At 43.7% G+C, this 62,673-nt stretch overlaps 3 protein-coding genes across 4 annotated transcripts in view; 2 read left to right on the top strand and 1 right to left on the bottom strand.

Annotated features, from left to right (window-relative positions):
• Positions 1-5,328: 5,328 nt before the first annotated feature.
• Positions 5,329-18,640, top strand: C2H11orf16 (chromosome 2 C11orf16 homolog). The gene is made up of 9 exons (XM_090034621.1): positions 5,329-5,612; positions 7,202-7,378; positions 8,152-8,308; positions 10,293-10,521; positions 12,660-13,343; positions 14,051-14,244; positions 14,940-15,152; positions 17,249-17,501; positions 18,514-18,640. Exons 2-9 carry the CDS (start codon positions 7,221-7,223, stop codon positions 18,618-18,620), a joined length of 1,995 nt encoding a protein of 664 aa, XP_089890747.1. The 5' UTR covers positions 5,329-5,612; positions 7,202-7,220; the 3' UTR covers positions 18,621-18,640.
• A 5,773-nt stretch (positions 18,641-24,413) lies between these two features.
• AKIP1 (A-kinase interacting protein 1) lies at positions 24,414-32,054 on the bottom strand. The gene is made up of 5 exons (XM_090032666.1): positions 31,933-32,054; positions 30,696-30,773; positions 26,777-26,890; positions 25,969-26,019; positions 24,414-24,863 (listed from the first exon to the last, which is right to left on the bottom strand). The coding sequence occupies exons 1-5, from the start codon at positions 32,008-32,010 to the stop codon at positions 24,720-24,722; spliced, it is 465 nt and encodes a 154-aa protein (XP_089888792.1). The 5' UTR covers positions 32,011-32,054; the 3' UTR covers positions 24,414-24,719.
• A 6,997-nt stretch (positions 32,055-39,051) lies between these two features.
• The window catches only part of DENND2B (DENN domain containing 2B), a 303,230-nt gene continuing 279,608 nt past the window's right edge, over positions 39,052-62,673 (top strand). Inside the window, exon 1 of one of the 2 annotated variants that reach the window (XM_090032660.1) lies at positions 39,052-39,287. The gene's annotated coding sequence lies outside the window, so the exon portion shown is untranslated. The remainder of the gene's footprint in view (positions 39,288-62,673) is intronic. The other variant, XM_090032662.1, reaches the window with a different exon arrangement.

Here is a 62,673-nt window from a genome sequence, read left to right as displayed (position 1 = left end):
GAAAATTACATACTGCTATGGCTGGCTGAATGTCAACTGACTAATGTAAATGATTTCTCAAGACTATTTAATGTGTGTGAGAGGCACTAGGTAGTTAAGAGTACTTTAATCAATTCTCTTCTTTAATCTATTTTTTATTAAAAGCGTAAGCTGCTACTTGTGTATAAGAATTAAAATGCTATTTTTGAAACTTATAATGCAAAACAGATATTTTACAGGCATATTCAGCTGCCTCAAAATTGGAAACTCTATTTCTGTGGATTGTTTTGGAGTTTTTACTCCATTCATCTCAGAACAGGTGAGTCTTTCGTAGCAGACAAGAAACGCTGAATTGCTTCTGATTTTATGTTTTGGTTTGGATGTGAACCTGGCGTATAATGTGTTGTATAATGTAATTGTGTAGCAAAAGTATTAAGTGCCATCTAACCAATGCTGTAAGTACCTGATAATATCTTTGTTGGCTTTTACAGTGCAGATACAGTTACTGGCATTTGTATTTTAGTGGAACATAAACCAATGAAAACTTCCTATCTTTTCCCCCCCCAGTATTAACAAAGGAAGCAATCGTCGCTTGTCTGCTGTTTTGAATTTACAGTACATACGCATGTTCAACTTGGATCTTTTCCCACATGTAGTGAGGCAACTTATTCTGTAATTTAACATGCATTTGTGTTCAGCGTTTGCCTTTGCTAACACCTGGCATACTAAAGCATCTGTTCTAGAAATTGCTTTCCCTTTATATAACGTAGCATGCTAAAATAGATTCTCAACTCAGTGAAAAATGTGAAGCTCTAGGTAGTAAAATTCACTGTATCAGATGATATAGAACACAAATCTATTTTGATAAATATAACTTTATGCACAGGGAAAATAGGCCCAAACAAGCGACCATACAATTCCTTCCCTTCTCAATGGAGCGGGTATGAAGGTATTAGAGAAGCTTCAAGTCATGGTGAAGAAGTTGGATTAATGGCAAAATTCTTCCATCAGATACTGAACTATTCCTCTGTGAATACTGAATGTTTGGTGTTCTTGTATTTCTTAATAGGTGGTGATACTGGGCATTTCCACTACTGTTAGGAAAGTCTTCTGTAGTCTTTCCTTTTAGGACGGCATGATGTAACCTGATTTTAAGAGTGGCACGTAGATGTGGAAGTGGATGGTATTCTGGCTGGACTCTGCATCAACAAAGATTGTGTAAACAAAGAATCGCTGTAAACAGATCCTGGTAAAATACTGTCTGCTTTAAACTTTTTAAATGTGGCTTTCAGTTAGAAAAATAATCAGTGCTGGAAAGCTGAGATTAAAGGACTCCTGACATACCTTGATAACCTTGTACAGTATAGCTTCCTATTGATGGTGCTTTTACAATCTCTTTTTAATCTTCTGAGTGTGATTTGAGCAGTTAAAACCCAATCCAGAGTAGTTCATCTGTGGTACTTATAGTTAGGCCTCTTGTAGAGAGAAGGTGGAAGTATCCTCCATTTATGGAGCACCATGAATTGGAAAGAGATTACCAAGAATATGCTTATCTCTGCAATGCTCTAATATTCATTCCCTCCAGCTGCAGAAACCTCTCTTCCTAATACAGTACTTCATTACTGGGGGTATATGATCTGGACATTTTTTGTCATTTTAACATGAAGCTAAGCTGACTCTCAGATCATTGCAAGTCAGTGGGAGCAAATGGTTCAAAACAAACGTGGGTCCCTCCAAGAAATGCATTTCTCTCAGAACCAGCGTAGCACTTCACAGACACAAGATTGAGGACCCCACACAAGAAATTTTCAAACCAGTTAAAACAAAGAGGTGGTAGGATAACAGAGCAAGCTGTCAAGCTTTCAGTGGACATTTATGTTCAGTGGGGGTGCTAGTTACTTGAGCTGTAATGTAAATGGTTTTGGGGGAAGTGGGGGGTGTGCAGGGGACTGGATAGGATGTTGTTTAACATGCCAGATTTGTTTATATAACATCAGCAATGAGTACTAATTTCTGTCCATTTCAGCCTGAGCTGGGATCGGTTTGTGAAGCTTTGTTTCCACGTGCCAATTAAATTGGAGCTCAAGAAGCAGCTTGACTGCTGTTCCGTTTAGGAAGGTGTACAGAGTTGTGTTGTCTTTACTTAGCACTTTTTGGTAAGTTTCTCTAGCATGAGCTGGTTCCTGGGCCTAGCAAAGACCTATGGTCTAATGGTGCATCCATTGTGACAGTCTCTTATATCATTCTACAGTAGCATAAATTCATTTTAAAGTCTTTCCTGGAACATTTTACTGATGGCAGGTAACCCTTAAACTTGAGGTATGACTTAATTAATATGTAGTTATACATTTCCAGGTTCAATGCAACCCCCCCTGGATAGTAAAAACTACTGTAACTTCATGGACAAATTACCCATCTATGGTGACTCCCATCATGTGCCATTGCCCAGGCCTTTTGGTGGGGATCCCTTCATCACATTTCACGTGTACCCTGAGACTCCTCCCCAAGTTGCTTGCTCTGAAGATTTGTCACTACTTCCTTTTGCATCTGAGCAGTTAATCTCCGAGAATTTCTACAGTGATCCCTGCAGCTTCCCTTATCAAGTTCCCCATGTCAATCAGGGCAGAGGAGAGTACTCATATGGACCAGCTTTCATCAGAAAAAGGAATGAGAGGGAAAGGCAGCGGGTTAAGTGTGTCAATGAAGGATACGCCAAGCTCAGACATCACCTGCCTGAGGAATACTTAGAAAAACGGCTCAGCAAGGTAGAAACACTTCGGGCTGCAATAAAATACATTAGTCATCTACAGTCTGTTCTATACAGTGATCCTCTGGTGATGGAGAAGAATAGCCAGGCACCGAGCCTAGGCAATTGTCAGACAGATCCAGTTTTGAGGTCTATTTGAAGTCCTCCGACCAAATAAAAAACCTCTCAAATTTGAAAGCTTTAATAACCATTGTATTATTAGTAACACACATTTCTGGGAAACCGGTTCATTTTATGTGCTGCCCAAAGCACCCATCAGTACTAGTCCGCTTAAAAATTAAAATTAGCCTATTGTGACTATACTAAAAAGAGGAGATGTGTTAATGGGCAAGAAAATTGTATCTGAACTGCCTTAAGTCCTGGAAATTAGGAAAAAATGTTAATTGGAGACCAAGAGTATAATAGATGTTTGTCATTCTTTCAGAGAAAATTAACTCTCTTTGCTGTCTCAGCTTGCAGGTTCTAAATAAAATAACATTTTCACTGATGAGCTGCTGTTCATTTTCAGGGATAAAATGGGTTGACCCTGCGCACACACTTCCCTGGGGGAGCTTTTCTCTAACTGCCAGTCTCTTCCACAGAATACACGACTTTTTGTAAAGTTCCTTGGAGTGTTCTTAGCAGGCCCCAATACATTTTCATTTAAGTGCACTTACCTGGGCTTGGGGGAATGCTACATTTTTGGATATGGGCCTCTCCTTTTATTAAGCAATATTTAGTGTGTGAAACCTGAAGCTCTTCCTTTGGGTTTAAACCCCATTTCTCATGGTCAGGCTTCAAATATGAGAGCCAAATATTGTCATTCACCATGTTCTGTGTGATTTTAGTTGACAAGCAGCGATGTTGAAAGTAAATAAAATAAGAATAAAACAACTCATTGGGGGAGGGGAGAGGGTAGAATGTGGCCTGGAATAAATACATGTGGTGAGCTTTAAGTCCTCAGCAGTTCCACTATGAATAAGGTATTCTTCTTTCCCCTCCCCCCCCACCCCCCAACTTTTTTTTTGTACACCATAGCTATATGCCATTAGACAATGTATGGTTTCACCTTGCACATATGACAGCAAGGTGATCTTTCTAGCAAGAGCCTAATTGCATGAGAGTGTTCAGAAGCATCTAGCCCATGGTTTGTTCTGAACTTTGTCTCTGGAGACAAAAGGTACACTACTATTATAGGTGTATTTTGTTGTTGAATATCAGTCAATCTTTCCACTTATCATGGGGAGAGCTATTGCAACCTGGGTGCTGAGGAAAACGGGAAGAAGACCAAACAACATTAGTGCCTCAAACAGTATTCCAGACATGCCTTTTCTCTAAACACTCTGCAGAAATGCAATGAAGTGGCTGTCCAAATGATATCCCACTGTTTGTTGAAGAGAAGGCACATCTAGAAGCTGGAGCAGAGCTTGACAGGGTGATTCCTAAAAGGCATATTCCTGACTGATCTTGAGCAAGTTAAGTAATCTCAGTTTTACTCATCTAGATATGGCAGAGGCAGTCTAATCACCAATGGTTTTGTCTGATTTAAAAATATCCCCAATTTTTGGTTAAAAAAGTAACCCTATATCCACTTTTTTCAGTGATTTAAATGAAACACCAATATATAAATAGATGTATATAGTGATGTTTCATTTTAATCATGGAAAAATGTGGATTTGGGGTTAGTTGTTTTTTTTTTAACTGAAAATTGGGGATTCTTTTTATATCAGAAAAAAAAAACCAGGATCCCTGTGATCAGTGGACAGATTCGTAGAAGGGAACTTGGCAAATTAGGGATAGGTTTCAAGGCCTCTCGTTAACTGAAGGGGTATGTTGGATCAAAGGCTCTCTGGGGAAGGATTCTTCCCAGTTCCAGGTTTGTACAAGGCTTACACAGTGGGACAGGGGTCTTCAGGGGTTGCTGTAATATAAATAGTAAAAGGTAGGCTCTGACTTCTTTGCCTATGTGCCATACCTGAGTGCTGTTGCAAAGCACAGCTAGTTCACTGGTTCTTGCTCACAAACATGCAACAATGCAGCTGCCTTTGAGGAGCTTTGAGCTTGCAAGACCCAATCTCAGCCTGTGGGCTTGGCACTACTCTCAGGATGCTGCAGTGCCTCTTTTTCAGGATTTGGTGTGATGCAGTGGGTGAAGGGAGTGTGCTTCATAGGAGTGCTCCTGGGCTCCAGAAGCCACACTTCATCTCTGTCTCAATTCACCCTTGTCTTTTTGGCCCTCAATAGAAAGCAAGCCTTGTCTTTTTGGCCTGTGAGCTCTTAGGAGCAAGATCTCTCTGATTCTGGGTTTGCACAGCAGTTGAGACTTGGACTAGGTGTGGGGCCTCATGGTGTTTCTGTAGTCTGCATAAATAAACAGAAGTGAGGCTACACAAGGTTTGTAAAGTGTTCTGCGGTTATCAGTTTACATATCCTGGCCACTGTTCTTTGGTACTCCTTGCACAGCCACAGTACCCTTTATCATAATTGCACAACTTCACGTATTAGTAGTATAATATTTAGTTATTCAAAGGCGTACAAAGGCCCATATGTACAGAATGCAGTCTAGTGCTATACCCTGCACCCCCCACCTCCCTGCCACAGCTAACTTGACACCTTAATGATTAAAATTGTCGGTGGTGTTTGAAATCAAGTATGTGTTAGACAAACCATTATCCTTGGTGGTTAGGTTTCTGCACTTGTTAGCCAAGAAGCTCATGGGTGTGCCCGCTTGTTCTGCTCCAATGCATCAGTTCCTGTTGGTAGTGAATCTATGGCAACCTGCTTAGTAACTAGAAAACACTAGCACTGAATGACTTTCCACATCAGGCAGGAAAAGGAGCAGGATTTCTGAAGCTGCGCTGACAAGATTCAATACTCTTTATAACGCGTAAGTTCAATAAATCCCTTTCCCAGAACTGCTTTTTTAAGTAGCTGAAACTTCTCTTATAGACTCTTCTCTGGTCTGTGCCTTCTCCTGCCTACTTTGTACCCATTGGGAGACTAAACAGGGAACTTCACTCTTTCCCCCTTCCTCCCCTTATGCCAATAGGTGTCCCCAGCATCATATTCACTCAGAAACTAGTTTAAATGGAACATTAAAAATAAAATGAATTTGATAGTTAACACAGACAATAATTTAAAATTCATGATGTCAACAATCTTTTGGTGTCACAGTTTGAGAATCAGTTGATTATGTAAAGAAAGCTATCCATATAATTTCTGTTATTTAGTCTGATAATATTTGCAGAGATGATTATGGTTTATGATCTGGGTCTCGTAGTTATTGTTTAAAGAAACTTTTGTTCATGGAATTTGCTGAACTATCACAAGGTTTACCATCATTTTTGTTCTGTATCATTACATTTGATTGTAAAAAATGGTATAATTTTTAAAAGCACAGATACATCACAGCCTCAGTTTCATTTTCAAAAGCAATTTAAACACCTGGAAGATTAAGCCCTATTGACTTTCAGTGTGAAAATTTTCCCCCAAGTGTGCAAACATCTCTGAGGTGTTATACAAGCTTGGCTGGAAGTCTATGCTAAATCTTGCCACATTACTGGCAGTTATGCTTATATTGTCATTTTTACCATGACAGCCACAAAATAGTTACCTCTTCACTTGTCACATCTGAGCATGATTTCCTTCTCTTGGCAAAGCATTGTCTGTCATTATAAAACAGGATGGAACATTAGATCAAAATATTTCCCATTTAAACATCACTATAAATCACATATGAGTAACAGGCAACTGTAATCTAGCATAATATTCAGTCTTTGAGTTTACTCAGCTCTACCTGCAATTTTGTTTGTTGGGCGGGGGGGGGGGACCAAATCTGGAGGGTTGGGCTGGAGACAGTCTGCAGGTGGGAACCTTCTCAGGTGCAGCAGGAGGTGGCACAAGTCTGAGAGTCCCAGGATGGTGTCAGAGCACTGTCCTAATAAGGACTAGTTGTAAAACTGGTGTAAAAAATCCCATGGCACTTTTCCTAAGACTTTCCATTTTCATATAGGTACCTCTAAGGTTCTCATCCCGTAGTGCAATGGTCTAATTCAAAGCCTGTTAAAGTTGATGGAAAAATTCAATCAGTTTTTGCTGGAATCAGGTTGTTAACCCCCACTAATACTTTCTGGCCTACCTAAATTGCATTCTGGACAATTATATTCAACCTACATAAAATTCTCCCTGTGATTTCAATGGAATACATTATTCTCCACTTCCTGTTGCTCTGCACTATTACAATGCTGTTGCATTCACCCCTGAAGTGGCTAAATTTCAGTGGAAAGTGAAGTTCTGATCAATTTTCTTATATAAGAAATGCATTTGTTAATAAATATTTTTCATTTCTTAGTGATCCACTGGCAAATGCTTGGCTATTGTAGTAATGAATTAGCTATATTGTAGACTAGGTTAAATCCTTGGTATCTGGCATATATTCACCTCAAGCACCACCAATGTCATTATTCCTTGTTTTAGGTAGCTGGTTCTGGGGGGAATGGATCAGTCCTTGTTTGCAGATCACAAGTACTGTAGCGTGATGACAGCACACAATAAAGTCTCATGCACCAACTTCATAACTCATGGTGATCCCTTCTCCAGTGGATTCTTCATCGTGCATCCTGCCTGGGTTACCAGCTCCCTTAGCCCTGTAAGGTAAAGTCGTTGTTTGTGTCTGCAGTTTGCTTTCTCATGCTCAGTCTCTGCTAATAAGGAACAAAAGTATAAAGGCTTTTGATTGACTGGCAAACTAAACATAATTAGAGTTTTGCTTTGTATTTTTTCCTTGTCAGCTTTTTAGAATGTTCTTGTCCAAAACTATCTTGCAACATTGTGGACAATTGAAAGCAACTAGTAAGCCTGCTAGGTAAAAAAACAGTCTTCTAGTATTATACAGATGCCTAAAATCTCAATGTGCCTAACAACCATCCTCTGTGAAGCTGTCCTCATGATGTTTTGGGACAGTAAATTTTCTTTCTGTGTTGAGCCTAAGCCAGTCACCAATGGTCAATTGACTTTACTGAACTGCTTTTCTCTGTCTTTTCCTTTTACTGTGTTCATCCTTCCCTACTGTGGCCCACCATAAGCTATTAGCCCTGACCTAGCCCTAGCCCAATCCTCAGGTCCAGCTAAGCTGTGCTTAGTTCAGGATAGTTTTGTGGCTGGTACCTTTCTGTCTCCTGATTTCAGCCAGCCAGGAACCAATTTGCTCACAGCAGGAGCAAGACTGACTGCTGCTCTAAGTCACATCAGCCCAGAATCGCAGGATTTTCCTACTATTAAGTAGCTGGTTATACCACTTTTCCACCTGCTTTGCACAATGGGAACAGCAGAAAGCAGGTGTCTGGTTCTGGCCCTGGGAGGTGTTCTTCACCTGACTTAGGGAAGTGATTTTCTCCTAACAGTAATCCACTGCTTTTTGATTCAAGGTGCTCATGGATCAGGCACTGTCCCTGTTTCCCTGAAACAATATGTAAGGGTCTCATGGTGCTGGAAAAATCTATGGACTTCGCTAATGTTCCTGTTCTGGCAAGAAGGGAGTCGGATGGGTTTTATTACCAAGGTACAATAAAACAGGAGATCAAGGTAAGTGACTATAGTGTTTTCTATCCTGCGTGGATAATGTAGTGTACAGGAAGATCTGTTCAGATGGATTATGTGGTGGACTTCCTGCAAGACATGGGAAACATTTACAGGGATTGCTCTGAGTCTTTAATGAGCACTCTTTCCACCCCTTGAGCCCTAAAGTAGGCTGAGCTGAGCTGCACTGCCTTGGGTGGATCTCTGTGCTTTCAGTGCATTGCACAGGATGTCAATGCCAATTCTGAACTCAGCTGCTACAGACAGGCAGAGGGGAGGTCAGAAGCTGAGCCATGTGTAGGAGTCATAGTATTCAACTTAGCCATAGCACCTATCCCGTATTGCTGTTTCATGACATACCATGCACGATGGCTTGGGATACCATGTGCAGATGTGTTACCAGCTGTCTGTCTCCTTGGCTGTGCCTTGTCTTTCTGATAGGACTGAATTTATGAAAAGTATCTTGGCCTTCATGAAGGGCTGCTTATCTTGGGGAAGGATTCTTCTTTGTTATGTCTCCAGTCCAACCTTTTTTATATAATCTGCTCCCAATATTTTGCACAGGCCACTGCTTCTGGTGTTGGTGTTGTCAAGTCTTGTGCGGTGCATTGTGGTGTTACAGGGTATCTCAGGAGATGATCTACAGTTTGCTTCTGACGGGAAGGATTGTGAACATGCACTGTTCAGAAAGACAGGCTGCTGCTTGGGAGAGGAGGACTGTGAGGTTGTGTTCAATAGAGAAGTCCCTATGGTGATACTACTCCTTTATATTGTATCAGGATGCTTACTCTTCCTTTCATCAGCTTGAAACATTGTGACCACTGTCCTTCACTCCATGTCCCACTTCCTTGCCGGAGTAAGTCTGAGTTCTTTATCTGGACAGTACACAGTTTCAATTCAGTGTAGTCCTTAGGTATTAGACCACTCTCCCCTGCTCCCCACACCATCTTGCCTGGGTTTAATGATAATATCTTTGCTTTTATCTCCAAGATTGCCAGGCTGTAAGGAGAGACTTTGCGGCCCAGAGACCCTGTTACAGCATGCCCTCCAGCATTGTGGGTGCCTCCAGCACTGTGTAAATCTGTCTTTAGGTTGGAGCCCAGGCCTTCCTATTTGAGTTAGAACGCTCTCCCCATAGACATTGACTCCTTACTTCCCCCCCGCAGTTCTTTCTTTGGGGGTTTGCCCATTTGGCCCTCTCCAGCAAGGTTGTGAGACCCTTTTGCTGCTGCTGAGGGTTGGGGCACTCAGGACCTTGCAGAAAGATGTTCTTTGTTTCTGTGCCAGTCATGCTGGGCATTAGGCCAATTTTAGATGAATACTGTTATGATGGAGAGGGTCCCAGGTCTTGTTGTGTATAGACAGATAAACATCAATATTGCTGGAAAGGTGTTAGTGTGTTATGTATACACTTACACCTTTCGTCCTCTGCAAACTATGGCACAGCATGTCTTCTCAGAGACGGTAGTGAAAGCTTTAATTCACTGAGTTGTTAGCAGTTAAAACTTCAAAGAAAAAAGGGCCTATTCTTTCTGAAGAACAAGGGAGTGGCTCACTTCACTTTTTGATGTTGAGTCCCTTCACTGTTTTTAAAGAATTAAATTCCTGCATATAAGAAGAGAGGGCTCAAGAGTGATAGAGAACAGGCCTGCATTGCCTTGGGGTGCTTTATCATTGTCTATGCACTGGTTTGTGGCATCCAATCAGTATTGTATGGATTACAGCCTATAGTATCTTTTGCAGTGGGGAAAATACAGGACTTGTTTGTACTGAAGGTACTGGGTATGTTTTACTGAGGCTAGGGGATGCAGATGGCCTCCTGGAGATCTTCCCAGTTCTCTAGATTCCAGACAAATAGAGCATGGGCTGGTTGTTGTCATGCTTTAAGCTGACCATGGAGTTCTGGCCTAGTCTAAACGATCATGGACTAGCCTGCTGACTGATATACAATACAAGGCCTCATTGTAATTCTCTTTTGTCCTGGGAGCAGGAGAAAAGAGGAATGTATCTGATAGAGTTTGCCAAGCCACCTGCACTGGGTGAAAAGTATCCAGCATATGTGCAAAAAACATCCAAGGATGACATCCTTGAGTATAGCCATGGAATGAGTCACTGCATACTCCCTGGAGACAAAGTTCTGGCACCCTGGGAATCAGACATGGTGAGATATGGCCCTGGCACTGTTGTACTGGGCATTGAGACCAGGGATCCGCTGAGAGGTAAGAATGAAGTTAACCTGCTCTTGCTACCCTTGCTCAGGGACACGATTGGGGTGGATTGCACCGTCCCCCACTTTGATTTCTGCTCCACCGAGTTTAAAACCCAACTGTCTGGCAGTAGAATCAGCATTTCTATTCAGGCAGTGCTGAGGGAGTCAGTTGATTTCATGGTTCATTATAATCTGACTCCTCCTAAACTATTAGTTCCACAGGTGTTGACGACCCTCTCTCCTTCTTCAGTGGTTTTGATGTTCCACTAATCAAGCTACCTTTTCTTCTGCAATTTTGCTGCTCTTGATAATGTAGTTCCTATTTCACAGCCGGACAGACTGTTTTTAATTTATTCCTGTAAAGTTATATTTGTTTTTGCATGTCTTAAACTGAATAATATAGCCCTAGGCCCCTTACATATGACTAAGGCTTCTAGTGTCTTTTTACCTGGAGAAAAAACATGTGTGTGATGTGATAATGATGTACTTGACCATGTGCACCCCTCTTTTTCAAAATCCTAGATCTGCCCAAAGAACCTACTGTGATATTATGACAGTGAATGCTGTGGAGGATGGTGATGCCATACAAGCATCAGTGCAATTTGTATTGTTTATTTAAAAATACAGTTTCCACAGAATGCAGTAGGAAAAACTAATATGGCTCTTAAGTGCTTGAGCGTGACAGCATGACATCCCTGATTTACCTGTGTTAAGATTGGGACTTGTTAACTTTCACCTTCACTATCCGCTATGTCTATTCTTATATCAGCTATTAATTAAACTAAATCAGTGGTTCTCAACTTCTTTAGACTCAAGGCACCCCTTGGAAGTTGCCAGCTCAGTTTTCACTAATTTGTCACCTACAGAAAAAATATTTAATAGAGTTTTTCTGTTGCAAAGAACACAAAGACCATAACTATGCATTTCTATTTGAAATTTCTGGGCTTAATTTGTGAATTGTTTTTATAAACCTAACAGTGCTAACCATGTGTGGCACCCTGCAACACCCTTGAAAGCATCTCAAGGCACGCTGGTTAAGAATCACTGAACTAGCTCCTAAAACATGGACTCACCCATTTCTAAGGAAGTGAAAGACAATGTCCTGGTCCTAGGACTTGATATGTGGAGTGCCCGTATACCAAGCAGGGCAAGTGTAAGAGGATGGACCATGTAAAAATGCTCATAGCACTCATTTCTACATCAACATGGTGATCTGAACAGCCAAATGTGAGATATTACACAGTCTTGTGATTCAGCCAGGCTTGGCAACTGGGCCCTATCATTTTATCAAAATGTTGGTATAAAATGTCATTAGATTCTCACTACTATGTTTGGCTATGTTGTCAGAAGTTATTCAGACAATTAACATTTGCTTGCATTTCACTAGGTAACACTGGCAGTTCAACAAGTGCCACAGTATCTCCCAGTGTGTAATGAAATTTTAGAGCAGTGATTCCCAAAGGCTGTGCCGCAGGTGACAGACATGTACTGGAAGATCTCCTTTTGTGAGGAGCTAAATGCTGTCCTCCCCGGCCTAGCACCCTGTGCCTGCCCTTCTTTGAAGACTGTTGCCACTGCTGCTGCACACCCCTACCTCGGGCCACCCCAAGGCAGTCCCCACCCCGCAGCACCATGCTTTGCTGTGTGCAGGCAGGTGGGTGGATGCACAGATGGAGCTGCAATTTGCAGTCCAGCTCATCCCCTCCATCCCATTGGGGTGGTCACTGGCATGTAAGACCCTGCAAGAGCCACCTCAGCAGAAGGGGCTGTCCTTGCCCCCTGACATACAGACCAGGGGTCATGGCCAGTGGAAAGAGCAGGGCACAACTTTTTATTTTGGTGTCATTTTTTAACGGTACATTTCAACACTGGTATGATTTCCTATAACAGGGGAATGGAATATGTTATATTCTTTGAAATATATATATTACAAGTATTTAGCTTTTTGGGTATTAAGAGTGAAGTGTACTGCCAACTTTAAACCAGAAAACAAGTTGGCCCCAGTTACCCAGATACCAAAAGTTTGGGAAATGGTGTTAGAGCATGTTGGCATTCCTGTTCTAGTGTACAAAGGTAGATAGTGAAGGTTAAGTTTCACTGACCTTTTCAAACACTTTTTAACGGAATGTTACCTTTTCTTTTCAATAGCCTCAGAGGATGAAGAAATTACAGTCCATTTCTGGAATGGCAAGAAAGTGAAAGTACCACTAGGTGTGGCCTTATGGATTCCACCAAATTTGTGGGATAGGATTATAAATATGATCCACATGCCCTTTACCAGCAGTTTAAAGCTCATGGAAGCCGTCCAGAGCACTACCTGTTGCAATTGGTGTTGCAGACCTCTGAAAACTCCTGTTCATGGATACACTTTAGATAGGCTTACTACATGCAGGTGGCCATGCACTATCACCTGGACCCCCTTCCACTGTCATTACCATAGTATGTGCCGTTCACTGGCACATGCACAATGCATCTGCTACCACCATCCCAAACTCAGTACCTGGTGGCCTGTACCATCCAAGTCTCCAGTACTTCTAAGAGACACACAAAAACAGCCCAACAACAGTATCAGTATGAAACTTTTGGAATTGGAAGCTCCAAAAGAAGAAGAATCAGCAGTTGTTGGTGCTGATGCTGGTGCTGCTGCGTCCTCCTCTAGCTCTTCTGATTCAGAAAGTGACTCAGAGATGTGCTTAACCAAGAGCACAATGGTGGACAGTGCTGTTAACACAGATTCTAGCCTTTTTGAAAAGTCCACGTTGAAAGATGCTGTGAAACCTCAGTGGAGATACTGGAAGAGAAGCCACCCCAAGTCACTTCCCCAGAGTCCAGGTAGAACTCAATTCCCTCCTGGGGTGGTTCTCAGTGGCTGCTGCTTTGCTGAAAGCTTTCCATGTCTTTGGCAATCTGGTAGTCCTTTTTTTAGGGTGGGTTTGACTATCTCTCTGACAGGAGTGACAGAGATGTATCTGCATATGTGTATTTATGTCAGTAAATAAACCAAACTGCACGTTTGTGTGGTGCACAGATAAAGGAAAAGGAAGCAAGTAGACAATCTGACACAAACCCTTTTCCTGCTACATGGAATTTAAAACAAAAAAGTCAGAGGAAATCATGCTAATAACACTTGTTATGAATTTAATTTTTGCAATCTTACTTTATTAAAAAACCACAAACCCTGTTTTGGAGTTTCCATTAAGCATGACTTTAATTGGTATAGAAGCAGGATTTGCATGTCACATGCATTTTCTCCCAACCCCCCATAACATTTCTCCCTCATCTCAGGTATTAATCCCTCTTTCAGTACTTTTTCCAGTGAAAAGCCACTCAAACTATTAACTGAGACCACGCAAGGTAACTGGATTCCAGTGGTCTCCCTCTATAGTTTACCTTTGTACCCTTAGTGACTACCCTGAGCTAGAGCCAATTTCAGAGCAAAACTGCACTTTCCTTCCTTGTTAAATGAATGTTTCTCTCTATATTTTTAATTATTTTCACACACAACATTTCAATGTTTTGCATGTTACCTGTTGTTTCAGTGTCCTTAGGAATCTGTGTTCCTAGCAATACACGGGCAAAGGACAAATTGGAATCCAAAACTATTTGTTTGGAGGTGTCACCTATTGCAGCAATCAACCAGAGTGCAATGTTTCAATCTACTAAACAGTCTCCTCGAAGACCACTCACAATGAAGGAAGCCTTAATCCACCAGAACTTCAAACCATCATTGGGGGTAAGATTATCTAAGGTATAGCAGCAATGTAATTAGGTGAATTTCATCCTTAAAAGGAAGAGAGTCTGTAAATGTACTGGAGATTGATTGCAGAATCATATGGTCCTAATATTACCCTTTGGCTTGCTAAAACCATCCCCCCACAAAAAATACACCCCAAAAAACTACAGTGGGGAAGAAAGTCCTTTCCCAATACCAGACAGTTGGAAAGGATCTGAACTCTCTGTACTTGATTTAAAAACTGGATCTGTAACCAGATAATCCAATCAACAGAAATTGATTTTAGAGCATAATCTCAATGCCTGCTGAAGCCAATGGCAGGTGGACTAGATGACTACAAGATTTATGTGCTTCTGGCAATAGATAGCTCTGAAATTCATGTGCATTAAAATACAACGATTGGGTCTGTTTTCTAGAGCTCTGCTATTCTTGTCTTTGCTTCCATTGGGCAGCAATGTATTAATCTCACTCTGCAGATGCCTTAAAGATCTGCCCTTCTGAAGTTTATGCACCTTTTAGAGTTGCAGGTACCTTGTATTCCTTAGCCTTTCTTGAATATTGCCCCTCAAAGCAGCACACAGTTTAGGCTGAAGAATACTATGAGATTGATCTAAAGGATACAGAATGCATACAGCAAGTCAGAAATAAGATGGACTAAAATCCTGGTTGTCAAGTTTACTCTCTATCACACACAGGCCACCCCTCCTTCAGAGAAATTTGGAGAAAATCAACACTGCAAGAGCACATGCACAGAGCAGCAAAGGAAGCAGGAAGTCCTGCAGCAGAAAGAGGAACGTGAAAGGGAATGTCAGGCTGGACACAGATGCCACACTGCATTGGAAATCCGTGGGTACACGGATTATATATCTAACACAGGTTATATATCTGAGGCCAGCTATTTTCTCCTCTGGACCTTCTGATACCTGAGTAAAGCACATGATAAACTGTACATGCTAAACGTACAAGGTGTTTATTTGCCAAAGACCTCTTCTGCACACTAGTGTGCACTTTTTAAAAAGAAACCAACAGTTGTGATTACTGAGCATTTTTCCTATTTCCACATGTCTAGTTTAATCAATCAAATATATACAATATGTATATATTATCTGTATCAGGGCACTGAGGCAGCCCATGAGGCTGCTTGCACGTGGCAGGGGACAGCTAATGAGGGATTCACCTGACCAGAAGAGGGCTCAGGCTGGAACTATGTAAGCCCAAAGCCTGCACTGATCAGGAAGTCTCGCTCCAGCAACTACAAAGTGAGGAGCTCCTGGCTGCAGGGCTCCTAAGGGACCTGAATTTTTTTGAATGACTTTGCAGGCCTGGGAACAGAGGCAAATTCCTTGGGGTGAAAAGGACTGGGCTTTTACAGGCAAGTGGCCTTTGTTTATGTTAAGTCCCCAGAGTGTTTGAAGTATCTGCCAGAAGGCTGAAATGCTTCTTATTTAAGTTACACTGAGAGTTTAGCCTTGAGCCCTGTGGTGGCCAGGCTCAAGGCCTATTTAGACAGCCAGTAATCCAGGTGCCCACACACTGGAAGTGAGGCCAAGTAAGGTGTTCAGCAGTTTAGGAAAGGCTTAGACCCAGACCACAGGGTCCATGAGCCCCAAGTAGGCTAAGCTGGACTCTAGAGGGTCTGAGAGCCCAGAGGAGAGGGCTGCATGCAGGACCAGGGGTCTGAGAGCCTGGAGGGGCTGTGTGCAGGACCAGAAGTCCAAGAGTGCAAAGGGAGACTGTGTAGGGGGTCAGGGGTTTGAGTGTAAAAGTAGTTAGTTTCAAAGAGAAAGAACACCCATGAGGCTTGGGGCACGATGTAGGGGAGGAAACAGAGCCTCGCATTGAGCTCTTAAGGCTATGGCTGCCTTAGAGGGGCATAGATACATATATAGCCCTTGAAGCTACAGGGGCCCTGCAGGTGCACAGGCCAGCCAAGAGGGGCTATTGAGCTTAAGAGTCGAATCAAGGCAGTTGGGGGTCCAGGAGGGACTCAGTGGTACTAAAACTGGACTAAGGTTCACTAAGAGCTGTGGGCAGCCTCCCTTGTTTAACCTCTAGTAAGATCAAGGCATGGCAGGTGAGTAATTAAGTGAGGGCTGTAGTACAGGTTGATCCGGGCGGAGGTCACTCAGCCCCCAAGGGGGTTTCACAGCCATTCCTGGGGCACAAACCTGCCACATTTTGTTCTTTCATACCTGATGTAATTGCACAGAAAAACCTGTTGTTTTTAGATCTGATACAAGTGCTGAACTCCTAGCATGCCATACATTAGTGGCTAATGGTAGATCATATCATATATACCTCTACCAATTCCAGACAAAATGACTTAAAATCAAACAGGCAGATGGACAGGACTTGAACATAAACTCCTGCATGATGCATAAGTTTTGCTGCATCAGTAGTTGCAGTAAAATAGTACTTTAAGTTTTGGAAGTTGTAGATACTTTCTAGCCTTTACGAACATGACGTCCATGAAGAGACTTCCCTCATTTGTGGATGAGTGTGCTATTACTTGCAGCACTGGTGACAGTAACAGAAAGCACACTTAAACTCCAAATGTTTAACGATTAAAAGGACAGCCCCCCAAATATCTGAGAGTTGTGGATGCAAGTCAGTGTGACTGCTCCCTCCCCCAAAGGCAGCTAAAGCACAGTTCTGCCTTGTAGTTAAAGGTACCAGCTAAAGAGCCTGGGTTCTTTAAAAATATACAGCTGTAAGGAACTAGAACTCTAAAGGTAGGATTTTCAAATGCATTAAGTGTTATATTAACTTTTATACATCAAAAGGTAATAAACAATCTCACGCCGACTTTGATGGGATGAGAATTAAGCCAACAATGGATAGTTCTAAAATTCCTGTTAAAGGTTATGTTATTTTGCAGCAACAGTTAACACGGAAATGTTAAAAGCTCATACTTGTATAAAATTAGTTCCATTAGGTTCCACTTTATGCTGAAGGCAAGAGGGGTGTTACAGAAACGCCAACTGTTGTCCACTGCAATATTTAATTCACTAGGGTTTTTCTCTTCTCGAGAGAAATGATGGTGAAACATCTTGAGCAGGAAGACATGAAGCAGAGCCAGATAACAAAAGCAAAGCAACTTGCACAGCAGAGAAGAAACCTGAAAATGCAAACTATGTCAGAGATGGATAGGCACAAAGAACAGCAGAGACTAACAAACCTGGAACAGGTCAGAGAGAAACGTGATCAGAAGGAAAGGAATAAGTGTACAGCTGAAGAAGTCAGCGATACAATCTCAGGTAAACCACATTATTTATCTAGATCCATCCTGCAAGGCCTTTCTACACTCCCAACAAGTACAATTTGTAGGTGGCTGGATTACCTCCAGGTTTGAGGTATTAGGCTATTTCCACCTAAATGGAATCTTGGTACCTTCACTCTCCTTTCCAGGGCTATGTATTTTTTGCCGCCTTCTACATGACTTGAAGATCCACCTGTCTTGGGAACAGCAGCAAAACAAATAATAGTACTAGTAGCTTGAATATGTGAAAAACAAGATTCTAATAAGCCTCCAATTTATTTTAAGTCTCCAAAAGAGGCTGCCAAGAGTTTACAATTCTCTTTTTTTGGAAGCCAGCAGATGAGTGGAAAGACTGAATGAGCTAATAGAACAAAAGTATCTTAAAAGATGAAAAGCAAAGTATGAAGGAGAAGCTACAACAGATAAAAACCACCAATACTTGGAGAGAACCACCATCCCTGTGCTAAATGTATATTGGGCTTATTTAATACCTCACAAATTAAAATCAACCAAAATCTTAGTCAAGGAAAAGACTGCATATATACAGTCCCAAAAAAATCTTTTTTATTTATAGATATCAATTCAGTAAGATATTTATCATAAAAGAAGTCTCTTAAGAAGGCTGCTCATTAAATGCTTTGCTTCTTCAGGGGCTTAATGAGTGAATGTCATTGAACTATGTTTTATTCAGTTTAGTGAAAGTAAAAATGCAGTGAATTCTTTCAGGTAGCATAAGTGGATTTATTTTCTTCAGTTATAAATAGTGCATGGTTTAGCTTGCATTCCTGAGACAACCCAGCCTTCATATTAGAGAGTGTCCAGTGAGCAGGTACAGTATCCCACACTGCAAACCAGATTCTGGGCTGATGTAAACCAGCTTAGGTTCATCAAAGCTTATGCTGGTCTGCACCAGCTGAGAATCTGGCTCTTTACATTCAAAGAATTACAGATAGACTCTGCATTGCTGCTTAGTAGGGCTGTGTGAAATTTCATCAGCTGTTTCATTTCAGAGGTGTTTCGGGCCATGTTGGCACCCGAACCATGGAATCCGAATTGGAACGGAAGGCTCCGCGACGTTTCAGAAGTGTTTCAGAGAATTTCGGAGTTTCAGAGCTGAGCTTACAGGGAAACAAAAACTAAGAAGAAGGAGCGGAAAGGGGTGGGGAGGAAGAACTTTTAAAGTCCTACTGCCCGCGTAGTTTAAAAGCTCCTGCCAAAGGAAAAAAGCCCCAGAGAGGGTTATGGAGCGGCATGAGACGCATGGGTGAAAGCCAGTCGCGTCCCTGCATCCCAAAGCCCCCCACCAACCCCTAGCAGCAGCTGGAGGTAAGCAGGGCCCATGGTGGGAGGGGACTAGCCCAGCTCAGCTGTGGGAGGCAGCCGAGTAGGAATCTGGGAGTGTCTCACCTCACCCCGCCCCGGCCCCTATTTTGTCCAGCCCCCCAGGGAGCCATGTGACCAGTTGCGCGAACAGGCGCACTTGTCTGCCCAGTGCGTGAGTTAGTGCAGAGTTCGTACAGGAGGGTGGGTGGGAGCCCTCCTAGGGAAGCCAGTCCCAGCCGTAGCCAGCCCACCAGCGGCATGACACAGATGGGCACACGCCACACCCCTCGGGTCCCCTCAGGGTCTGTGGCCCTCCGGCACCTCAGAGACCTCCACCCAGACAGAGCCCCTGGCTCTCGGCTGTGCAGGCTACCTGTCACGTTTGCAGGCTCTGGGGCCCGGGAGCATGGCCACCTCCCCTAGTGGGGTCTGCTCCCTACTGGGGTCTCTGGCGCGCCAGCTGGAGAAGCTCCAGGCCACAGTCCAGAGATTGCGTACCATCACAGACTGTGAGCAAATCAGCTCCTACTGCCAGCCCCTTCTCCCCCGGGAGACAGAGGGTAGACCACGGTCTCCCTCCAGGACAAGGGAGGACCCGGGGACCTCCCATTCTGTCCAGCCACAGGGTTGGACCAAGGTGGTCAAGAGCCCCAATGCCCCTGCCCTGCTGGAGCTTTACAACAGGTACGAACCTCTTGCAGCCCCAGCAGAGCCTGCTAAGTTGCCAGCTCCCGCAGGCAATACAGGCTCAACTGTAGCTACCGCCCCTACTCTCCCTAAGACAAAACGCAAAGCGTTTGTTGTGGGAGACTTTATCCTGAGGGGGACAGAGGGGGGGCAATCTGCCACCCCAAACTCTTGGCCCGGGAAGTCTGCTGCTTCCCGAGAGCCTGTATCCGAGACATTGCAGAGAATGTCCACCAGTGGGCCCTAAACTCCTCCAGCCCACTGACCACTACCGTATGCTCCTCATCCATGTGGGCATCAGGGACAAGGCCTGGAGTGCTCCCAGCCGGATCATGAGGTGCTACAGGGATTTGGGAGCAGGGCTTAACGGGTTGGGGGTGCAGGTGGTGTTTTCCTCGATCCTTCCAGTTTCAGGCTACAGGCTGAGGAGCGAGAGGATCCAGGTAGTGAACCAAATGCCGCAGCGCTGGTGTCATTGGGAAGGCTTCAGCTTCCACGACCACAGCCCGCTCTTTGGCGAGACAGGCAGCAAGCTGCTGGGAAGAGATGGCCTCCACCTCTCTCCGCTGGGGAGGAGGCTCTTCTCAGCCAGACTGGCTGACCTGCTCCACTGGGCTTTAAACTAAGCCTGCCAGGGGACGGGGGGACTACTGCCACTGCTGGCCCACTGAGCAACCCTTGCAAAGCCAGCAGGCCAAGGCACTTAAGGGAGCCCACCCCCACCCCAGCCCTAGAGCGAGCTGCAGGAAAGGCAAGGGCCCCCAAGGGGACTCTTGCATGCCTGTACACCAATGCCAGGAGCTTGGGAAATAAACAGAAGGAACTTGTCCTCCTGTTCAACACAAATAATTACGATGTCATAGCAAAAACGGAGACCTGGTGGGACTCTACTCATGACTGGACCACGGGTATAGATGGCTATACCCTGTATAGGAGGGATCAAGGGGACAAAAGGGGCAGAGGTGTAGTTCTCTCTGTCAAGGAGTGCTATGCATCCCTACAAACCAACACCGGCACCCAGGGTGGATGACCAGAGACCCTCTGGGTTAAAATCCATGGGAAATACAGCACAGGAGATACAGTGGTGGGAGTCCACTGCAGACCTCCCTCCCAGAATTGAGAGACTGACCAGAAGTTCGTCAGGGAGTTGGCTGAGGCTGCACGCTCCCAGTCCATAGTTGTCGTGGGGGACTTTAACTACTCGGACATCTCGTGGGAAGAGCGCTCGGCCAAATCTGAATGGTTGCAAAGCTTCCTCACGTGCGTGGATGAGCTGTATCTGACTCAAGAATTCTACAGGCCAACGAGAGGCAAAGCACTGCTTGACCTGGTACTGGCAACCAGGGACGACCTCATCAGCAACCTAACAATCGAAGGGAAGCTGGGTGACAGTGACCACGAGCTGATTACCTTCACCATCCGCCGAAAAGCTGTCAAGTCCAGAGAAGAGCCACACGCATGATCAGAGGTCAGGAAAACAGACCTTACGATGAGAGGCTGAGAGCTGTGGGGCTCTTTAGCCTGGAAGAGTGCAGGCTCAGGGGTGATCTGATGGACACCTATAAGTTTATCAGGGGTGAACACCAGAATCTGGGGGAATGTTTGTTCACCAGAGCGCCCCAAGGGATGACAAGGTTGAACGGTCATAAACTACTGCAAGACCGTTTCAGGCTGGACATAAGGAAGACTCTCTTTACTGTCTGAGCCCCCAAGGTCTGGAACAGACTGACATCAGAGGTGGTTCAAGCACCTACATTGAACACCTTCAAGAGCAAATTGGATGCTTATCTTGCTGGGATCCTATGACCTTAGTTGACTTCCTGCCCTTTGGGTGGGGGGCTGGACTCGATGATCTTCTGAGGTCCCTGCCAGCCCTAATGTCTATGAAATCTATGAAAGTCACTCAGCAGTACAGAGGTCCTCGACTTCAGCAGGGCTGACTTTGACAAGCTCAGGAGACTTGTCGGTTTGGCCCTAAGGGACCACGACCCCAAAGGGAAGGGAGTCCAGGAAGAGTGGTTACTCCTCAAGGGAGCAATCCTAGATGCACAAGCTAAGGCTGTTCCGTCTCGGAGGAAAGGCCGCAAGAGGGCACAGCAGCCCCCTTGGTTCTCCAGGGAACTAGTGGTCCTCCTGCGTCTAAAAAGACAGACCTACAAAGGATGGAGGACGGGATCCACCTCCAAGGAGGAATACTCTGCACTGGTCCAGACCTGCAGGTAGCAAACCAGGGAAGCCAAGGGCACCATGGAACTCCAAGTATCAAGGACAATAAGAAGTCCTTTTTTAGATATATAGGGAGCCGGAGGAAAAGCAAGGGAAACACTGGACCCCTGCTAAACTAAAAGGGAGAACTGACAACTGACGCCCAGGAAAAAGCCAACTTGCTAAATGGGTACTTTGCATCAGTCTTTCATAAGTCCCATGGGATGCCCCCGCCCATTACAGAACAGGGATGCCTAATGGAGGGCAAGGAACCACCCTTGCTCAATGCTGACCTTGTGAAGGAACAGCTTGAGGCTGGACACCTTCAAGTCAGCCAGCCCTGACAATTTACACCCCAGAATACTCAGGGAGCTGGCAAGCAGCATAGCCCAGCCCCTGGCATGGATCTTCGAGAGTTCCTGGCACTCTGGTGAAGTGCCCGATGATTGGAAGAAGTCAATGTGGGGCCTATCTTCAAGAAAGGGAGGAAAGTGGATCCGGCTAACTACAGGCCCATCAGCCTGACTTCTATCCCGGGGAAGATCTTAGAAAAAATCATCAAGGAGGCCAATGGCAACACCCTGAGGGATAGCCAGCATGGGTTTGTTGTGGGTAAGTTGTGCTTGACCAATCTCATTTCCTTTTACGACCAGGTGACCTATCACCTGAACAGGGGGAAGAGATTGATGTCCTATATCTCAACTTAAAAAAGCCTTCAATCTGGTATCCCATGATCACCTTTTGGCAAAACTGGCCAACTGTGTCTTCAGGTCCACCATGATCTGCTGGCTGAGGAATTGGCTCCACGGTCGGACCCAGAAGTCAATTGTCAATTGTCATGGTGCCCTGTGATGAGTGGGGTCCCTGAAGACTCTATCCTTGGACGTATTTTGTTCAACCTCTTCATTAATGATGTGGACATGGGAGTCAGAAGCGGACTAGCCGAGTTCACCAATGATACCAAACTTTGGGGTAAAACATCCACACCTGAGGACAGGGGGGTAATCCAGGGTGACCTTGACAGGCTCAGTAAATGGGCGGATGAGAACCTGATAGTGTTTAACACCAAAAAATGCAAGGTTCTCTATCCTGGAAGGAAAAACCTGCAGCATGTCTATAGGTTTGGCAGTGCTATGCTGACTAGTACTACAGATGAGAGGGATTTGGGGGTCAGGATTGACCACAAGATGAACACGAGCCTACAATGTGATGCTGCAGCCAGTAAAGCAAGCAAAACGCTGGCTTGTATCCATAGATGCTTCTCAAGCAAATCCCAGGATGTCATTTGCCCCTTGTACTCGGCCTTGGTGAGGCCACAGCTGGAGTACTGCATCCAGTTTTGGGCTCCACAATTCAAAAAGGATGTGGAGAAGCTTGAGAGACCCCAGAGAAGAGCAACATGCATGATCAGAGGTCAGGAAAACAGATCTTATGAGAAAAGGCTGAGAGCCACGGGACTCTTCAGCCTGGAAAAATACAGCTCAGGGGTGACCTGATGGCTACCTAAAAGTTTATAAGGGGTGTTCACCAGAGCACCCCAAAGGATTACAAGGTCGAATGTTTATGAACTCCTGCAAAACTCCTTTCAGGCTGGACATAAGGACGAATTTCTTTGCTGTCTGAGTCCCCAAGGTCTGGAATGGCCTGCTGCTGGAAGTGATTCAAGCACCTACTTTGAACTCCATTAAGAGAAACCTGGATATTTTTCTTGCTGGGATCTTATGACCCTAGCTGACTTCCTGACCCTGGGGCAGGGGGCTGGACTCGATGATATTCCGAGGTCCCTTCTAGCCCTAATGTCTATGAAATCTATGACTGGTCTGTAATTGGCATCTAGCTCCCGGTTTGATTCCCTGGCTCCGATTGCTTTCCCCTGCTCATCCCAGGGGAAGAGCTTGTCTGACCGTGGGATTTCAGCAGGCTGCTGCTGCAGGCTGGGGCCAATGGCAGCTGCTTGGCGCAAGTGCTGGGAAGACTGTGGTGCTGCTGCTGGCCCCAGCTTGGAGTGGCAGCCTCCTGAAACCCAGCATGCAGATCTGGGGGCCTGCGCCCCCCGCAGGAAGAGCTGGGGGAATGATCAGAGAGCTGCGGAATCCCTGCTGCGTGACCTGGCTCCGCAAGGAGCAGAGATCTGTGCCAGGGTCTCCTCATTGCTGCTGCCTGCCCCATGCAGCCCCACATTGCTGGGGCAGTGCAGGGTGGGGAGCAGCAGTGAAGAGACCCCAGCACAGATCTCTGCTCCCTGTGGAGCTGAGTTGAGCAGTAGGGACCAGCAGGCTTGTTCACCACTCTGTGCTGCTTCCCTGCCCCACAACCTGGCATGACATGGATGAGATCCACATGGGGCTCTCCTTACCTGTGCAAAGGGCAGTGGCCCTCCCACTCCCCAGGATAAGCCACCGGTGGCCCTGACCTGCTTCCCGCTGGGTCCCCAAGCCCCCGGCCCCAAGCCCTGCCCAGCTGGGTCGGGCTGTGAAAGCTTCTCTTGCAGCCCATTTGAAATAGATTGGGAGGAGATTTGGTGGAGTCAATTCTCCAAAAGATTCAGCTGAAATGAAACAGGACAGCGATCCTAAATGAATTACTGTCCTTCGAAATGGCTGAATCCGAAACAGAACTGAAACACAGCCATTTCGCACAGCTCTACTGCTTAAATCCTAATTAAAAAAAAAAGAAAATAATCTTCATCTCCATCTAAAGACTAAATGTTATCCTTTATTTGCATCTTTTATTTAAAAACAATATAAAACCCAGTGTAATACAATTGTACAATTAGAATTAAGGCACGTGTGTACAAACATGTGTGTGTATATATATAATGTCCATATATACCACAGGATGCAATAGTCTTTTCTGTTCAACAAATACACAATTCACAAAGCATGTGCCCTGAGAATAGAAGACCATTTTGAAGTGCCAAGAAGGAATTCATACTTTATTGCATTGATTTGTTAGGGGATTCTAGTATTGGTTTATTCCATGATTGCTGAGAGACCAGTCATCATATATTGAACGTTAAATCAATACTTTGTCCTGCAGTGATGTCTACCACGTGTGTCTGTTTCACCATATCCTCTGAGGTTGCTGTGACAGAATAGGTGCCAGGGGATATTTCAATGTAGATATCTTTAGAAGCCTCTCTTCCCTTATGGGGAGCAGAAAAACAATACTGTTTAGTAGTTTTGAACTTCCTATAGAAACTGGCCTTTTTTAGTTGTGAGCTGTTATGTTCATACATCAGGTAAAATGCATTAAATTTCTAAAAAATGTACTGGCAAAGATGAACATTACTGGTAGTTACATTTTCTGCCCATCTGAAAAATTAGTAAGCTGTGATTGTAAATACCATATTCAAAGCCTTTTATTTGTGTTGCTTTTTTATAACAGTAATGTAGAAATAACTGGCATACAGATTAGTTGTGATCTATGAAATGGGAAATAGACTGTCAGACATTTCTCATCAACTTAAATGCAAGTAACAGATTTAGTAGGAAAAAACAGAAATTTGTTGGGGGTTCTGATAAAGAAGCAACATGTTTTTCAATGTCTTGGCCTGAAATCCATAGCAAATTGATTTGGTAAAGTAGCCTTTGGAAAATGTAAACCATTTCTCTCTCTGACAGGAGCAGAGAGTACTGCTCAAAACCAACCAGAGTAACTTTCTTGCTCTACAACAGATAACACGTGTTCAAAAGCTAGCATTCTACAAAAATACATTTCTGGGGGGGACTGTTGCCTGACCTTGCTGTAGGGGAATTTTCTATGCCAGATCTTTGGCTATACTAGGATCCCCCTGTCAGGCTCTGCCAGCATAACTGGCTCATTCCCCATAGCCTGGCTCGACTCCAGCATTAATAACATATCAAGGACACACTGGTGCTGTGGATAGAAGGGGCTCATTAATGATGGTGCATGTCAGTCAAGCCAGAATATTATTTAGTTTTCCATTTGCAGTTCCTTACATTTTGCATCCATACTATACAAAAAAAATCCATTTCTATATAACCCCAAGCTAACAATTGATAATCTGGCTTCTTGTACGTGTGTGTATGTACACATGCACATCCATTCTAGTACCTGTCTATTCACAGTGGTGGTAGATTTTGCACAAATGCATTTTCACAAATTAGGACACAATTTTTTGTGCCACCAATAAAAATATCATGCGAGTCTATAAATAGGATATCAGATATTTGATACAGAATGAAAAGGAAATTTCATTTGTTGATTAAGTAACTCCATATACTTACATGTTGTTGAGGGGTTGCAGCTAGACTGGATACTGGAGAAGTTTTATTTTTCTGGAGAAAAAAAATGGTGTTTATTAGTCAAATTCCATATACTGCCAGTTCTGGATCCTGTTAAACCCCATTCTGATGAGTCTCTTGTTAAGAGTTTGGTTTGTACCTAGAACAAACTTTTTCTAAATGTCCTTAGCTATAGTAGGATAGAAAGAATCTATGGAAAGTTGGGGGTTATTTGGATTTTAAAGAATTATCTTGGAAATATTTTGGCAAAGTATCTTGTGATCTAAAAAAGGATCAGGCAGCTCATCTTTTATAGCAAATATCTTGAGTCTTTCCAACAAAGAAGTGGGAAAGAGCACATTCTTTCTTTCTTCTTTTTCTATGGACAGCATCCATAGAAACTAACACAATAAAAGTAGGTTTGAGAGACACTCGAGCCACTTCAGTCCATAATTAGATGTATTTGCATAGTTATTTTATTTCTTTCTCTCCCCTCCCCTCATGTTATCTTAGTACAGTTTTACAGTCTGCTGTAGTAAGATGGCAATGAAGCCAGTCTTGCTGGCCCATCATGAAATGCTTGTGGTTCCACAATCTACAACCCAATACATTACTGGGGAGAATGTTCCAAGAGTAGGGAACCCCCTCTCCCCAAAAAATGGTTAGCGATAATGTGACTAATAGTCCAAAGGCAAAGTGGTGTGTAGGAATCAGTAGGAACACCAGGCAGACTACACCCATGGCTTGGATGAGGAAAATAATTAAATTAAACATAATCACAATAAATTATTGGTAGCACCAGTATACTCACTTCTTTTTCCATTGCCTTTAACAGGTTTTCTGATGCTTGTCTGCTGTGGTATCTGCAGACATGTTTAATTTCATTCTCTTTACATCTACACACTGGCACAGAGCTATAGTATTTCTGGAGAACAATAAGCACAGAGGATTACATAGTCCAATATCACAAATCACACCCAAAGCTGCTCTTAATTCACAGTCAAAACTAGAAGTGAAAATGCATGATTATTGACCTTTTGCATTAAATCAGTACCCTGTTCTGACTGGAGACTGGAAATACCCTTAAAGGACCAAGACCTAAACCAATTTAAAAAAGAGGATTTAGGTTCCTGCTCCTCCAACCCCCTGGAAGAGAACCCTCAGCCCTGAGTGAAATGCTTCAGAACAGGCATGAAACTGCATACTGAGTAAGAAGTTGTTTGCACTAGCTGAGATAGAAATTTTAAGAATGGGATGAGTCTTTAAATCCTTCCTCTCTCCAGCATTCAGGGAGACACCATGCTCCAACAGGGATTCACTGCTTCCAGTACTCTCCAAAAGGTAGACTGCTTGACACTTTTAAGAGAAATTTCTCTCTCCAAGTGCAACACCTGAAGCAGGACAGGTTGACAATGTCCTGGTGGTTGGGGCACTTGCCTGGGAAGTCAGAGATATGCATATAAATCCTCAGGCAGAAAAGGGAATTTAGCCTTCATCTCCCACATCTTGGGTGAGTAGCTTAACCACTGAGGTACTGCATTAGAACATGGTAGCAGCAGATGCAAAATGAATGGTGATCTATTGGCAGACAAGGTTCTTTGGGTGAATTTGATATCTTTTATTAGACTAACTTAAATAGTTTGAAAAAAAAATTTAAGCAAGCTTTATTTAAAAGATATCAGATTCACACAAAGAACCTTGTCTACCTATGTCCTTAGACCAACACAGTGACAACCTACACCCCTATAACCTGGTGATCTATTGGTACTTTAGGGCATGTTCAGAATAGACCCTCAGATATGCGTGGAACTTTAATGCTAAAAACTATTTCCTGTGGACTTGAGGCACATCCAGAATTAGGGTCAGCAGACCAGGGGTTTTGAGAATTGTAATTTTGGACTTAGGTGCCTAAATCCCACCAGAATCCCTTTGTCCATCTCATGCCAAGTTAATTGGTCTTCCTATTGCTAAGTGAATTGCTTGGGAAGGAATCTGCTGCCATCTGCTGTTCCTATGCAGCACACACAACTTTTGCTCACGTGCCGCTTTAGTTAGCAAGTAGGAAGTTCCAAGCGGTTTAGTTCGTCTTGTGCATTTCCTTTGCTAACTAGTCCAAGCCAAACAGACCAGAAATATGGCTAACTATCTTCTTCTTGTTTGCAATTCCACTTTCCCACTTTATGCTTTGATGTAACTACTAAGAGCAGTTCAAGTTTTTTTGACAATTTTTAAATAAATTCCTCTAATATTGTTATGTATATTGTACACATGCCCAAAATTATATTGCAGTTGAAGTTCAGCTATTCAGATGTAATGGACCCTTTGCATATTAGCATTGCAACATAAGAATCCAGCAAGATTGTTCTGCCATGAGGTCTGGGGTCAAAGATGGGGGGAATAAAAACATTTTGTTTGGGTTTTTTCAGGCAACTAGGGCTTGTATTTTAGAAGGTATTCAGATACCTGACTCTCTGGTGCCTAAATACCTTTACATATCTATCCCTGTACGACTTAGGCATCAAAAGTTTCAGTCTGAAGAGTTAGACATTCAGGAACTCAAGCCCCATTAGTTTTTAATGATGCTTAGACACGTCTCACAAATTACTCCTAGAAATTATGGGTAAGAAGATATCCCCTCTCCCTTCATGCATCTTGGAAAGGCTGTAAAACTGTATGGTCTAGGACAGAGGTATCAAAGGATATAGGCCCAGATACAGATACAGCCCATGGACCCATGTCTGTATTTCAGCCTGCGGGGCCAGAATTTTGGCAGTTAAACTTTAAGAACTGCAGCAATTAATGCTGCTCCTGCTCATCCCACAACCAACAGCATTTTTACATGTGTCCAGATGCTTTTAATTAGCAAGCCACACTAATGGAAAGCACCTGCATGTCACATGTGTAAGTAACACAGCATGCCTCTGCACTGAGAAAATGGCAGCGATGCATTTTGAACTAAAGCACTCTGCACCGCCATTTTCTCAGTGAAGAGGTGTGCTGCACTGCTGATACACGTGACACACAAGGTTGCCAGAGTGCATCAATTTATGTACCCCGGCAGACTTGAATAATCAAATCTGTTCCGACGTGCTAATCCAGCATGTTAAAACAGGCTCCCTGCATGTGTGTATGTGCCCCAAGTTTTCATCCCCCTGGGCCAGATCTAAAGTAGGCCTGCAGGGCCAGAAATTTGGTGATGGAGGAGCAGCAGCTGCCACCACTAACTTTCCAACCCTGTGGGCACTGCCATGCTACTCATCCACTCCTTTGAGCTGCAGGAGTTTTAACCCCCTGGTCTACGAGACTAGTATGGTTGGAAGGCTATCACTCCTCAATTCTCACCCCAACTCTGCTAATGGCTCCTGCTGTGGTACTGGGTGAAACCCTATACCTTGCTATGGTTTTATTCTTTCTTTTGTAACATGGAAGTGAAGCTGTCTGTGTCCTGCTGGGGTAGTTGGAGGCTTCACTACTGTGTGTTTACACAGTATTGAAACTAGGTGCTATACAAGAGCTAATTATTGATGTATTTAACTTGAACCCTTCCCCTTCTTTTTAGTTCTCTCTGATTTTACACTCTGATTTTACACTCACCCTCTTATTAATTTTCTAGATAACAAGCTGCTTGCTGCAAGATGATAGCCAACATCAAAGGACAAAGATGATATAAATTATGATGAGGTTTGCTTACAGATTTTAATTAAAAAAATATGCCACAGCAGTGTGTTCCAAAAGGCAGAACTGGAGGAAATCTATGTACAGTTTCCAAGATGTTTCTAGAAAGCTAATGAGACTTGATCACTAGGTTCCTCAAGTTGCTGTTAAATTACAATTTCAGGGTCAAATATGTTCAAAGATGAAAGAATGTGGCTTTTTAGAACTCTGCAAGTAACCGCAGGACTGTGAAAACAGGAATTTTATTTGTCACTCCTTGGGTTCTGCTGATCATAAATAAAGAAACAGTCCACAAAAAGTTTGTTCATAGGAGTCTGATCTTTAAGTAGGTGAAGTTCCTCCAGGCATCAGCAAAAATTTGCTTGCATCTGGGGTACACAGGGTTGGATTGTACGTGGCTCTTTCATGAGCATACACAAACAAGAAAAAGTTCTCTATCTTGCTGGAGGCAATAAAACTACACTCCTTTCTCCTCTTGCTCTTTAAACACATGGAATATTTTGGCTGTAGTGTCATGGCACACATGGAAAATACGAGTTAACCTTGTTCAAAGCATCTATACACCAACGGGAGTAGTTTTGTATGGCACGTGACAAGAACTATAACAATGGTGTTAATCACTGCTCTAGCCTCCCCATTTTAAGTTTCTCTTCCTGCCCATTTTGGCAATCCTCTATGATCAAGCTTCTCTTACAAAGGGAGAGAGTGAAAATAGGCACTCTCCTGTGGCTGTGATTTCATATGATTTCACTGGGGCTACTAACCAGGGGAATGCTACTGCAGATGGTGACAGTGTCTCCTAGCATGCCATGCAACCCAACTCAGAACAGATCCAGGTGACTGGGAGGTAAAAGGGCTGCCCAGTGATCTAAGGGTGGGAGATGTCTTTAGAGTTCTCAGTCTAGACTGGGTCATATAAGCCATCATTCAAGCCCTCATTAGTCATTACTAAAACCTGAGAGGTTGCTCTGAATCCCCAATTCATGTCTAGTTCCTTTACAAGTGACCCAACCACAAGCATAAACTTGGCAACCTCTCCCAATATAAAGACTTACCTCGCATTCCTTTGTGGTCCGATTCATGAACTCCAAAACTGAAGCAAATGCTGCACTGAGACTTTCTGAATCTTCTTCCTGAAATTAAACAATTTTTGGGGAAGTGATATGTGACTAAGTGTTTTATGACAGAGGCCTACTGTGGTTCTTGTGCCTTGCTTTGAAGTTATCTTCATCCATATGAACCAGGTGCACACAACTGCAGCCAGGCTGGCAGAATAAAACAACAGAACATTGCCTAGCTTAGGAGGCTTTCTTCATGAGGAAATAGCTAGCTGTGGACTACATGATCCTACCCTATATCAGAAGCATTTGTGAACCTGTGAAGCACTTATGAACCTTTACTACCAGGTTGCATCCACAAAGCCATTGTAAGGCTGCAGAGTAATTATGCAATTTCACCATCTCTGAAAACAAGCGAGTTCGAAGCAACTGCGAAGATTTTACACTGGCTTTGGCTGCATGCAATGCAGGAAGGTATCAGGGCACAAAGTGCGACTGCTGAAGCATCCTCATGTAGTCTAGTTAATTATAATGCACACGTTAGGCCTTAAGGCTAGGGACAGGAGTTACACATAGACCAGTTAAAGTGATCAGAAATTAGTTTAAATCTGTAACAGAACAGAAGGTCAGTGCACATAAACCAGTTTCAAAATGGCTGAAACTGGCTTAAGATAAACCTGGCTGAATGCCGTGTCAGACTTAACAGATTTGGGTCAAACCAGTTTCCAGAACTTTTGTCCCAGACCTAAAGGACCTGCCCTGTAGATTCCACCTGCTGGAAGGAAAGCCAGCCCGGGGGGAGATGACCCTGGCCCTTGCAAGAAGGCAGGAGCAGATCACACCAGCACAAAGGTAGCGAGTCCCCACCTTGAAACACTTTGGACTGGGTTGCACAATGTGAGCCCTGCGAGGGGTGCAAAAGGGCTTTGCACCCTGGAGCTGTTGGAGCGCTGTCTTTCAATCAGAGAAAAAAAAAAAAAAAGGTAGACCTGCCCTCGCCTGTAAGCACTGCCCAGGAGGGATCTCTACTCTCCAAGGGCTGAGAAGCACTGCTCTGAGGAGCCAGCCTGCCTCTCCCCCTTGGCCAGTAGTACTGCAGCGAGCGTTTCACTGGAGCTGGCTGCTGCCCCCTTAAAGTGCCCGGGGAAGGCTCAGGAAGGCGGGAGCCGCAGATCCCCCCCAGCCGCAGCCCTGGCCCCAACCCTAGCCCCCTCCCGGCTCCCCAGGCACCGACCCGGGGCTGCGGCCAGTTCACGCGCCGCCTCCGGGCACGATCCAGCACCTCCCGCGCGAGCCCGCCGGTGCGCAGCATCCCGCCTCCCCAAACGGCCCGCTCCGGAACGCCCCGCGGCGCGTCACAATGCGGGCGCGTCACTCCCGCCACGCCACGCCCCCTGCACGTCTGTCCACTGCCACAAGCGCCGCGGGCGGAGTGGGGGTGCTTCCACGTGCCGTTATAGCCCAGGGCTGCTCAGCCAGGCGGGACGGCGACTGCGAGATCCTGTTAGGGGTGCAGAGAGGAGGCGTCACAAGCTAAACCCAGCTCAACTCACTCATTTTGTGACGAGAGGAAAATAATAACAAGTAATAGAGCACTAGTCTGTTGCAAAGAACTCAAAAGGGCTGCAACAGGTCAGAATGCTGACCATCATTCTCAACATTGCTTATCATCAGGGATCCTGGTTTTCTCTGATTTAAAAAAAATCCCCAATGTTCAGTTTAAAAAGAGTAACCCCAAATCCACATTTTTCCATGATTAAAATCAGTGGCCCTGAGAGTGCTGGTACACTCCCTGACAGGGCAAGCTCCCGATGTGCAGGGTGGGTAAGCAGGAGCGCTGGTTCTCCTCTCCCCGTGAGTACTGGCCAGGGTGTGGGAGCACCTGGGAGGAGCACCGTGGCCACTTGGGGAGTAGCACTGCCAAGATTGGGGGGTACCCCACTCCCCCTAGTGGGGTACCCCACTCCCCCTAGTTGCTGACTGGTGGCTGGGGGGGCACATGCCCCCCTGACTAAAGTGGCACCAGTTGCCCATGATTAAAATGAAACACTGCTATAGATATATATATATTAGTGGCATTTCAGTTTAATCACTGGAAAATGTGGATTGGAGTTACTTTTTTTAAACCAAAAATTAGGGATTTTTGTCAATTGGAGAAAACCAGGATCCCTGCTTATCATCATCCTTATTGCTATTATTATTGTTGTTGCTGTTATAATGATCATTATCATTTTTATCATTGTTAATATCACTATAGTGTCACTATAGGAAACTCCAGTATTAAAAGCCTTTTGCCCTGCCAGCATGTTGGTTGTAGCCATGTTGATCTAAGCAGCAGTGATTGGTGCCTCCTGAGTCTGGGGGGGGCACAATTTGTGGATGGGACAAAAGCCCCATAACCACTCCTATATTTCTATGCCATGGCTTAGTGCCCCCCCCCGAACAAGCTGCCAACCTGTGTGGCAAAAAACCTGCCCTGTCCTGAGCAGTGCCAAGTTGGGGGCCAATCTGAGGGGGGGCACATGCCCCCTGTGCCTCCCCTACCAGTTGCCTGTGGGTCTAAGGGCAGGCAGGAAAGGTTTTTTGACATCTTTTACTAGACATTTAAAAGATATTAAAATTTTAAGATTAAAATTTTAACATATCTTATTATATAATATCTTTTATTAGACCAACTAAATAGTTGGAAAACTGGTTCTTTGCAAGTTTCCTTGTTGCAAATTGGCATTACCAACTGGAAAAACATTTGGGTGGGAAATGTCCAACCAGACCCTCCCCTGCAGGCTAGACCAAACCATATGGCCAGTTCAAAGCGCATTATAGCAAAGCATGTTAGACTGTTCTGCCGAAGCCACTGGTGGTTTGCATCCTTAGGGGTAGCAAGATGGTGTAAGGAGAGTTCAGATGGACTTAGATTCAGCAGGCTGTGAAGAGGATGGGGAACTGAGCCGGTTTCTACTGCAGCTAGCATTGCTAGAGGAGCACAGATGGACGAATAATGCATCCTATTTTTGCTAGCATAACCTCCAGTGTTTTCTATAATGTGTTTCCATCCTTGGTTGTTTTGTACTTATGCAGTGTGGGTCATAGGATTTCTTTAATATAGTGGTTCTGAGCATTTTTAGACTCAAGGCACCTCTTGTTAGACTTTAGGCACCTTTCAGAAAATGTCAGCTCACCTTTCACTCATTGTTTTACTATAGGAAAATAATAGAGCAAATAATAGAGCACTTATTCTGTTGCAAAGAACTCAAAAAGACCACAGCAAGTCAGAATGCTTATTGTCATCATCATTATTACAATTATTATTGCTGTTGCTGTTATAATTATCATTATTGCTGTTTTTATCATTGTTAGTATCACTATTATTGTTGCTGTTACTGTTATTATTTATACCCTGCCTTAGATTCATACCCTGCCTTATCCAGAAGGCTCAGAACTGCTTACGGTAAATGACACTATGGATTCCACTTTGAAGTCTCTGGGTTCATCTTGTGAACCATGTGCTTTGCACCTCTAACAGCTCTGATATTGTGCAGCATCTGATGACACCCTGAAAAGGATCTTATGGCTCTTTGGTTGAGAATCACTGCTCTAACTTTGGTCAGGTGCAGGGAAAGCTTATGGAATTACACCTATGGTAACTGCCTTTTAGGGTCACTCCCTCTACTTATCAAGGAAGGGCATCTCAGTAGGACTAGGCAATAGTCTACTCGTTGATTTAGTTCAGCATACATCTAAGATGCTATAATCAACATATATCTCTGTGGCATCAGATGTCAAAAGGAAGTCCGGAAATCATTTAAAGTATCATTTTATAGCTTCAGCTACATGTCTGTCACTATTTTTGTTTCAAAGATTTCTCTTTAATGGTATATTTAAAATGGTTTAAAGACCCCACACAGCAGTTCTGTACACTGTGCATCTATTTACCCTTGTTCCAGTCTTGGAGTATCTTTGCTGTTGCATTCTTCTGCTATTTTTCAGAAGCTGACCAAGCAATAGTAAACTACAATGTATTTTGTCATAACATTAAGTTGCCTTTTCAAATAATAGACTCACATGTTCAGGGACGTTTAACTAGTTACTTTTTCTGTGTTACATCCACTGGTTTCTAAGAATACAATATTACTGTTATTACATAAAATGATAGTCAATAATTCTGAGAGCTGGATGTGAACCAGGAAAAGCAAAGGAAATCTAGAGGCTATCATTCCTAGCTTGGGTTTTGATTTGATGCTGACTAATAAACCTCTCAACCTGTGGTTTATGTAGAACTTCTGACAGACCCTTACCTAATACTGTGCTGCCAGGAGCCACTGTGAAATATGACCATGTTAGAGTACTAGGTTTTATTACTATTTATTACTACCTGGTGGAAAGGTAGTGTTCCTAGACATAAAATGTTAGAAAGCATAGAAAAACACTTTTAAGACATAAAAATAATTACAATATAGAAAACCATTGGGTGAGTAAGAATAGTTATGAAGAACTGTAGAGAGAGGGGAGAAGGCAGCTGAATTTCAGGTTCCCTCATGAAGACTTGCATGTTTTATTGTCTTGAGTTCTGATTCGATTCTGCATATTCTGATGGGAGCAGAACGTAGAGTGAACAGCAAAACTATGTCGTTCTCAAATTCTCTTTGGCAATTCCACAGACTTTGTAATTTGGTTACTATGAAGAAAATTGGACACCTCAGCCTTTTGGCCTTGCAAGCTACCTATGTGTTTGTAACATATGCAGGCCTTATGGAAGCATTAGATTCAGGGCAAAGGCCTCATCTAGAATGTTGTGTGCAGTGTTGGGCTTCACATTTAAAATGGACATGGAGAAGTTTGAAGGGGTCCAGAGATAGATGACAAAAATAATGAAAGGCTTGAAAGGCAAGGGGTTGAAGGAAATAGGCATGTTCAGCTTGCACAAGAAATGCTTAAGGGGGAGGTAAAATATCAGTCTTCAAATATCTGAAGGGCTGCCATAAAGAAGAGGGAAGAAACCTTTTCTCTCTTTCTGCAGAGTGTAGGATGTGGACCAATGACTTGAAGTTGTAGCAAAGTAGGTTTAGATTGGATATCAGGAAAACCTTCTTCACTGTTAGAACAGTGAGGCTGTGGAATAGTTTTCTTAGGGAATTCGTAAAATCTCCATTGCTGGAGTTGTTCAAGAAGAGGATACAATTCTGCTGTGCTTTTGCTGTTAGTTGCTGAATAGCCCTTGGAAGGCTGTTGCAACTGAATTAGGGCTGCTCATTGGCTTCTTTAACCCACACTGAAAGCTATAGAGAGAGCAGCAAAATAGGCAAAAAAAAAAAATCCGTCAGCTTGACTGGGGCCATCAGTAATGCAGGGTGGCCCTGATTTCAATTCCTCCATCCCTGTCATAGGGGCTTAGCCTACAGTAGTTGTCATCTATTAGGGAAGCAAGGAGAATATGCCACTCTGAGTTTATACGTGATGATTGTCATCTTCCAGTTGCTTCATTAGTGCAGCAGCTACCTGTTTGCTAGAGACCTTGTTGGAATAAACAAGCTCTTCCCAGCTTGTCTGAAAAGAAGTCAGCAAAGGCCATAAGTGGTAAAACAAAATCTTTGTTTTCACTGCATGTTATTTGGCTAAATAGTGAGGTGTATGTACCTAGGTGCTTCCTGAATTGGGGCCTAAACTGACAAGCAGTTCAGTGGCTTCAATTCCCTTGTTTCTTGAGATGATAACAGCAGGGAAGGAGAACTTTTCCCACCCTCCCCCTCCCCAGGTGTGAGCTTGTTCCTTTGGGAAGGATTTTGAACACTCTCTTTGGACATCTAACAAAACCAGGAGGGTATGACTGTGTCCCTTATTTTGATATGTAAACTAAGGCACTTCTATATTATAGGATGTGACCAAAGGAAGGAAGAACAAGGAGCTGCCTGCTCTTACTTTGCTAACTGAGCCACTAGGTGACACTCATTTTTTGTCTTTATGATTCTGTTTTCCGAAACACCTGTTACTGCTTGGGAACAGCATACTTTTAAGATATGTGATGGAACTAGCTAAGGATTCTTCTTCTCGGTTAGGAAAGGCACTTTTGTTCATTTCTTTTTCCTACCATGGTATCGGCAGCAGCAGTTTTTTGATCTAGACTTATGCTGTTCCATATATGTTGAAACCTAACCTCCCACATTTTTTGATGTTCAGTGACACACTACTCCTTTTGCAGCTGAGTAAATACATCTGTTATGTGAAGGCTGACAGCTGAAATGGCTTTTGCTTTGAAATGCATTTTAGCATTCGAATCCAGATGAGTATTGTGCTTATTTCTTTGAAATATAACAAGATTTGTGAAATGCCAGACAACTACATCAGATTTCCTTGTGGGACTATATTGTCTTGAGATATATCAAGGTCGATTGCCTGCAACTTAATTTGAGTATGTGCTGAGGAAGCCAAGAAAAATTTTGCCTGCTTTTAAGATCTTCAGGAAAAAAACCTCAACCCTACTTTAAAAAGCACTTAAGCAGGTGCTTAATTCTAAGCACCTGTTTAGGTTCCATTGATGTTAGTGAGACTTTAACTTATGCTTAATATTAAAGATTTTTTCCTAAATTGAGGTCTTTCTTATCCTTTTCCTTTTCAGTAACTTCCCAGGCATGAAATGTATTCCCCTCCTTTCTTTTGTTCCCATTATCATTTGATTCATGCATCATGTGATTTATCTTTGTGTAAATATTTTTCTGAAAGCAGTATCTGAATGCAACTGCCAGACTTTTGAGTGTTCCCCTCCCCCTGTAATAATTTCACAAATAAATCACATTGCCATCATAGCTCATTACTGGCACTTCAGGCCATTTGTAATGAACACTGTTTATTTTCTATTAAACATTAAAGGGCCACGCTCTCAGCTGGCCTATCTACATCAAACTCCATGCTAATGCTGTGGCCTGTAAACTGCCACTGTACTCTTGATGTTTTCAGTTTCTCTAGAAAAACGGAAACCACTTTTGACTCCCCTAAACTTTACACTGTTCCCAGTCCCACACACAATTGGACCATTAGTGTCCATCTGGGTGCTGTGGTCTACCTGTGCAGAGACAGCTGCAGTAACATTTCTGTTAGCTCTAAGCAGTTTGAGCTGGTGACTCTAAGCAGAACAATAGACTTCTGTTTCTATCCACTAGGGAGCAGCTCATTCCAGGATGGTTATTATTCAGGCTCCCCTTAGCAATCCCAAGTGACACAAAGGATGCCAGTGGGAAAGTTCATATAGATACCATTTCCTCCCTCTCTCTTCCCTTCCTTTGGAGATGTACACTGCAACTTCAGTGCTCTCTCATGATAAGCTCAAAGAAATTTTTTTTAAAGGCAAAAGGTTTTTGTAATGCTGAGACAATTCCCTCACCCTGTGCTCTGGCCGGCTTCATGCCTGCTAATGCAGCCACTGCTGCTGTGATCAAAAGCAGATGGTCTCCACCAGGGTCGGAGTGTGTGTGTTAGTGAGAGAGAGCGAGAGCGCTCCACCAGGGTCAGTGTGTGTGTGTGTGTGTGCGCGCGTGCGTGCGTGAATGATCTCCACTAAGGACAGTGTCTGTTTGTGGGTGTGTGTATGTGATCTGCACCAGGGTCAGTGTGTGTGAGTGATCTCCACCAAGATAAATGTGTGAGTGTGATTTCCACCAGTGTCGGTGTCTGTGTGTGATCTCCACCAGGGTCAGTGTGTGTGTGTGTGTGTGTGTGTGTGTGTGTGAGAGAGAGAGAGAGAGAGAGAGATCACCAGGGTCAGTGTGTGTGTGTGTGTGTCAGAGAGAGATCACCAGGGTCAGTGTGTGTGTGTGTCAGAGAGAGATCACCAGGGTCAGTGTGCGTGTGTGTGACAGAGAGATCACCAGGGTCAGTGTGTATGTGTGTGTGTGTGTGTGTGTGTGTGTGTATGTGTGTGTGTGTGTGTGTGTGTGTGTGTGTGTGTGTGTGAGAGAGAGAGAGAGAGAGAGAGATCACCAGGGTCAGTGTGTGCATGTGTGAGAGAGATCTCCACCAGGGTCACTGTGTGTGTGGTCTCCACCAGTGTCAGTGTGTGTATAAATGACAGAAAGCTGCCATGTGTCTCCCTCTCACCCACACCCGAGCCGAGCAGGGGGCTTGTCTCAGGGGAGAGCCGAGCCGGTTTTGCTCTGAAGCACGGGTCCCAGACTCAGTGGCCTCCAGCTCAGCACGCCTGGCTCCTTCCCGGCCCGGGGCAGGTCCCCCCTCCCCGGCTCCAGCCCCCGGGGCCGCAGCCCAGGCTTGCTCCCGGGCCTGGCGACGAGGAGGAGGCTGAGCCCCGGGGAGGCGAGCGTTTCTCCCGCCTCAGCCCTCCCTTAGCGGGGCAGCGATGCAGGGAGCAGCTCTCCGAGGCGGCTGCCGGGGGACTGGTTCCTATTAATCTCCCGTCTCCACTTCCTGCCTTTGCATAGCTCGCTCTCTCCCGCTCGCCTGCCCTCCCTCCCTCGCTCCCTCCCTCCTTCCTCCCCCTCTTCCCAGCTTCTCCCAAAAGCCGCCGCCGGCCGGGCTGGGCGAGCAGAGCTGGGGGCGCCTGGCGAGCGGCAGCAGCCGGGATCCGCACCTGGAGCAGCCCAGGTAGGAGCCGGGTGTCCGCCGCCCGCCGGCCCGCTCGCGGGGTCGGGCCGGGCCGGGCCGGGGCTGGGGCGCGGGGTCCGCGCGAGACAACGGCCCCTTCCCCGGGCGCCTGGGCCGCAGCACCGCGCGGCGCGGGCAGGTGGCGCCGTCCGGGCCCCGGCCTCTGTTGGCGCCTCACCTGGCTCAGCATCGCCTCGGGGTGAGGAGGGAGCAGGGCTGGGAGGTCATCTCGTGCAACCCCCCTTGGCCCCAGCCAAGCCACGCCATACAACTAGGGTTGCCCGCCCTCCAGGAATGAGAGAGAAATCTCCAGGACACTGCAGAGAGCCACTGGGGAGAAAAATGATAGGGCATTCATTAAAATAATAAATATTACAAGTCGAATCCGGTGCATTCAGTAGTTTTTAAAATGTAATAGTAACACGCATTTGCCTTCTTGATGTAAAGTCATCACTGTAATGTCATTACGGTGTGTAATGAAACTTCCTGGAACAGAGTTGGCAGCCCCATGTAAAACTGTCACCTAACACAGGGTTTCTCATCCTGGGGGGCGCTACCCAAAGCGGGTGGTGAGCCTATATGACAGGGTCCTAAATGGACTTTAAAAATGGATCAACAACCTTTAAAAGATGGGTTCTCCTTTAAAGGAGAAAAACGTGGGAAACTGTGGCTTTTCCGCTGCAGCCAGTTGCAGCCTGTGGGGCTGCTTGGGGTCTTGCTGTCCCCCCCCACCAATGCCCAAAGCACTGGGGCCCTGGGGTGGGGTCAGTGGGTAAGGAGTGAGGGGCACTGGGTCAGGGCTGGCTGTCGATGTTTACAAATGGGTTCTGGTACAAAAAAGGTTGAGACCCACTGATCTCAAGTGAAGAAAAGGCTTGGCATCAGAAGGGTGCAGAGTGCAGTCAGGGCACTTGACACAACCTGGGGTGTAGGCCTCTCTGCTGGGCTGAAAGCCCTGCCTCCCCTTCAGTGGAGTGGTGGCAGCTCCTGCCAAGCACAGGATGTTTCCCTCCCCCCACCCTCATCTCCATCCTGCATGGGGAGAAGTCAGGAGAGCTGCCACAGCCCCTTGATTTTCCCCCTTCTGTACACACGGAGGTCCCCAGCTAAGTGCACTAGATGCAGGAGCAGATGAGCCACCTGGACACAGGCGGAAAACTTTGTTGGATCCCAAGACATATTTAGCCCGTGAGCAGAGGGAGCTGCTTCCACAGGCCACTTGGTGGGAAAATCAGATGTGCTTCTGCTGGACTGCTCCCAAATGCTTGCCTCACTCAGGGGCAATAGGTCACCTCCAGAAGAAGTGGAGCTGCAGTCTATTACAGGCCCTTTTTACTTTGTGCCTAGGTTTCTAAATGACATGCACTTTTCATCCGGCTGTTCAGGCTAAATACGTGAGGGTGTGTGCATGTCCATAATAGTTACTGAGGTGGCCATCTCTTATATTGCATAGGGTTTGGGGAATCTTTCTTCTCCTGTCTTGTTCAGTACTGTCTCTTGTTAACTCAGGGTAGCCAGTGATCCAGTAATAACTACACAGAATGAGCAAAACTGATGGCAGATAACAGGTCATTTTGGAATATTAAAGAATTTGGTTTTAAGGCAATTGTCACCCAAAATAAAGGAGTCTATGGAATGGTGATTACATGAAGTAAATACATTTTGATTTCTTTTAAAATTAGCATGTAGCCAGTGGATAGAAATATTCCTTAGTACCAAAGGGCTAAATTAATACATATGATGGATGGTAAGATCTCATATTAAAAAATAATATTGAACAAGTCTTGTGTGTGACTGGAGTGTTGTCATTTGTTTTGCAGTTTTGTGCTCTGGTTTACACAGCAGCTCAGAAGTAGTGAATAGTGGGAGTCAGCTTTATTATTAACAATTAGTTTCTTTACTTTTGGGATTTCAGGAAGTTACTTTTATTTAAAGAACTGCAATTCCTTTAACATTTTTTATTATTTCATCACTCTAACTTCACAGAGTTAATGAAAGGTATGCATGGTCAGTGCTTTTTAAGGGGCTACAATCTGTACATTATTAAGAAGGATCAAAATACAAGTGACAGGAAGCTGCTATCTTGTTGTATGCTGACCTAGTCCAGTTTTGTCTTGTGGAAATTGCTCCCTCCTCTTTTAATTAATTGAAATAATAAGTCTAGCTTTTATATAAAACTTTTGCTGTGAGACCGACTGAGCCTTTAAATAAAGGACAGTGGTGCACTGAAGCTGTGCTTCTTAAGTGGATGTCCCAGATGGCAGTAAGCCTCCCATATCCATGAGGAAGGGACCCAGATTCCTCTTCCTTGTGTACGGTATGTGCTCTTCTTTGCTGTCATGCAGAGGGGAAGAAGGATCAAGGCTTGCTTTTTTCCCCCCACCCACACTAGGCTGGAGCAGCTTTGGCCCTTGATTTAGTGTTGGAGCCATAACTAATTATTTCAGTGCCCTGGGCAGGGCAGAGCAGGGAGGGAGGATGTTGTGCAGAGCAGAGTAATTATTCAAGGACCCTGGCACCCTTATTCAAAGACTCTGGCTCCCGCTGCCAGGTGCAGAAGTCATTGCATCCTGGATGCAGTAGCCAACACATCAGGGCCTCAAGGCTGCTGCTTGGGCATCCTCTCTAAATCTGTGCTGGGGGCAGATGTTCTCTTGCCCACCCTTAGTTACGCAAAACTGTTCAGTATAGTCATTGCAGTTGTGGCCAGCCACTTCACGAGACACAAAAAGGAGGTGGCTTTTGTCCTTCCCCATCTTGCTTACACGTGCTGGAGCTACACATACCCCATTCCTAGGAAATGAGAGAGATTCATGGCTGTTTCGCTCTAAACAAGTGACTCTGAAAATGTACTGGACCTTTTTTAAGGAGCATGTGACCCCTTATTAGTGGTGACCCTGTAAACCATCATGTAATCTGTTGACTCTTATGGGCCATGCCAATTTATTCTGGGTTGGGAAACCTTGCCAAGGACTTGATGGAATAGCATGATTTTATCCACTTCATTGTTTTCATTGTGTTCCATAAACATCTACTACCCTCTGGAAAGAACCATTGGGGCGGCCGGGCCTCTTTTAAAAAATTGCTTGTTAAATAAATGTTGCCAGTTAAAAACAAAAAAACCCCAAAAACCGAAAAAAAATGGCTGTGGAGGATCTGAGAGTGACTGGAACTGTTGATGTATGTTTAGGAAGCAGAGCTATTTTTAGTAATGGGGTATTTGAAGAAATGATGCTAACCCCTTGTAAAGAAGCCAGCTTGAAGTTCAGAGTCTGCTTTTATTGTAAGACATGCCTGAGTTTTCAGCAATTGTATAAAACAACTAATTTACTTTTTAAAATATTATTAATTTTTTTCCACTTTTAAGATAGAAAGGTTAGGCTCATATTTCTTGTTCAGGGGAGAGAGTCAGGAAACTCAAGTTCTGTTCTTTACCATGCTAATGATTTTCATTGTGGCCTTTGTTAGATAATAAAAGTCTTGGTTGGCTAATTCACCCTGCTGTAAAGGTCACAGTACCAACAAAGCCTTTTTGTGACTGTACGGTAGTCTGGGTTTGGTACTGCAAGATGGTGAGCAGGTTTCGCTGAGTATGCATGGTGCCTCATAGGAAGTGTGTCTGTCAGATGTTGCTTTAATATGTGATCATGTCCCTGTCAACTGGATTCTCCAGTGACTATATCAGCCTGTTATTTAGTCCCAGTTAAAGGAGCAAGGATCTTCCAAATGATCCTAAGTGATTTAACAGCCCGAGTCATAGAATAATAGAATTAGGGCTGGAAGGGACCTCCTCATGTCATCTAGTCCAATCCCCTGTCCTATCCAAACCATCCTACACAAATCCATTGTTTAGCCACGTAGCCAAACTACACTGTCAACCCTGACACAGCACAAGACATAACACCCTAACCTATCATAGGAAAAGCTGGGGGACCATGGCAGCCAATGTCCTGCTGCTATAAAGGTTGTTAATACATACTTAAGAGAACCCAGGAAGATTGCTATGCCCCCTACCACCGAGGAAGGCAAAAACTTCCACAGTCCATACCAGTCTGACCATAGGGTAAAATTCTTTCTTGAATGCAAATGTGGTGATCAGTTTGACCGTGAACAGAGGAGCTATAGTCATATTCCCAAAAGTGATTATGTTCCTTAATCCCTTGAAAAAAAAAGTTCAGGGTGCTCAATCACTTAAGATCTTTTTGGAAGTTGTACCTGAATATCTTCAGTTCTGAGGAAGATGCACCTGCTCTGCATGGTAAAAAGCCCATGGGTTAGATCCATGATACCAACTGATATTTCTCTGTATATGGCCACAGTTGAATTTACTTATCTTCTACCAGGAATTTGCTCCAGGGGCCAGGTTTCATTCTGTGTATTAAAATTGTGGGTGGACTTAAACACCTAGGGCATAATGTGTCTCGGCATCCATGCACTGAAAAATGGCAGTGGGGGCACTTTAACTAATGCTCATTCAATGGGTCCCACATCTCTGGGAAGGAGCCAGGGCTGCACTGACACAAGGATTGGGCCCTGTGCAGCTCACCTGCCAGCCACCCCAGCACACCAACATCTTATAAATTGTAGGTGTTTTTGGCACTTTTCCCAAAAACGTTTTTGACCACTAATCTCGGTTGAACTTGATGATTCTGTTCCCTTGTTTGTTGCTGTTCTCATGTCCATTGGCTGCCTGTAAATGAGGGGACAGAAATGAGATTTGAGGAGGGATTTGACTGATGTGGATTCTTGTCCATGAAAGATGAGATATATGCTCTCAATTCATTTCACACTGGCTACCCAATATTCATCAGTTTCTGGTAACAACTTTATTGTTATTGGAGATGCATGCCGTAAGTTTGGATTTTTGAATTTCCCAATCTTTAGAGGTTTTTGGAATGAGTACAACTCTGAATAGAGATAGGGGTCAGCTGTTAAGTTCATAACAAAGTCCAAACTCTCCTGTTCAGGCATAGTACTTAGATACTAATTAGTCCCTTCTCCAGTTTTTACTGATTGGGTTTACATTTGAATTGGTAGCTTAGAGATAAATGTTTTGAGGTTTAGCTCTGCATGTAATTCTGGTTGAGCAAATGTATCTGTGTACAGTGAGGCAAAATAGTGAAAGTCAAATCCCCCTGCAAAAAAAACTATAAACTGCATCCATGAAGCCGTGACTTATGGATTATGTACAAATAGAAACTTCTTTGCTGGCAAATGGAAAACACAGTAACATTTTTTGTTGGAAATGTAGCTCTCCCTCACCAGAAAATGAGAGATGTGGGATGTTATTTAAACTTAAATATATATGCATCTCTTAACATCTGCTTGAAGCTGATATTTAAAAAATGCCTGATGTGTGAACATTTAATGTTAGTGCTGGTGCCAGCACAGGAAACTGGGTCTTTGCGTTGAAGCCTTTAACATGATCCCATAACTCCCATGTTATTAAAAACACTCATTGTGTAAAGTTCTGTTACTATGATTCATTTTAATATTTTGACAGGGTCACCACACTGAATTAATCGTTTGCATTTTTTTCCCTAAAAAAGAATTAGTTGTCTGCATGGAACATCCCTATCACAATCACAAGAGATGGATGCAGACTGATCTACATAGTACAAAATTCCCCCATTCTGTCTGGCATTCTGACTATTAATTAGTGCAAAGTTTTAAGTATGTTTTTCAAATTTACATTGCACATTACAGAATTATCCCCGTAAGTGAATGTGTTGATCACTGGAAAAATGAAAGATAGCTAGAAGCGAAGATCTGTAATGCTGTTTCAAGTGAACACTCTGTGCACTGTTCTGCAAAAGTGCTTCACATCAAGAGACAGAACAGGCAAAATGTTTCTTGACATCTGTTTCATAGGGTATCGTTACTTTTTTGAGGGAGTACAGATAGTTCCTACAAGATGGGGCAAAATGAATGACAAATTCCAATGATTTTTGAACCTTTGTTCTGGTGGAAACTCTTATCTTCCGAGGTCACTTAAAAATAAGAACAGTAGCTGGCCCAGTGTCATATGTTTTTTTCCATATTCTCTAGAGAAAAATGGGCAGTCCAGACTGTGTAAGCATTCCTCTCATTTAGGGTTAGGAAGGTAAAATGTTTGTAGTGTTTCATATCTTTGTCCTGCTCTAGGTCTAAAAGTTGTCAGCTACTTTTGTTCACTATTGATCATGTGGCCTTGATGATAAAGAATATTGCTTGGCAAGAAATATTGCATGTAGCTTGAAGCATCTCAGGAAGAAGTTGCTTCCTAAATTACCTGCATGATAGTAGAATTTGCTGTCTGAGCTGTCAGCAATCATAATTTCTGCTGCTAGGCAGTAAATTTGCAAATAGTTTTACTGTAGTGTATGCTTACCACATCATGGCCTATTATAGAAAGTTTGTTCATTTATATTTGTGCAGAATGTGTTTTCCCTCTCACCCAAACTATACCTGTGTAGGAAGTGAACACCTCAAGCGATGAGGCAAGATCAGACTAAAAAGGGGCATTGCTAGGTCAAAAAGGAAATGATGGGGAAAAAGGCTTAACATTGGCTGTTAAAAATCACAAGGTTACCCAGGTTTTATGTGATTATTTACTTGACTAATAGGATTGATTGAACCACTACAATGGCATCTAGTGCCTACAGATACAACATACAAACCTTCAGTTTTGTGTGCCTATTTCTTTTTCAGTATTTTACAGATTCACCCATTCTCTGTCACCAGTGCAACTAGCTTAGCAATATCCATTAAATCATGAATTAATTAAAATCTGCAATATTTTTAAAATAGCAGATCCCACAAATATTTTTGTCACCATTTGCCCAACCTGGATTTCTCAAATCCAGATCATACTGAAATGGACACAATGAAACAGGCCATCCTCCTGATGGTCCCCCCGGCCATTGCCTACCCCGAATAGACGGTTTGGTTTTATATTGTGCCCTGATATTTAGGGAAAACAAAATGTTGGTAGGCCCATTCCAGAGACAAAGGACTGCCAGTGAAAATCTGTCACCACAGATCCCTCCTGTGTAAGTGTGCCTCATCTAAACTTGTACTGTCGGTGTGTGAGGAGAAAGGTCTTGGTTATGTTAGGTGGCCTGGACCTATTGCCTCTTCTTAGACCAGTTCAGGACACAGTGAAGTTTACCAGTGTACAGACAGTAACTTTCAGGGTGAAGGATAATGCCTGCGTAGGTAGTGTGCTGCCTAGTGCTGTCTGATGCATCCCAAAGGCAGAAGAAGTGTTACTTTTTATAAATCTCTCTCTGAGCGAGAAAAAAAGGCCAGGGTGATTTAGCAGAGGCATTACGGTAAATAGGACCCAGGCCAGACCACTGCATGTCCTCTTCTTTTCAACCTTCCTGATTAGACTCTTGCCTCCTCTTAGTCCTTGATCTGCATCTGAAGACATTCTGTACCCAGGCAGCAGGGCTTTAATAAATCATGTATGTCACAGTCAGCTGTGTTCCTGCCACTGTATCCAGGGCATCATGCTCATGGATTAGGTCACAACTGACCCACAGCTTCATTGAGCCCGAGAAGGGATAAATGCCACCAGAGATGAACATCTCCATCTGTGTGTATGTGAGGTCTTGTAACCCTTGATTTACATTCCCTGGTAGCAGACATTTGGACAGTCCAGTAACATAGTGCCACCGTTTACAAATAATTTAAAGTGAGAAACCTGTCGCTAGTAGTACATCCACCTGATCTCCTTGGATGACCTTTTGCTTCATAAGAAACATGGGTGGTTACTATGGGCCTACAGGAGTTTTCTCTAGTCTAGGTAATAGGTTCTAGTAGTCAGAGACCTGAAAAATCACTGTGTTCACCCTCTTCTTCTGCCACATCTTCTGTAAGGCCCCAGTCTCCAGGCTATTCATCAGTGTCCAGAATCCCTCTTTGTTTACTAGAGTGCCGTGAGAAATGTCATTTTGTAAACTGAGCATTAAAACCTGTGTCACAGGGCATTCAGTCAGGACTTGGTTTGAAGCCTAGCTTTGTTTGCCTGTGAATTCCCTCAAAAAATGATCAATCCCAGAGTCAGGAGGAGCAAGTGGAGAAGTTGCTGCAGATGGAATTAATATGTTCCCCCCCCCCGCCAATGAAATGATGAAGGAGCCAAGCAATCTTGCTAAAGAAAGAGAAATAAGACAGATAGGAGAAGTTTGGTGTGAAAAAGGCATTCCATATTTGCCCTTCTGCCTCTAAAAGATGGTTTACACCCTGGAAAGGATCAGGATACGTGGCTCGGAGGAAATGATTGCCTCATTCTTTCAGCCCAGTGGATCATTGTACACAGTAATAGGTCTGCCAATAGAAACACTGCAGTGGTTAGAGACTAGACTAATAGAGCAATCTATAGGAATGCTTGGAAACTTTATTTTTTGCACTTAGGGAAAATAAAATGAATTATTTTCTGAAGTAAAACTTTTAACCCATGATTATACTTCCTTTTAACAGAGAACATCATCATATTCAAGGAGCCTGAGACAGGCCAGACTCTGATCTTTGACAGTACTACTGTGAAGCTAGGTGAACTCCCTTGTCCTCCTCTAGTCTAGATCGATGATAATGCAACTGAGAAGAGAATCTGGCCTGCTCTCACTTGTGGGAAATGTCTAAGTGTGAGTCTCCCACACTGCTCCTTGTGTTTCAGCTAGAGCTTTTGTCTGTGACTGTGATACCTTCTCCATAAAGTGCAGTGACACAAATGTGAAAAGTAAAACATGCACTGACATTTGGGAATGTACATCTTATTAATACTCATCAGCCTGTGGATAATATTACCAAACCAAGGATCCAGGCCTGAGTACCCTGTCTCAGCATCTCCTTTTTCTTCTCATTTTCTTTACATTTTGTGATGGTGTAGGCTGGCAACCACTGCTGCCAACCTGAGGCCAAATACACTTACTGGCAGGGGGGCATCTGGGATATAGGCTACACCAAATAGTATCATTTGGACTATCATAGGAAACAGGTGGTGACTTGTCCAATTTCTGCAGAAATATATGCTACCAGCATGGGCAACTGGTGCCTCCTGAGTCAGTGAGGCATGTGCCCCCCGCCACCCCGAAAGCCAGTCAGCAACCAGTGGGGGGGCAATTTCACCTACTGGGGGGGGATCACCCCATGGCCGATCACACTAACCCAGAAGCAATGCTCCTGGAAGTGCCAGCAGTGCTTCTCCTGGCACCCCCACTCTGTGGCTGGCCCCCGGAGGGGGCGCAGTGGCGCTTCCACCTGCCCCCCCACCTGTTGCCTAAGTGGGGAGTGTTGGCTGTCAAGGGGTGCATCAGCGCTCTCATGAATGTTGTTTAGCTGTTCACTTTAATCGAAAACCTGTCAAGCATTATTTCAGGACTTGTAGTAAAGATGATATCTTTTATTAGACCAACAAGATTTTTTGCCAAAAAATGTCTTTAATTGCAAGCTGTCGGGGACTAACACCATTCATCAGGCATTGAAGAAAAGATTGTAAAAGTTCTCCTAGGTAGAAATGAAAGTTCATATTTCATAGGATTTCTCTGCGAGATCCTATGAAATATGAACTTTCATTTCTACCCAGGAAAACTTTTACAATCTTTTCTTCAATGCCAGATGAAGGGTGTTTGTGCCTGAAAGTTTGTAATTAAAGACTTTTTTTTGCAAAAAATCTTGTTGGTCTAATAAAAGATATCATCTTTACTATAAGTCCTGAAATAATGCTGAGAGTTTCAAGCCATCTAGAATAGAAGGTGGCCACCTAAACCCATGGACTGGATCTGGCCTGCAGATTGGTTGGATCTTGCTTGTGAAAGTCTGACCTGGTTTGATGTGACATGGGGGGATTGGGTGGCATGCAGTACCCCCTTTGACAGTCCTTTCTCCTGGTCTCATAAACTAACCCTCAAGGCAGAAGGGTCAGGGATTGTTGGTGATAAGCACAGGAGGCTTCAGGTGGAGATTTGTGACCTGTGGCAGGGGGCCAGGTCACAAGTTCTGGCTTGCAGCAGTATATGTTTGCCAACTCCCCTGATCTAGGAGCTTTGGATGCTCCATTTCCACTAAAGTCAGTGGGAATTGGGTGTTGAAATCACCTGAGTGACTTTGAAGATCCATCCTAAATGTCCAGAAGCAAGCACATGAAGTTCTTAGAGGGGACCCAGGATCTTCTTTTCAGGAACAAGATTAATTAGATTGAGTATTAAAAGCTGAAGTCATGACTTAGTTTTATATCTTTAACCTAATCCCCTTCTCTCTTCATGTAGCTCTGCACTATATTATTTATTCAGTAATTTATTGTTCCTCTTTTACTTGGCCATAAAAATATTTACTTGCCTTTTTCCTGTATACATCTTTGCTGAAGCAGAAATGAACACATTCCTTCAAACAGTTAAGACTAAAGTGGCTCTTTCCCTATGGTAAGCATTTATTCCAAACTACAATTAGAAAAAAAACAAACCTGTTTCCTGCTGTGATTTCAATGTCATCTTTCTCTAATCCATGTGATTTTTCTTGCTGTGTGAAAATGCACCAGAGAGAATGGGGGATTCATCTTCATAGCTGAAGGGACCTACTTTTCCCCCTAAAATCAGAAGTTATCTATTGCATTATACTTAAGAAGTTACAAACCTTGAGAACTGAATATTAGGAAATGACTTAATGTTTCATTCAGGATGCACTTTTGTCACCTGAGACAAAAAGAGTATTGTTGCTAAAGTCTGGATTGCTAAAAGAAAACAAGAAAAGACTGATCCCTATCTATCTTGAATTGCTAAAGGCAATTCAGAGGAAGGGCACCAGACTAAGGATCTGCAGGATCCTATTTCCTGGTCTCCCGATGACTCATGAGGCCTTGTTCAAGTCATTTAGCTTCCTTGTGTCTCTGTTTCTCCAGTGGTCAAGAAGAGATATCATTACTTATCCCACTTTGTAAAATTGTTTTGAGATCTATGGATAAGAAGTTCTGGGGAAGGTGCTAAGTCTTTTTATTAAGTGCTGTTTAGATTCATTCTGATCTGTGTTTCATAGTTTGTTCTCTTGGTTTCCCAAACTGGCAAAGACAAGAGGCTTGAAACTGTGCATTTTGAATGTACTGGGAGGTTTGCCATTGTCTTCAGCAAGTCGAGGCTCAAACCTTAGGAACATAGCACAGACAGGGAGCCAGGAACTTCAGAAGATGGCACCTGGTGCTTGGTCTGCATTAACCCTTGTGGCTAAGCAAAGAAAGGCCCTGAAAGCTGCAATGTTCCAGCCACCCTTCTCAGCCCAAAGTCCCTGTGATCCAGAGCTGGAGGGGAGGGTAGCGTGGAGGGAGATCCTCCACAGAGTACCCAGAATCTTCCCTTTCTCAAAATGTCTGAAACTAGCAGACTTTTCACCTGAACAATTCACATGAGGCCAATTTTATACCTACTTTACCTCTAAAACACAGCCTCAGTGGGAATGCTGACAGGATTATAAGGGCAGAGCAGCAACATTAGGATATTTTTGTGGTGCAGCAAAAATTCTCAATTTCCCCTTCTCAGTTAAATTTCCCATTGCCCAATAATTGTTCCTGGTGTCTGGTTACATTTTAATTTAATGCAGGTAGAATGAATATGTTTATAATTCACAAGGCTCTATATATCCTATTTGAAAGCCTTATTTCACTGCTCTATTAAATATACTGCAAATCTGGTTGGCTTCCTAATAGGAAGTTGCATGTTTGTTTCTCTGGCCTTTTTGACATATTAGAAAGCCTTTGTTCTTGGGTTTTTGTTACAAAGTTCTTTGTAAAGTCTCTCAGATCATTTCACTGCTCCAGTGTCCCCATGTGGCAGTAGGAGTTATGCATTTGTTAATTTTGTATTAGCTACAAATGTGCTTGACTTGCTGAAATGACCTTGGTCCCATGTCATAAGAGCAGTGAAAATATTACTGTGCTGCATTTTATGCTGTGTAAATGGATCTTATTCAAGGTCAGGTTTCCAACCGGTTTGGATACAATGGAGACAAATGGCAGAGAACAAATGACAATTTTATCAAGCCTTTTGGCCACTCCTCAGGTTTTCCGGATTTTCTTCTTAGTAAGCAGCTGAGTGCCCTAAGGCAGGGCATCCTCCTCTACTCAATATCATAGCCGGGGGGGGGGGGTGCAAGTGGGGCGACCACCCCAGGTGCCAAAACGAAGGGGCATCAACAGGCACTGCCCAGCTGGGGTGGGGCATGGCACAGAGCCGTGAGTGGTTCATTTGTGGGGTGGGTGCAGGGACAGGGGGAGCGCAGCTCCTGCTGCTGTGTGCACAGATCCCCAGATCTGTGTGTGGGGTGAGGGCAGGCTGCCCCTGAGGGCTCTGTTGCCATAGTACTGCCTCTACTGCCCCTAGTGGGAATGCTAGAAACTCCACAGTTTGGATACAACTGCTTCTATAGATTCCTACCAATAACAGTTCATTGAATTTGTTCAGGACAAGCCTAAACTTTTTGCAGCCTTAAGCAGAGCCTTGCATTCTCTTTGAAGCTGCTAATGAGAGTCTGGCTAGGCCAGAGCCTCAGTGAAGTGGTAGTTTCCAGCCCTGGTTGTTGTTGGTGAGGAAATGATTCGTAGCAAGAGAACATCTCTGGAAAGTGGTTGTGGTTGATGGGGGTGCTGACCAGACTGCTTTGCGGCAGTGGCTCCTGGCTGGTTGCTGTTCTTGGTTAGGGCTGGAGGTGGACTGGTAGAGCCACCCTGAAACTTCTCTGCACCTTAGGCCAGGGTGCAGCAATGTTTTGCACCGGGGGACCTCTGTGGTACACTTCAATGCAGCACCCTGCCCCCCCAGCCCTGCTGCCCACGCAGCTCCCATGCATGTGCTTGCTGAAGCTGCAGTCACTGCTCCCCCTGCAGTGTTGCTGTTGCAGATTCTCCCAGCCACTCAGTGCAAAGCCCCCTGCTGGCAAAACACTGCTGAAGTCTCTGACCCCATGGTCTGGAGAAAATAGTTCTGCAGACTGGATCTGGCCCACAGGCGTGTAAGTTGCCAACCCATGCTTTAGACTGTTGTATATATGACATGCCCCTAACATTAGCCCTCTAGCTGTTTGCTCTGAGGGCAGTTTGGGGGAAGGTCTGTACAGATGTGGCCAACTGCATGTTTGGGGCCAAAATCCCTTTTCATCCTCCAGACCAAAAGATCATTTTAGCTTGATTTTCATTTGTAGTGTGTGAAGGATGTTGAAATAAAGAAAATTAAGTTAGACCTCAAGATGTATAAATATTTGACTTACCCAGCAAAATGCAAATGTCTCAGAATAGATACAAATGGAATGAATGACACTGTGTTTCTAATAAAGATTGAAGAAGCAGTCAAATAAAACAAGGCTCAATGTCTTGGGAAAATGAAGCTAGATGTTCCCAGTGTTTCTGGTTTTCCCATTCGGAAACCTGAGCCATTGATAGTTTTCTGTAGCATTCGCAGTAGCAATCATTGACATAAAATGCAGGGGTGAGGATTTTTTTTTCCATGGTTAATAGTTTCCAGGATCTGTTGCCAGACTGAAGATATTTATCCTTCCCTAAGTGTGAGTGAAGTCCCCTCGGCACTGTTCATGTGGGAGTGCAGTTATAAGAAAGTTAAGGATCTGTGTTTCTGCTTCATTTATCCAGAAAGCATTTCCTTGAGTGTAGCTCCATTAAGAAAAAAACTGCTCCTGGATTAGGTTTGTAAATGACTGCATTCACTGTGTTTACTTAATGTAGAGCTAAATCCCACAGTCCTCCATGAAGTGATTTCAGTAAAGAGTTTTGCCTTTGACAGTACTGACAGCCCAGTTCTTTGCTCCAGTGAGTGCAAATGGATGTAAAATATTATCAAATGAAAATGGTAGCATTTTACATCACTTTGTGTTGATATAAATCCCTCCACAAGATGCAGGGCAGTTAAGAATCTGGGCCTGAGTACAGACTGGAGGATTTGACTTATACTGGGTTCATCTACATGTTTATTAATGCACAGTAGTTACTGTGCATTTAGTTGCTTAATGAAGTACTAACTAAATGCACAAGCACCAGCTCACGGTTTTTTAGTGATGCTTACTGTGCATTACCCCAGCACTGCTGCGCAGTAGCTTATTAGCACGGTTTTTGCCCAGCACTCTACTGTGCAGTGTTATTAGGCTACTGCATATTAAGCATCTTGTGTAGATGCGCCCAGTATAGCAGATGATACCTTGTGCTGTGTGAAAAGGTTGGCTCTTTTATTCAGGACCCTATAAACTTTTTGTGAGTTAAACAGGGTTGAGCCGTTTCCCTATGTAGAAGGGAAACCTTGAAGGAACATGGAGGTGCTGGAGGACTGATGCTATGATTTAAAATGTGGTGTCTGTCCTTTTAAGAGGGAATCTGATCCTGTGTTCTGTTATGAAGTTGAGGGCATTGTGCTGTTATAGGCAATGTTTTCCAAATCAGATGCAAAAGAGACGCTGGACCCTTATAATGACTGAAGTTCTTGACTTGCTTTTCTGTCTGAGTATTACGTCTTGTAGATTTAAACGATAGCTAAAACGTAAGAGTTTTAGGCATGCTGAACTTCCAAGAATGCAACAGTGAGTGCCCTACCAGCATTAAAATTAAATAATATAAACTCAGCCTGCCAACCATGTTAAGCAATCATAAACAGTCAAAAAGTAACTTCAGTAAATCAAATGGCTGAAAAACTTCTTTTCACCCTCATCAAATCCCTCCAGATTCCGTCACAGAAACAGAAGGGTTTTTAAAGCATGAGCAGAAGGTTATCAAATTTGAAAACCCTGGGTGTTTCTGGCCATTTGTGTATTAAGTTCAGTGTTCTGTCCAAATTCACATTAGGATAATTTACACTCCCCTGCCACCCTGTTAAAACTTCCCATTAATTCAGCTGGATATGGTAGCATTCTTCATTCTTTGTGCTATGCAGTTCTACATAATTACTTTGTGTTGTTAAGTGATTGTCATGTTTCAATCTAGTGATGGTCCTGTTTCAGTAACGGATGTACATCCCTTATTTCACAAGGATATTGGTTCTCCTGGAGGCTGGACCTTACTGGTGAGAGATATCTAAACTGGCATAACAGGAGTGCTGTACTCTGGGACCAGCTGATGTCTCTCTTAGATGCTTTGGCAGCTGGGATTCACCCATGTGGAATGATTATCATACAGCTGTGGTAATAATGATAACATGCATTTTTTGAGATCTGTACTTGAAATATGTGACAATTTGTTGTGAAGTGTTGTTAACTAAATTACAAAGTAATACATTTCTCCTCTTTGTGATCTGAGGTCTTAGCTTACATCAGTGCAAGTTGTTGTAGTGGTAATAATAATAATAATAATAATAGTACCTAGCTCTTTCCTAACACCCTATATTAATAGATCTCCAAGTATTTTACAAAGGAGGTCAGTATTGTTGCTTGAGCTGGCTGGGACTTTTTTGATTGAATAGTTGATTGAAATACGCTCTTCTGTCAGAACTAAAGTGTGTTGTACAGATGGGGCCATTTTAGTGAAGCTTTTTTCTTTTTTTTTTGGAAAGATGTTGCTGAGATCTGAAGCTCTCTTGTCATTTCTAAAGACAGAGTAAGGGAGAGATCTAAATAAAAAAGCCCATGTTTTTTACCTGAAAGCAGATATTTTGATTCATTTTTTTTTTCATGGAAAAAATCATAAGGATTTGGTTCCATTTCAGTGCAGAGCAAAAATAATTTTTGAAATGTCAAAGGTTGCAGCAAAACTGAACTATCCTCCTTTGCCTGGATCTAAACATTATTTCTGTTTTATGGATGAGAAAACTGGGGCACGCAGAGGTAAAATGACTTGCCCTAAGTCAACGAGTGGGTCAGTGGTAGAGCTGGTCTTCCTGCAACCCAGTCTATTGCTTTATACACTCTATCACACTGTTTCTGGGTGGAATACAGTATTACCATAGTTTACCCAGGTTCCCCCTATAGCCCTGTGGTGACCCCAGGGATTCCTCTGAAATATAATTTTGCATTAAATTTAATTTTGCATTAAATAGAAAAAGATACCAACCTTTCAGATAATAGTAAAACTCTCTCACTGTGGTCCTATGTAAGGCTGATCAGTTGATTTCCAACCCCCCTCAAGTTCTAAGATGAAAAATAGCTGTCACTTTCTGTTATTAAAGGAAAAGGGTGGGTAAGACTGGTCTCATGCTGACACTTTAAATCACCAATTCTTAACCAGGGATCCATGGCATCTTTGGGTACCTTGAGATTCTTTCAAGAGTGTTATGGGCCACACAGTATTAGCATTATTAGCTGCACAACCATGATTCATTAAGATAAACCCAGATATTTGAAATAGGAATTCATAGTTTTAAAAACCTGGCTTTCTGAGTCTTTCTGAATTTTTAGGAACAAAAGAATTGCTCTGTTGTTTTTCTGTAGTCAAAAATGAGCGAAAACTTGAGTTGGCTTTTTCTGAACAGTGCCTTGAGTTCAATGAGGGGTGCCTTGAATCTAAAAGGTTTGAAAACCACTGCTTTAAATGGTTACATTATTAACTGCATCACTGCTAATTATTGCAACCAAATTTCCCAATTGATCTGGGATTCTGGGATGAGTTTGGGATTGTGGATGGAATTTGGATGAAGCATGACAACAACTTAACTTGTTTTTAACCAAAATGATCTCTGGCAGTACACAGGAAGTACTTGATACGTCATAAAGAGAGCGAATGGTAAGAAAATACTCTGATACAGTGTCATAGGAACAGAGGACTGGAAGGGGTGTCCTGGGCCATTGTGTATGTGCAGATACTTGTACTGTCCAAGCCAAGTAATGATGTGCTGCCCCATTTCTTTTTCCTTCTGTAGATGCTTATGTCTAGAAGACGATGTTTCCTCTGTATTGCGTTCCATTTATGAAATGAAAACATGCTATTCCCTTCCAGTCAAGAAGGGCCTCCCTGTAGCAAGCAGCAGAGAGATTCAGTGCCCCAGTTATTGTCTTGATGTTTTGTTTTATTATTCCAGTTTACAAAGTGGTCCCTGGAGGTTTGCAAAGTATGTGTAAGTGAGAAAGAAATGCGCTTCTCTTCTATGTTGGGAACTTTGGGGATTTCAGCGTAGCAGTAGACCTGACTATCCATTGAGACCCATGGCTCCAGCACACCCCACAAATACTTTTATCTCCTAGTTCCTACCTCATACCTCATTCTTTTCCACCAGTTTATATCTAGCTCCACCTTTTCTATACTAGCAACTCCATTTAACTCCACTGTTGTTTAGTTGTATGCTTGTAGTGCTAAGAGACTCCAGGCAGGGGTTGGGGCAACTTTATGTAATACATTGCATGTACATAGAACCAAAAAAAGTCCTGTGTTAACGAGATAAGAGAACAGGTAGATACTGCAAGAAGACTGAGGAAATACCAGGTAATGCTGAGCTGGTTAGGAAGAATACATGCACTAGGGAAGAATACATAAACCAGTGACTCCTGTACACTGTCTGCCTCACCATTCTTGGGGTTTTTGCAGGCATCACAGAGGAAGTGGGCTATGAGGAGAAAAATGCAGCATTGCCTTTGTAGAATTTTACAGAGAGTTTCTCACTGCATGTGGAAGAGAGGTTACTTTCATATGCTGGGAAAACAAATGTGACACGTGCTCAATAGCTTTTTAGAACAGAACAGCTCAGTTTCCTTCAGTGATTTCTGTAGGTCAGTGCTTCGCCCTTCTTACTCCCCATATGTCCAAGCTGCAGACCAGTTACTAGAGGAGATCAGTTTTTAGATCTGATGGGACAGTATTGCTTCTCAAAACCTGACCTTACTGGTCAGAAGAAACCAAGTTAGGATCATGTCAGCAACAGCTGTGTTCACAAGAAGTTCTTCGGATTATGGTTTTAATAGGGCCTTAGCTGAAAACTCATGTGTGCCTGGCCAACATGCAAGTGTAATAAGGGGGAAGAGAACGGGGCGTATCTTCATGAATGGTACAAGTGCCAAGCACAAAAGCAGTCCTTGTGCTTCTCTAAGCATAATGCTGCTGCCTGGAGAGAGCAAGGAAGGGTATTTATGGTTGTTTTGTTTTATCTGCCAGAAGTTACATTTATCGTGCATATGGTGAGTTAATCATGTCATAAGTTACAGCATGCCATATGTTCACCCAATTTATGGTGCCCAAATGGCAAACCAGTTACAAAGATGTTCCACATATAATGTAGAACATCCTAGTGGCTGGTTTGTTTTGTGCCTTAAGTTTAACATAGGTCATGTGTCCCAGATCTGGGGCTGCCCCAGGCTGATGCAGACAATCATCTGATTGTCAAAACCGGTGTGGCCCAGGTTTTGAACTAGGCCCAGGGCTGTTCAGGGCCAGTGTCAACATTGTCCATTGTTCTCAGGCATCCCCCAGTTTAGTACCAGCTGACTGGTAGCATCAACTCTGGACAGCCTGAAGCCTGGGGTTACCCCCAGCCTGATCTCCAGGAGTTGGGCTGCAATAGCTCTGGGTCCCAAACTAGGATCTGGGGCTGCCTCATGCTCAGCCCTGATGCTCAGCTGAGCATTGGGATTGGGTATTGGGCAAGCCCAGGGACTGGGACACAGCTGCCCTCTACCCAATCTATGGGATCAGGCTGGGGGGCAGCCTCAGGTCCTACTTCAGCCCCAGCAATCACACGATTGGGATCTGAGGAATTTTATACCCATTCCAAACACTGTGTGTCTTGCCATGCACAGGTGGCAAGGCAGGACATGTGTTTTTTTGGGATGGAGCATAAAATTCCTCAGATCCTAATCATGTGATCCTAATCACACCATTATTTTAGCATCTGCTGGGGGCCTTGGTGTCTAGGAGCCATTTGGCTTGGACCAGTGTCCACTGTGACTAAATACTTCATGAAACAGAACAAGAGGGCAGTCCCTGCCTCAGAGAGCTTACAATTTCAGTATAACACAAGAGACCACAGATGGATGCTAACAGACAGAGGAGCATGAAGAAGCAGTGAGATGATATAAATCAGAGCAACAGGCAGTAGTCATAGGTTGTCTATATGCTTACTGTTTTCAAGCGTTTTCTAGGCATGATGGAAAATATGTTTTAAAGAAGAAACTGAAGGAGTTTTATAATGATAGCTTTGCAGATTAATGCAGGCAATTCTTTCCAAATGTGAGTGGCAGAACAAAGCATTTGTTTAAAAATCTAATGGATGGGTGATGAAGATGGGAGATAAGAGTCTGTTTAAGTTTTAGCTGTTTGGGTAGATATAAAATGCTGTATTGTAGAGGTGTTTTTGAAGAAAGAATCTGAAAAATTTAGACACGATTTGGATGTGAGAACCCAGAGAGAGGTTTGCATCAAATATGGTATGTAGATTATGGACCTTTGTGATAAGTATCATAAAGATTTTGTCTACAGTGTTTGAGAAAAGAGGTAATGGTGGAGACTTGTTGGGCAATGGAGTCTGATTTTGCTTTGTGTTTACCCCAGGGCTTGTTTCACCAGTGTTCAATTGATTGTTCTTCAGTTGGTTAAATTCATCTGACAAAAGTTGTATCTAAGCCCTCAGACCATTGAAGTTTTTTCTTTGTGTTCATTATAAGTCTGCCTTAAAACTGTTAAAATGGATGATACCCTCTCTGCTTTTCTGGGGATTTGGAATGAATATGGGAGGGCATGTCAAGGTGGTGAATTTCTTAAGGCAGGAAGGAATACTGTGAGTAGCTGAAAGGGGGCTGAAAGGAGGCATGGTGGGATGCAATGAAGGGATAGATAGCCCTTGAGCTAGTAATGTGGCCCACCAGCTAAGAGAGCAGTTAAGGATGACAGCTGTCAAGGTTAATATACTACATCTGTCAGAGTTGACAGTGCAGTGATTGTGCCAGTGTGTCCAAATTGGTGCACAATGGATTGAGGTACACATTTTTTGCTCTTAACATTTCAAAATTTGAATTGAGCTGCTTGCTGGCCTCCAACATTTGAATTAAATATTTTTGTGTGTGGACACAAAGTTCTTTTCAGTCTTTTCTTTTTTGTGGGGTTGGGGGAGGTAGGGAATTGGTGTAGCTTTCTGCTTTACAGATAAAGGCTTAACTGTGTTCTTCCTGAGATGGAGCAGCTCTTCTGGCCTTGAAGCATAACAGCCCTGAGAGGAGTGACCTTGGAGAGAGTATTTCTGTAAAAGGCTCTGGCAGACATTGTCAAGGCAGCACCATGGGAACCCTAGGACAGTGAATATTTCGTAAAGGTGCCAAGAGACAAAAACTGAGCTCTTGACTCAGGTCCAACAAATTGGACAGAAATTTCTGAGGAAGGAGTAGAGAATGCTGCAGAAATCCCGAATTATCCTGGAATTATTGTATTAGTGAAAATAATTAGGTACTGTGAAGTGTCTCTGCTTGTTGGGAGAAGGGAGGATTAGACTGACTGAGGGCATCTGCTACTTCTTAGTCCTTAGGACAGGGTTCAGTTTCTAAGTCTTTGCGTACTTTTGCCTCACTTGTTTGCCTGAAGTTCTCATGGCAGACAGCAACCATCACTGCCCTACTGCCTGCTTCTTTGGCTATGTATGGCTACACTCGGCAGCAGTTGTACTATCCAACTGCAAAGTGCACCCCGGGAAAGCAGCTGCTGAATACACTTTGGCAGCTGACAGAAGGTGTAGGATTGGCTACTGTACCTTCTGCTATCTTCAGAAGGGTGGTAGAAATCTTACTTCACTTGGCAAAGGATGTTTAACTGCTGGCAGGAAGGCAAGCTCTGTCAAGAAAACTGTGTATTGTAGCCTAGACCCAAGTTTTCCTTTATGCATAAGGCCTTCTGTTCCCTCTTGGTTTTCACTGATTTCTGAAAAATGGTCTATACATTTATACCTCATTGTCTTCTGCTTCCAAGTCATGTTCTAGTTAAGCCCCTAGGGTCTGATCCTTCTCTCATTGAAGCCAATGGCAAAATGCCCTTTGGCTTCAATGGTGGCAGTAATGAGTCCTCAATGTCAGTTTCTATTTCTGTTTTTTTGGTCATGCTATGTGCATTTTTGTATAAAAGTCTTAGAAACTGCTCTTAACTTCCTCATAACTCTGAGATTCTTTAGCCTTATTTTCATGCTTTCTTTAAGCGTTCTATATTTCCTTTGGCCTCTCACTCTGTTGAAGAATATTTCTATCCTCTATACTCATATACTCATTTAAGTAACTTTTCCCATCCTTTCTTTCTCTTGTATATCCTTTTTCTTACCTGTTTGCCTCATTGCTTCCTGTAGATTCATAGAAGTTTAGGGCTGGAAGGGACCTTGTGAGATCATCAGGTCCAGCCCCCCTGCTCTGGGCAGGAAAGACTTCTGGGGTCAAATAGATCTTAAAGAGAAGCTGATGGTTTTAATGTCATCCAAGAAATAGTTTGATCCCTACTGCTCTTAATATCTGGCCCCTTGCGCTGAACGATTGGCATGGAGCTGGCCCATGGGCTGCATCCAGCATGGGGTTGGTACATAAGATCAGTCTTGAGGGGCATTTATCCACATTTTTTTTTTTTTGTCCTGCGACGTGCCGGAGATCTGCCACTTTGGAGCAGACTCTGTTAGTGGCCAGGAGGGCCATATTATCTAGACTGAAGGGCTTCCTCAGGGTCCAGAAATTTGGCAGCAGGGGAGAGGAGGAAGCATTAATTGCTGTGGTTCTGGCAGCAATTAAAGTTACTACTATTCCCACACCATCAAATCACCAGACCTGTCAGGCTGGGTGACACAGCTCTGTATGCTGGATATGGCCCACAGGCCAGAGGATGAGCATCCTTGATTTTAGAGCATCATCACAGGAATGATATAACACTTGGTTTTGTGTGCATTTGGAAGGCAGAATACACAAACAGTGAATAAGCTGTGTCTGTCAAAGGTGTATCTGTTGCTGGCATTCTTGAAGCATTGTGCCTGGGAGGAAACTGAAACCAGGCTGTGCGAAATAGTACCGTTTTGTTTTGACTTCCGTTTCACCATTTTGATACCACTGTTGAGTTTTGTTTCATCAAAACTGTTTTGCTGTTTCAATGCTGTTTCGATATTTCACTTATAGGCTATAATGGGGAGCATGAAACTACCTATAATTTTGTCAGTTTTTGGCAGATTTGGATGAAAACAGCAGGGATGGTAGACCCTTCTGAGGGCATGAAGTCTGCCAAGTTTCAAGGAGATAGGTATAGGGGTTTCTGGAAAACTGCACCTCAAAATCTTGAAAGTAAAACTCATGTTACTTGTAAGTGTGAAGGCGCAGCAGGGTGAAAACTGTAGGCATGGTAGCTCCTGCTGAGGACATGAAGCCTGCCAGGTTTCAAGGAGATGGGTACAGAGGCTTCTGGGAAACTGCACCTCAAGCTGCTGAGAAGCAAAACTCACGATGTGTGAATGTGTGTGTCAGCTTCATTCATTTTGGTAAATAAAAAACAAATTGTCTAATAAAAAAGTTAAATAAAAAAATTAGAATTAAATTAAAAAATAAATAAGTTAAAAAAGGCGCCTATGAGAGTGCTTCATGTCCACTATGCTTCTTGGTTTGGAACATACCATATTTACTCAAATATAACTCCCAATAAATGTGGGGGGGAAAGCTGTGTTTCTTACAATCACATACAAGGAAACCACATTAAATATATTGTCTATTGTTAAACTGCTGCCAAAAGCAGCATATGCTCAGTAATGAGAACCAACTAGAAAGTTGATTAAAATGCAGCCAGCACCAAGCATGACATATATATAAATGTATCTCTAACAACCTGTCAAATGAATACTGTGGCTCACTTGGGAAATTAAAACATACTTTGATAGTTAAACTATTCTAATCCCATTACACACTTTGCACCGTGCACCCGTGCACCCATCATCCTTCTAGTACTTTCACCCACTGTCCTTTCAGAGGGTTTGCCTTTGAAAAAGTCAATGCCAGTTTCTTCTCCACCAGATGAGGTCTGCCGTTAACTTTCGTGTCATCCTCTTCTGTCTTTCTGTAGTACCAGTACATTTCACTCCATCTCATTTTAATACAGTCCTTGACTGTGAGGTCCAAGTATCTGTTGATGAGCAGGTTCCTGGCTTTCTGCAGGGCATACCTGAAGCAGGAGATGAACAGGTTGAAGTGAGCTGTCGGGAGCCCCTGTTGTTTGGTCAAGTGTCTGTACAGGACCGTTTCTCCAGTCAGGATTCTGAAACCTGCACTAGGAGGAGTGCACAGACTTTCTACCACACCTCTCTGGCATATGGGCACTCTAAGAAGAGGTGGTTGATCATTTTTGCCTGCCAGCAGCAGGTCTGTCTTAAGCAGTTTGAGCCTCTTTGCCCTGCACTGTTTCTCCATGCCCATATGGGGAGAGCTTGGGGGGCTACCTGCCAATTTAGGTCTCTGTGCTCCTTCTGCTGGTCTTTGTGGAAGATTCGCTCCTACACGGACT

This window comes from Crocodylus siamensis, chromosome 2 (genome assembly GCF_052110815.1).
Source record: "Crocodylus siamensis isolate JL-2025a chromosome 2, ASM5211081v1, whole genome shotgun sequence".
NCBI classification, from domain to species: Eukaryota; Metazoa; Chordata; order Crocodylia; family Crocodylidae; genus Crocodylus; species Crocodylus siamensis.
The sequence above is the reverse complement of the archived record's forward strand: the minus strand, read 5'-3'. Positions and strand labels throughout refer to the sequence as shown.

What these genes read in the sequence shown, in the direction of transcription:
- AKIP1 (XM_090032666.1), bottom strand. Translation starts at nt 32,010, where the DNA reads ATGCTGCGCACCGGCGGGCTCGCGCGGGAGGTGCTGGATCGTGCCCGG. An exon ending in TGAACTGGCCGCAGCCCCGG is followed by an intron (nt 30,774 to 31,932) that starts GTCGGTGCCTGG and finishes GTTTAATTTCAG; the next exon opens with GAAGAAGATTCAGAAAGTCT. An exon ending in CTGCAACCCCTCAACAACAT is followed by an intron (nt 24,864 to 25,968) that starts GTAAGTATATGG and finishes GCTCCCCATAAG; the next exon opens with GGAAGAGAGGCTTCTAAAGA.
- C2H11orf16 (XM_090034621.1), top strand. Translation starts at nt 7,221, where the DNA reads ATGGATCAGTCCTTGTTTGCAGATCACAAGTACTGTAGCGTGATGACA. An exon ending in AGCTCCCTTAGCCCTGTAAG is followed by an intron (nt 7,379 to 8,151) that starts GTAAAGTCGTTG and finishes TTTTGATTCAAG; the next exon opens with GTGCTCATGGATCAGGCACT. An exon ending in CAATAAAACAGGAGATCAAG is followed by an intron (nt 8,309 to 10,292) that starts GTAAGTGACTAT and finishes TCCTGGGAGCAG; the next exon opens with GAGAAAAGAGGAATGTATCT.